The following is a 71,262-nucleotide window of genomic DNA, read 5'->3' as shown; positions in this document are numbered from 1 at the left end:
AGAATTATGAGGTTATTAGGCATTTATTTATTTATATGTATGCTTATTTTTGAAATATCTTTTACACCCAAAATTTCCTTGTAATAATTTAGTTATTTTGTAATTTCAGACGTCGTGGAATATATTGCTCGTACCATAGATCGGTAAGGTTAAATTTCTTAAATCTTGTCTGGGCCATTAGTCTGAAGCAAACTTACTAACTTTTGCTTCCTCTTTTCAATTTTCTTTATAGAAAGCATCTGAAAAGTACTCCATTACGCGAACGGAACTCAAGGGAGGGTAGGTAACCTGGTTTTGTCATTGAAATATTCTAAAAAATGTGCAGAATGTGGAGTTGTGTTTTTTAATTTCTTCTAGTAATTATCCAATGGAACTTTTAATCTCAGGAATTTGAGAACAGCCTTCAGGAATCCTTTTAAGCCAGAAGGAATTTACATGGTTGATCCTCTAGCTGACAGAACAAATTTAAGAAAACAATTGCAGCCGGCGAAATTGTTGTCTGTAGAAGAATTGAAGAAGGCTTTAAGGTTTGTCCAATTATCCTGGTTATCTTGGCTCATTCTGATGCGCTTTTTGGTCGCAAACAAACATGCACTATTTGATTGCCAAGAAAAACATGTCTGTTCATTCTCTTACCTACCAACTTGAGCATAAAGTTCCTCTGTGTCACCCTTTAGCCTTTTTGAAATGTTTGTTGTCATTTGATTGTTCAATAGGTTTTTAATTGGTTCTAATAGACTCTGTACTTTACTGGAATGAATAGCAATGCAGGCAAAGTAACAACGAATGCCCACTCACAAGGAATAAGATTTCTCACTGAAGTTGCAGGTTTAACATTGTACCTGTTCTCTGCAGTTGAAAAATATGATCCTATTTGATTCAAGCTCATCCATTTCTTTACTCTGATTATAGGTCAATTCGGTCCAAAACCTATAGATAGAGCTCATGCCTTGCCGAAATTACAGAGCTCAGAGAAGAGGTGAATGAAGCAACCTTTTTTTTACCTTTTCTATCTGCTATTTCTTAGAGTTTTCAATTTCACTGAAGGTTTGTCAATTATTTTCCAGGTTATCATCGACTGAGAGGTCGGATACACATGCAGTCAGAAGTCAACAAACAAATGCAAAACGAATTAAAAGGGTGCAGGGGCAACCTGCACCTGAGAAACCGAAGGAGGTTAGAGAAAAAATGATTGAATTAGAATGTTATAGCTCGGATGAAGAAATGTGAGACTTCCTTATTAACCCCCTTTATGACTTGGTGTAATTGAGCATTCTACTTGTGGAAAGAACATGACACAAGTTATAATTCTTGGTGGCATTGCTCTTTGTTGAAGTTTCGAGAAAAATAAAGATCCATCCAATGGTTTTCTTCTTTTTTATTTATTTTTTAATCATTGGTTCACTAGGGCTTGTATCCACCATTGGACACTTAATGCACCTATGTAAGTGAAAAAGATTGAGAAACTGTATAGCAGTTTAGCTTGAGTATTGAAGCTTACAAATATGTAATGTTTTTAAACCACCTCCTTGTGGAGAATTTTGGCTGCTTTTAAAAAAGAAAAAAGAAAAAAAAAGGTCTAATATGTTGATCAAATTGCTGTTTTAAGGTGACTTCCATTGTTGAAATGATATGTATATGTTATATCTGGTTACAAGCTTACGATTGACACACTGAGTTTGCTTTTATGTATACATGCACACATAGATATATTTCTTTTCTTAGAATATACTCCAAGTTCCAATTGCATGCTGGAAAAACAAATGAAAAGAGATGAAAACTTATTAGAATCTCAAAATTGATTTTGATCTGAGTATATTTTCCATGATATCTGTGCATTTAAGGAGTGAATATCGAAGGGGTGAGAATGTGAGTCAATGATTATGCTGGATGTGTATCTAAATAATTTTTCTTGTGGGATTTTAGCCATTTCTTTTAAGAATGTGTTATTTCATATCATGTGTACACATGCCATCTTGAGAAGCTGCAACGTCATGTTTTCTTGCTTTGTTCTCACTTCTAGTTAGGTAGTAACATCTGAAATGCCCTTTGAATTAATCAAACTCATGCACTTCTTCCATAGTCAAATCCCTTGCTTTAATGGATATTACTCTTTAAGGCCTCGTTTGTTTGCAATATTAAATGGGAGATAGAAATTGGGGAATATGTGGAATCCATCAAATTTTTAATCTCATATTTGATTGTAGGATATGAAAGAGGATTAAATGTGGGCAAGATCTGGATGTGCATGTTTTTTAGTTTATTGTTTGTTTAGCCCCGTATTAAAATTCTGGATATCATTAATAATTAAGTAATAGTATAGGGATTATGGTATTACGCATATCTGGATTATTTTTCTCTTTCATCCAATGGTAAAAAATAATTATATATATTTTTTGTTCCATCCTAAATAAACATAACACTCGGCTTCCTCTATCTAATCTTTAATCTCATCTAGTTATCCCATGATATAACTTATCCCTCATAATCTTTTTATATATCTAATCTTTCATCCCATTTAATCCATGGTATAACTTGTTTTCCACAATCCAATCAATAATCATAATCTCATTCATAATCCTATCAGTAATTCTTTCATATCCACAGCTATAAAAAAATAATTTGACAATCCAACGTGCCCTAAGTGCATTGAATCCATCCACAGAACATCATGTGCAATTTTGGCATCATGGAAGTAAAGTCATATAGGTTTTTCCCCTTTCAAGTAATGAACAACCTATTATAATCACAGCTTTACAATATTTAATTATCAACTAAAGATTTAATGGCTTTCAATGGTTTGAACTTGAAGTTAAACTTTCATGGAAGGTCAATAATGCAGTTATAACTGTCTCTTCTTTCCCCCAAAAGAAAACTTCAGGGGAGGCAAGACAAGTTTAGATGCTGAAGTATTCAAACCAAAATGGAATCTAGTTATGGACATTTTGTCCACTACACTGACTTGTAATCACCTAAAATTTAACATCATGGCAAAATCTGATCTTTTTGGTGAGCCATCAATTTTTTATCATATGCTTGGCTACTAAGTCTAAAACTACAAATGATATGAATTTTTACATGTTTCTCTAACTACATGGATGTATAGTTTCTCAAGTTATAAGCAGAAGTTGTATTATCATAGACTTGCAAAATATTAAAAATATTATTTGTACTTTTAATTGCACGACACAAGTTAGTGAGCATGTTTGGTGTAACTTTCTCAAGTTGAAAGTTGATAATCAAAAAGTAAAAATTAAAAGCATTCCTTTCTCTAATTTGCATTGTAAATAAATACGCTAACTCAAATTTCCAAAATAAAAAAGTTACAAGGAACTCAATAAATTGTACTAAACAGAACTAATTTGATATATCTTTGTTAGGTTTTGCTTCAATCTTATAGAAGTAATCCAAATTGAAAGGTAGGGGCCATGGTATCTCAAGATAGAGGCAGATACACAGAAATTGATATAGAAGGCAGTTGAAGGTTGGTCATCCATGCACATGGAGTTGGTGTGAACACTCTCCATGTGCACCCCTAATTTTGTTTTTTCGTACATTTGTAGTGTTACCAAAAAGTGGAGTACTTTTAAAAAATAAGTATATTATGTTAAAAATTTCCTTTAAACAATGTTATTAGGGATTGGTGGCGGTGGCCTAGGTTTGGCCTCCAAATCTCTTGCAGGGTGCATTGTAATTAGATGATGTCTTACATGATGTTTTATTAGGTAGAAATAATACAAAATATAGATCTAGGCTAGTTGTTAGGTAATGTTGATTAATCATGAAAGCAACTTTCCACTGTAACAACTAATTGACTTATCAGAAGGTTGCTTGTATGCCACGTGTCCGATCTTATGTATATCTCAAATAATTAAATTAAGGATTAGTTAGCAGCTTTGGAAGGTGATTTGTTTATGCATTTTTGCCCTGGTTTATTTGGTCTATGGACTCTTACCCTCTCAACCACCACCTTTTCTTTAGATTATTCAAATAGTTGTATTATGAACATAGAAGATTTTTACAGAATGCAATACTTATATGAGATAAAGGGTGAAGTTTATTATGTAGAGTCTACCATATGCGAAATTCATCATTTATTTTACATTTGTATCTTATTTTGTAAAAATTTTCTATAAACTTGTATTTACTCTTATTCAAGAAAGGACTTGGGGGCAGTTCACAAGTCACTGCCTGATTGACACTGACTTTGATGAGTTCACATGGTTAATTACAAGAGGTTATGCTAACAAACCCATAGCACATTTTTTCCATTAGTGATTTCCCCTTGAAAACCAAGAAACCCCATTTAGCCCCACATGTTGATTCTATTTTTTGCTTCCTAAAGAAGGTAACCTATTGTTTATTTTTTTGGACCATTTAAGTACATTGCTTTAGCTTCTTCTATTGGCTGGATATATTATCAATGTAATATTTTCAAAAGATTAGATAATTATTCATATTTGAAATATCTAATCCTTGTGTTGTACATCACATACCACTAGAAGCTTTGGAAGAAAGTCCGTAACATATCATAAGATGAATTTTATTATCTTTTCCATCTATGTGAATTCATGAATTAAATCGTCATAAATATACTTATTATGATTGTATGAATTCGCATAAAAGGTGAGGAAATGGTGAAATTCATGTGGGTATGTATGCTATTGTGTCCAATAAGTGTGATTGTGTTATCTTAAAATTCATCACTCGGATCATAATTTATAAGTATGATATTGTCATATTATTTTTGAAACAATTTTAGTATAAAAAGTCAAATAATTTAGCATTTTCCTTTTAAGGTAAAACTGCATATGCCGACAAGTTCCTACATTGATCACCATTTTTATTACTACCCCTCATCAACTCCTGTTTTTGTAACTCATGGTAGGTGAAATGAACGAACATTGCATGGTCAATACCCAAAGTCCACCTCTGAATTCATCAGCAATATGGAAATTTTAATATAAGCTAATAAAGTTGTTAAATTAAGACTATGATGTTTATTTGTCAAGTCATTAGGTTTCCAACATCACTCAATCAATTTCAAATTTAATCATAATTTATGGCTAAAATGTTTGGTGAGTCATCCTCAAGGTGGGCCTTGGCTCTAGTAGAATGATGGGGGAGGAGCATCATGCTGTATGAAATTTTTGTATATAAAATTTATTTTATTTTTTATTTTTTTTATCAGCATGTATTTTTTGTTTGTACAATACTATCCTACTAAAAAATATTTATGGTAGGTTTGGACTTCAAATTTATAGATGGAAAGAAAAAGGAAAGATATATGTGAAAAGAAAATGAAGTACTGATTAGGACTAGCCTAGTAATTAAACTTTTCTTTATTTTTTCCTTTGTTATGAGAAATTTAATATTCAAACATATCTAAGAGTGTAAAAATGACTCGCGGCCCGGGGTGGGCTCGGTTTGTTTAGGCCCGTTTGGGCCTGGGCTCGAGTCCAGCTCGAGCCCTTGGGCTTGGGCTATCATTTTGAAGCCCTACTTGGCCTGTGGACCCGGTCCGCCTAACCCAGCTCATCGGCCCACTTAAGGCCCACTCAAGGCCTGGGCTGCCCGAGGTCTAATGTTTTTTTTAGTAAAAAATAATAAAATTTTGATACAAAAAATTTAAAAAAACAAAAAAAAAAATTGGCAGGCTTGCCCAAGTTCGAGGCCAGGCCAAGGCCTACCGGCTTGGCCTAAGGCCCGAATGCCCTTGGGCCTGGGCCTAATTGTTTTGGCCTGTGGCTCGGCCCGAATTTTAGCTGGAGCTCGTAAGACTCGACATGGGTCGAGCCAGGCTGGGCCAAATATACACCTCTAAACATATCATTAAAATATTACTCAACTTAATATGAGAGTTTGGAATTTCTATTGCTTTCTCCCACATGACAATACTGCATAATATGCTATCTACACCAAACAATGCCCTCAAAGCAAAAAATCAACCTACTTTATAAAGAAATTTTAGAAAGTGAGCCTTTTATAAACTATTTTGAAGCAAACACACCATAGTTGGGGTGAGTTTTTCAATATCCCACTTTCCATGGGAGATATTAACATTTGCACAAGAAAAGAATGACATTGGTCAAGTAATTAAGCAATGTTGAACCTAAAATGGTATGGCTTAATTTTGTAAGAAATACTATAAATTTCTTTACATAACAAGATTTATCTTTATAATTATGCGATTACAAGACGTCTAAAAACCCAAATTCTATGAAGCAAAAACGACACTTTTTGTTCTTTTATGGGGCAAAAAAGAAATTTTATTCATGTGAATTATAGAAGAATAAAGCATTGCTTTGGTAATTAATATAAGAGAATGATGGAGTGAGAGTGAGTGATGTTTTACTACAGAGGTTTTTTAGATTTGGTCTCAATTAATTTCTAACATATAATTCTTATCCCACATAAAAACATCCAATTTATTTGGAATTTATTTTGTCATTTGTCTGAATGATTGAAAATGTGAGAAATGGAGAAATATAAACAAAAGATAAGAAAAAGAACTACGGAAATAAATTATAAGAAATGGAATTATTTTAAAATCCATGTTTTGTTTTCCTTCAAAATTTATAAGATTTAGCAAAAAATAAAAGTTGCTTTATAATTTTTTTTATAAAAAAAAAAATGGTTTCCCACCAAAGTTTGACCTATGCAATTGTGACACCTCGGTTCCTTTCATTTAAATAAAAAAATGACTAATTCAAATTTGCAAACTAGAGTCAAACTCATAAAAAATCACAAATATTTTTTTTATTAATCATTTATTTGTGAGTTAAAAAAAAAAATGATTTTGTGCGACACATAAATTACCAAATGAACAATAAAAAAAGAGTGGTTAGGTTTAGAGCTATTGTGAAAAGATAGTTATAATTAATTTTTTAATTAAAAATTAATTTTTTTTTATAATTATTATTATTATTATTATAAGAAAGGAAGTAGGCTATAATTTGAAAAGTGACTTATAACCTCCTTTTCAAGAAGGAACCTTCCTTGCATATGATATAGGTGAGATTTTCAGGTTAAGCCTCATAGCTGGCTCAGAGCTGGCTCGCTCATCTCCTAGCCGTTCCTCCACTTCCCTCACTTTCTCTCTCCTCCCTCATCCAAGGTACCACTCTCTCTCTCTCCATCAATCATCAATGTGCCTGCACATTTAGGTACTCTGTAATTATCCACCATCTTACACAAAATTAAGGGTTTATAATGTAATCATGGTTAGGGTTTTGTTTGACTGATAAAAAAAGCTTCTCTCTTTTTAATGATCTTTAGATACAGATGTATTGTAATAGTTGAAGGAGACCAAGAATCAACAGAGAAAAATACAGAGGAGGGTTGTGGTGGTGAACACGTTGTTGTCTTCGCTGGAGAAGAAAGATGAGTGCTTCGAGGTTCATCAAGTGCGTCACCGTTGGCGATGGAGCTGTTGGCAAGACTTGTATGCTTATCTCCTATACCAGCAACACCTTTCCCACTGTGAGTATCAATGCTGCTTCTCTGTTTCGATTTTGAAAATTAGGGTTTTCGTTTATGCTTCTCTGTTCCTATTTAGGTTTCTTCTTCTTTTAGTTCTTTGACGAATGAGGGAAAGGGAAGCAAAATTTGGTGCATTGAATTGAGCAAGTTAGGGTTTTCTTTTCTTGGTCAATGCTACATCTTGAAGAACAAGACTTTCTAGTTTTCTGTTTGTTTTCTCTGGAAGATGGAAGGAAAAGCAAAGGGCGTTTTTTTTTTTTTTGGAGGGGGTGGGGGGTTAATTTGTGCAATTAGGGTTATTTTCTTGAAGAAATTGTCTTTTTTCATTGCTGTTTATTTGGTAAAAAGGGGAAGGAAAGGAAAGTTTTCAAGATTCAGGGTTCCATGGACTTTGATCGGTTGAAGTTATGGGTGAAATAGAAGTTCTGCTCTCAATCTTCTGGCTTTGACTATGGAAATGTTATAGACATCAAAATGCAGATTTAGTTATGTTTCATATATTGAGGAATTTCTTCACTTGATTTTGGAAGCTTGAAATTGTGAAGGTTCAGATAATTTTTAATTTTTTATGATGGAAATTTTCCTATTCGAAGTCTGAATCGACTGAACTTGGAACAGGATTATGTGCCGACTGTTTTTGACAATTTTAGTGCAAACGTGGTTGTGGATGGGAGCACTGTTAATTTAGGACTTTGGGATACAGCAGGTAAGTTCATATTAGCCAGTGATATCTTCTTCTTCAACGAACTCTTCACAAGTGCTGGATTTGACTTGTTTGTTTCATGGAACAGGTCAGGAGGATTACAATAGATTAAGACCCCTGAGCTATCGAGGGGCTGATGTCTTTATACTTGCATTTTCTCTGATTAGCAAGGCTAGCTATGAAAATATATCAAAAAAGGTAAGAATAATCTTTTCTTGTAAAGATAGATGCCTTTCTTCTCTGATCATAAGATAATTTTCTGTCTGATTAGATAGCATGCTGATACATGCTTCTTTTTTTTGGGGGGTTCTGTTTTCGATGGTCAGTGGATTCCTGAATTGAGGCATTATGCTCCTGGAATTCCAGTAGTTCTTGTTGGAACAAAGCTTGGTTAGATTCTCTTTCCTATCCTTTTCGTTGTTCTAGTTAGTTCTACTATTGGCTATTTTCAGACATTTGCATCTAGCATTCTGTCATAAATGTTAGATTTGCTCTTTGAAAGTTTTCACCAGAATTTCTTTATGCCCATGATTGCAAACTTACTTACATTTAACAATTTTTAACTCCATTTCCAAGTTCTTTTGAAGCATATCTCGATAATTGGGCCATTTTGACATACAGAAGGGAAGTTTTTGCAGAAACATTTTCAGTTTTGCATCATTTATCCCCAAATATCCATTACCTATCTTTCTCTTCTTCTTCTTTTTTTGGGGGATTAATGGGAAGCAGTAGAAAGTTTCAGTTATGAGCTTTTCACAAAGCTTTTCTTCTATAGTTGAAGAGTGCTAAGCTGCCATGTGAGCCTGAATAAGGGTTGGTTTGGCAACCCTTGAAAAATCCAAAAAGTTATCAAAAAAGTTAAAAAATTATCACTATGCACCAAAAAAAAAATATTAAAAAACTAATATACAAATATTAATACAAATAAAAAAAAACCCCCAAGATTGGTACTGACATGATGGTGGAGTTAGTGACTGGGGGAAAAAAAAATTATAGTAAAATATTCACTAAATTTTTTAATGCTAAAATTGGGCCCATGGGGCCACACCATGGGTCCTGTTTTGATAATTTGAACCGTTCAAAAAACTCGTCTAATATTATATGCCTGTAAAAAATCACGTCTATCGAATATCGCTAACTACATGATCAAATCAGTTTTGTATAAAAATGAATGGTGTTATAGTTAACAGTTAATAAAAAAAATTAACACAATCAGATAGCTATCGATATCCAATCAATGTAATTTTTTGCAAGCATATGGTATTTGACGAGTTCTACACATTAAACAGTTCCGATTAAAAAAACGAGACCCGTGGTGGGCCTTCACGGGCCAAACAACACCAACCAATCAAAGCCTGAGAAGGAGACAATATTTTCTCACCTACTCACCCAGCCAGTCACCACTGCCATTCCGTGCGGCCTCTTACCCTATCTTCTCCTACACACTTATTTATACAATTTTTTAATATATATTTTTTCATAAAAAGTCAAAAAGTTATTCCAAACATCTATATTTTTTTCCTCAACTTTTTAGTCCGAAAAAACAAAAAGTACACTTATTTAGGACACCCTTACTAGGTTCATTCAAAATTAATAGCTTCCTGCATAGCTACACTATGCAAATATTCTGGAACTTTGCAAGAAAGAGTTAATATTCATTGCTGTTGTGGCACTTCTCTAGCTAATGAAATACACAATAGTAATTTCTTTGAGCTTTGTGGAACTGCTCGTGGAATTTCATGACCAGGGTCAACAAATTTAGTATTGTTTTTGGCATTTCATGTGGGCAGTGCTGAATCCTAGATATGTACTGGTGCCATCATAATTATGTAGCATTTAATTTTAATTGAAGCTTTCATATTGGCTACTAAGATCCATTTAGCTTCTTTGTATATTATTTTTAATGATCTCCGTAAACAAGATAGACATCAGTACTTAGAGGTGGAAACCTGAACCACTGGATATGATTTTGTTCTTAATAAGAAAAAAATAATACAAGATAGTTTTAGTTGCAAGTTCAGCCTGGTTACTGAAATGGACCAAGTCAATTGCCACTGAACCATTTGAATAGTTTCAATTTGGCAATGTTTGATTTATAGTTCTATCGTGACAGATTGGTCTTAGTTGTTGACAACCCAATTGAATCACTATGACAGATTGGTCTTAATAAGTTAGTTGTTAATCAGCAACCCAATAGGATCCCTATAGGCAATTGAAAGATTGTTCTCAGATTCTTGGATCCATGAGGTGGCTTGCGAGACCAGAAAAAGTGGATGGTATTTTTTGTAGACAATTGGAATAAAGTCCACTTTTGTTTTGTTAGGTAGAGATACTAAACCAAATGAAATTGAGTTTTGAAATTCTCATTTCGAGATGCAGAGACTTCTTGATGTTTCTGTTTCTGACCCATGGTAACAATATCAACTATCACTTCACTATGTTTGTTTCCAGTTTTTTGAAAACACTTTTCAAAAATTTCTACTTTCTACTTTCTTGTTTTTTGTATTTTTTTTTGTTTTTACTGATTTTTTAAAAATATTTTAAGCAATTTTTTTTAATTTTTAGACACATCTAACATAAATATACTTACAAGGTATAATTTTCGTGAATTTTTTTTTTAAAAAATTCACTAAATACCAAAAAATACAAAAAAAAAAAAAAACGAAAATTCAGTCTATTTTTCGTATTTTTGTGTATTTATTAATTTTTTAAAATATTTTTTCACAAATGTTTTACTTTTTAGATACACCTAAAAAAGTAAAAAAAAAAATATTTAAAATTGTGGGTACTTGTATCAAGCTCAATACGTGGCAAGCTCTACAGGTGCCACATCACCAAAACCCCACCCACGTGGCAGACCAATAAGGCACCACGTCGGGCATGTTGTATGTTTGATACATGGCGAGCCCTATGGGCGCCATGTGCCAAGGCAACCAAAACTATATGCTTAGCCTAAGCGGGAGCATATATATAAGCCTAAATATATCTAGATATGAAGTGCCCTGCAACAGGCAGCACCATGGCCCCCGCAGGGTCCATGGTCCTTCATACCTCGCTCCAAGACCAAACAACAATACAATCAGCCCCCAGTTCACTTGGACTTGGATTGATAAACACTAGCTCTCCTAAACATTGAAATAAGCCCGCGGTCCATGCTCCTACTTGGTCGCTTAGAAGCGAGCCCCTCTCCTAAATATTGAGATAAGCCCGCGGCCCATCCTCCTACTTGGTCGCCTGGAAGCTAGCCCTTGGCTCTCCTAAACACTAAGGTGGGTCCTAGCCCCTTCACCTACTTGGATGCTTGGGTTGGGAGCAGGACCCAGGCACTACTGCTCGGGATCATCAGAGGATACTGGACTGGCAGCTGAGGTCATGGGATCGTCAAGATGGTTGTCTTCTTGCTAAGACAACTCCATCTCGACCAGGCTTGGAGAAGAGGCAACAATGACCTTACGTTCATGTCATCCGATGCATATACGAAACGATACTTTCCACCTGCCATGAAACGTTGCTCTTCGCCTGCCGTCGAGCCACAGACGGCAAAAGGGCTTATATTACTTCTGGCAGAGTTGAGGAGAACGAGCCACCTGTCCAACAGTTTACTTGGGCTCCAATACTCCTGTGGCCTATATAATGTATCGTATATGCAGCGAGACAACAACAACAATACAGCCAAGTCTCATGCTAAAACACCCTCTCTCGCTTTACATTAGTATTTAAGGTCTATCACTGCCAACCTCTCCCTCTCTAAGCTTGCCTTGATTTCCTCCTCTCCATCTCCAGTGATCCCAAGCCATTGAAGTGCCCGCCATCTTCTCGGACTACATCTAACCACACCTCTCACCCACATTACTCTGCTGGGGAAGAGTGGTGCCCGCTTCACATGGCACCCAAAAAGAACATTGGAACTGGAATAACAGCATTCCAAGGTGGCGGTAGGGAGACCCTGGCGGAGACCTCAGAACACAACTCCGGCGGCTCTCCAGAAGAACAATCCTCCCAACTGGTCATAGCGGATCAACTACATGCGTTGACTGAGAGCGTCACCTCTCTTCAACAGAACCAACAACTCTTAATGGATGCCCTACTAGCCTTACAAAAGGCACTTACACTTCCATCATCGTCTAACCCTCTTTTAACATCACAAAATGGCGCTCCACCATTAGCCCAGAATGGCTCGGAAGCCAACCTCGCTACACAAAGCAACTTGTGAACCCAGGCGGGAGGACAAACAGTCGCCCCGCTCCCTCCGTCAGCTCCCAGCCAAATACCTCCACCGCAAGTTGGATCCATTAGCGGAGCTCCCACCGCAATGACTTCGACTAGCTCTCCAGCTCTCTCGGTGGATCAGAACCCTTCCTAGCCATTAACATTGGAAGTAGTAAAAGAGCACATACACAGTCTACTTCAGACAAACAAAGGTCACATCCCTACCTCCCCAGAATTAGACCTCCGCCCCCCTTACCCTATTCACATCGCAAGTCTTCCATATCCGGTGGGATATACATTACCCATGTTTGTTCGCTTCGACAGACGAAAAGGGAACGCCAGGGAGCATGTTTCACGCTTTCTTGACGCCCTTGGAGTTCACCGAGAGGACCGAAACCTCCGCATGAGGGAATTCTCCAAATCCTTCACAAATCGAGCATTCTCGTGGTATGCTAACCTCGCTGCTGGCTCTATTTCTTCATGGGAAGCCTTAGTAAAAATTTTTTACATCAAGTTCTTTTACGTTGAAGAAAGGTTAACCACCCTTCATTTTATGAGGGAAACACAACGACTTGGGGAGGACATCCTCGTTTGCGTTTGCTGTTTCAGAGAAAAAGCAGTAGACATTCAAGACCTGATGGAAGAACACCAACTGGTGTCATTGTGCATTGAAGGAATGCTCATGACTTATAAACTCCAGTTGGTCAACCACCATTTCCTTGACTTTTCCGCTTTATGTGCTGCGGCCCGAAACATAAGTGAAACAGTAAGATCAAGGGCACGAATGACAGCACCACAACCCCACTCATGGCGACCAACGGCACCTCAACCTTCCTCATGGAGGCCTAACCGACGCAATCACGCTGTGTATGCAGCCGAAGGCCCCTTTAGAGGAAGAGGAGACTCGCAGGCAAAAAAGAGAAAGTTTGATCAAATTCCCCCGCCGTTACCTATATCAGTGGACGAGGCACAAGCACTCCTCAACGTTTAGGTAGAAGATGGAAAAGTTCACCTCCCCGAGCCAAGGCGACTTGTCACCAAAAAAGATCCAAGCGCGGGCAGACTATGGCATATACCATCGTTCCGTTAAACATCCTACTACGGAGTGTTGGGCACTCAGATCCCTAGTTCGAAAAATGATGTCTGACGACGCTTTGGAGTTACCCCGCCAAACAGAAGATGTCTTGAAAGATCCCCTCCCGCGCCACAAGGATAATGGCAAGACGGTCATGATGCTGTCGCATTATGACGAGATGGAAGAGCCGATGGTGTGCGAGTTCTCTGAACCCGCAGCTCCCACTTGTCCAGACTTCGAGACCAAGCGTGTGATAGCGCTTAAGAAATCGACAAAGTTCAAATGGTTCTTTGACCAATTCGGCCTGTCCGAAGCAACACGCTTTGAAGCCACCAAGGCCTTTTTAAGACTTGCGGAGCAAAACGATGAAACATGCATGAGTGTAAGCGGATCAATAAGGAAAGTATTTCGGGACAACTCCTTGGCAATAACCTTTACCGAGGCTGACAAACAAGTACTGTTTCCACATAACCGTCCCCTCTACGTCCCAATATTCATCAATGGGATGGAGTTTCAAAGAGGATTCATGGATAAAGGAGCTTTACTCAATGTAATGCCTTATTCTACTTTCCAGGCAGCCGAGATCCCACCAAAACACTTAGTCAGACAACCCATCTCCATCACCGGTTTTGGAAGCCAAAAAATTAAAACCATAGGTCATGTCCAGTTAGACTTAGCGGTGGGACCAATTCGTTCCACTACTAAGTTCCATGTTATAGAAGCAGAGACGACCTATCAAGCTCTCCTAGGGAGAACTTGGCTTCACATGTATGTTGCGATTTCGTCCATCTACCATCAATGTGTCAAAGCAATCTACAACAATGAGGTAGTAGCCATAGCTGGCTCTCAAAAGCCTTTTCGAGTAGATGAAGCTCACATGGCAGATGCGGTATTTTACAACCATGTCGATGAAGATGAACCTCCCTTGCCACTTCGAGGAACTCCTATACCCAACTGGGACGACCTCTCTGAAGAAGATTCATCACCACCTCGCAGAAAGACATTCACCAAATCAGAATCTTCAAGAAAGCTCCCTAAAGTCACCAGGTTTCAAACAAAAGATGGCGGAGTGGTATACCGTTTATGACGGTGCGAGGGGTTGGCAAATGTTACCAATGCCGACCCCCAGCTAGACGACGTAGCAATCGCCCATCGTGAACTAAGTGCAGAAGATCACTGTTGCTACACCTTGTCTGCGCTGGCCCAACGCCCGCCAATGGCAAAGAATAAAAAAAGTAGAGACAAGAAGAGTAGAAGGAGGAAAAAAGTCGTGGCTTTTCCAGCAACAGATAAACACTTTGACAGATCCTATTGTCCTGTGATAACTCATTTGGATGGAGCTGAAGGCTCAAATGTTAAACCCCTCGCCAAGGCAACCATTTCATCTCCTAACCAAGTCCCCGCCAACTCAGTTGCAATCCTAAAGCAAGATGGATTGCAAGATGTTCGACCTGCTCCAGAGTGTTTACAGGACGGCCCTCAGCCCCAAAAGCAAGAACTGGAAGAAATCAACATAGACCCTGAAAGGGAACCCAGGTCCTATCTTCATTTGCAAAGATCTTCCAGCAGAACAAAGGGGGCCCCTCATCGAGTTGATCAAGAAGTACTCGGACGTTTTCGCGTGGACATATGAAGAAATGCCAAGATTAGACAAAGATGTTACCATGCACCGTTTGAACGTCATCCCCCTGGCTCGCCCAGTCAAGCAAGGGGTAAGATTTTATAAGCCCGAGGTGGAGCGCAACATCAAGGACGAAGTGGTGAAGCTGCTTGGAGCAGGGTTTATCAAACCCATCCAACATCCCACCTGGCTTTCTAGTATCGTCCCAGTTATCAAAAAGAATGGTCAAATTCGAGTATGCGTCGATTTCAGAGATCTAAACAAATCTTGCCCCAAAGATGAGTTCTCACTCCCAAACATAGATACCTTGATTGATTCAGCGGCGGGGCACCATATGTTCTCATTCATGGATGGCTTCAGCGGCTACAACCAGATCAAGGTGGCTCCAGAGGATGCCCCAAAGACGGCATTTCACACTCCTATAGGTAACTTTTTCTATACTGTAATGTTTTTTGGGTTAAAAAATGCAGGAGCAACATACTAGAGAGCTATGACAGCCATTTTTCACGATATGTTGCACAAGTCCTTGGAATGTTACATTGATGATTTGGTAGTAAAATCCAAAGAGAAGACCAGTCACCACAAAGACCTCCAAAGAGTTTTTGAACGTTGTAAAAAATACAGACTCAAAATGAACCCGCTTAAATGCGCATCCGGAGTCACTGCCGGCAAGTTCCTTGGCTGCATCGTTCATCACCATGGGATAGACCCTGACCCAACAAAGGTCGTCGCCATCAAAAATATGCCACGACCAACCAATCTAGACGAGTTGAGAACCTTCCTTGGCCGGGCATTTTACTTGAGACGGTTTATCCCAGCTATGGCCGAAATAACACAACCCTTCAATTCATTACTAAAGAAGGATGTCAAGTTCATTTGGAATGAGGAACACCAACAAGCATTCAAAGGAGTGAAGTCAGCTTTAACATCCCCTCTCTCCATGACTCCTCCTCAGCCGGCGAGGCCCTTACTCCTCTACATCACTTCCACGCCGAAATCAGTCGGAGCTCTGCTCGCCCAGGAAATTGACGGACTTGAACGACCCGTGTACTACATAAGCAGAGTCATCCAAGAGGCTGAGATCCGATATTCCCTCATTGAACGACACTGCCTCGCCCTAGTGTTTGCCGCCAAAAAGCTCCGCCATTACCTTTTTCTTACCCCATTCATCTCATGACCAGAAGCGATCTTATCCGATTTCTCCTCACTAGACCAGCGCTCTCCGGCAAGCCAGCCCGTTGGCTCCTATCTTTAGCAGAATATGACATCACTTGCAAAGCTCCCAAGGCCATCAAGAGTCAAGCGCTCGCTGACCTCTTGGCTCACTTCCCCAGTGTAGAACATGAGCCGCCCTCGGATGAATTGCCAGGAGATGAGTTCCAAGCGGCTGAAGTAAACACCGAAGGAGAATGAAGTTTGAGCTTCGACGGATCGTCTACCTCTAAAGGAGGAGAAGCTGGAATAGTCCTTATTTTCCCAAATCAACCTGAAGTCAATTTGTCGTATAAACTGGATTTTAAGTGCTCTAACAATGAGGCGGAATACGAAGCCCTGATATTAGGACTCATGGCTGCACTCCACCTAGGAGTAAGTCTCCTATGTATCAAAGGCGACTCTAATCTGGTGGCCAAGCAAACCAATGGAGACTATGCTATCAAAGAGCCCCCTTTGGCCTCATACAGAACCATTGTCCAAAGGTTGACAGACAAATTTGACACAGTAAGGATAGAACATGCTCTTCGCTCCAACAATCGACACCCAGACGCCCTTGCTACCTTGGCTTCTAAGGTAGAATTCACGGAAGAATCAACTAAGATAGAAGTTCTGAAGCGCTCTATGCCGTGCTCGGTAACAACTATCTTACCCGAAAAAGAACCTGTCGACTGGAGAGCCCCAATCATCGATGAGCTCCGCGCCCCCTCAGGTAAACTACCTTTGTGCGAAATCAAACACTTCACGATTTACCAAGTAGTCCTGTACTACAGAGGGCCTGGGGGTCTGCTAGCACGTTGCATCGATCTTACCGAAGCCAAGTCTAAGCTAGAAGGGGTTCACAACCGCTCTTGCGGAACAGGAGACGTAAGCCTCTATAAGAGGCTACAATGACAAGGATATTATTGGCCTACCATGGCCAAGGAAGCAAACGACCTTCAAGGAAAGTGCACCAAATGCCAGGAATTCCCTCCAAAAGCTGAATGCAATTTCATAGAAATCACCTCCGACTGGCGTCAGGTGTATATAGATTACCTCAAAGAAGCATCATTGTCGCCAGACCGCTCTGCAGCTGCAATAATCAAGAAGCGAGCTCCAAAATTCTTTTTCCAGGAAGGGCAGCTTTTTCGGCATGGCTTTGACGGGAAGCCTTTACGTTGCTTATCGGGAGCAGAAATCCAAAAAGTTTTAGAACTTGCTTACGGGTCGGAGCACCAAGGTGGAGCCAAGCTATTCCAGCATCTTCTGCATATAGGTTATTATTGGCCTACCATGGAAGCATATGCCAAAATGTATGCCAAACGTTGCAAACCTTGTCAACTCCATGGAAACCTTATTCACGCACAAGCCACCGACCTGCATAGTTCAAGCTCACCATGGCCTTTTCACACGTGGGCTATGGATCTCATTGGCCCCATCTCTCCACCGTCAAAGGGACACATATGGATTGTAGCGGCCACGAAGACTTACACAAAGTGGGTAGAGGCCATCCCCTTGAAGAAGGCAACAGGAGCCGCTGTCTCCAATTTCATTCGAGAATTCATTATATGTCGTTTTGGTGTACCTAGAGTAATCCTCTCGGATAATGGGACCCCTTCTGTCAACCGCCAAGTGGGGCAACTCTTCGTCTTTTACGACATCACACACCATAAATCAACGCCTTATTATTCTCAGGGGAATGAACAAGCTGAAGCAACAAACAAAACACTCCTTAGAATCCTTTCAAGGACTCTCAAGGATTATCAAAGGAACTGGGCACATGTGCTTCCAATGGCGCTCTGGGCATACAGAACATCCAAAAGAAGACCAACTCAAATTATCCCATTTTTGTTGGTATATGGCACGGAAGCCGTCCTCCCAGTGGAAATTGCCATACCCTCAGCTCGTATGGCCCTCTGAAGTGGAACTAGCCCGTACTCTAGACTGTCAGAGCTGGAAGTCCTTGATGAAAAAAGGGACAAAGCCCAGACTAATCTTAGAGTTTACTAGGGCCGTATAGCTAGAGCTTATGATACTCTGGTACGCCCAAGACAGTTCCAAGAAGGTGATTTAGTGTTACGAGCTGCACCTCACGTCATGAGGGGAACATCAACCTATAAGTTCACACCTAAGTGGCAGGGTCCTTATATAGTAAGGGAAGTCAATGAAAATGGGTATTACAAAATCTCTGAGCCTGACTCTCAAACCCTCCTGAGCCCTATCAATGCGAAATGGTTAAAGGCTTACTATCTTTAGAAATTACTCATTGCTATATGATGTACTACACCAAGATATATTGTGCCCATTTGGGCTTCTTCAATGAATATCGTCCTTTTCCATACTTATTTTAACTATAATCACAAATAATAAAAGAAGACGCTCTAACTATAAAATCAGCTCCATTAAGTAGTTGAAGATTTTCAATTACAAAAAAGAAAGGGAGGCCCAAATCTCCAACATACAAAAAGTTTTAGGCTATAAAGCTATCATATGCTACAAAGCTATGATCCAACTAAATCAAGACTCTGAAAGCTTGATCTTCTTCTTCCTCACCCGCTAATCTTGCTTCAAGAATCGCTTTCTTTTCTCTTAAGCTAGAAGTCGCCAATTCTGCTTCATTCAAAGCTCTATGTGCTCGCTCAAAAGATAGCTTACGTTCCTCCTCCACTCGCACAACAACAACCAAAGCCTTATCTACTTTACCTAGCTCAGCCTTAATCCTCCTCCTCCTGACCCGGGATTCAAGAAGAGATAACCAATCATCCAACCAACCCACTTCCAATCTGTTAATCCAACCATCTCGAAATTCGCCCAAAAAAGCACGTTGGGCCAACACCTCAACAAGAGAAGCTATCTCCGGGGATAACTTGTAAAGCTTCTTAAGAAATTCTCCAAAACCATCCAAAAAATAAGTTCGAAGATTAGAGCTACCCAAGTGCATGAAAGTGGTAGGTTTATAATGTAGAACAAAGAGTAGGCGAGGAATTAACTCTGCTTTGACCCCGGCAAACAACACAGTTGGATCCAGTAGCTTTTCCTTCCCATCGATCCCTTTAAGAACCACACTGCCCCGGGGAAGATGAATAGGAGAAAAATCTCCATCAGTAGCATGAATGAGGGAATAATCTCCATCAATAGCTGGTAGTGACGGCTTTTGAAGGCTACTCCCAATATCACTGGCACCCTTCTGAATACGAGCACACCACCCAAGTCTGAACCAGTTGAAACAATAGGCGAGTTGACTCCAACTTCGGAGCTCGAAGGAATGGTGGGCACATTACTCTCTAGGCTTGCAGAGGCCGTAAAAGCATGTAAAGAAATGGGCGCAGAAGAGCCACTATCACATGACAAGCTCACGGATGTACTCGCACCTCCAACTCGTGAGCTAAGCACATCGCTATGTGAAAAATTACAACCACCTTCAAACAAGCGAGCAATAGGGACACCACCTCCAACCTTAGCCCGTAAAGGAACCAATGCATCCCTGAAATTTGGTGTATCCAGCAAAGAAAGCCTAGCACTAACCATGTCACATCCAATATCGTCTTCAACATCATCCCTTTCCCCCATAATCTCAAGACTCTGATCCGAACCCTCTTCACCATCCTCTGAATTTTCTGCATCATCCTCAGCACCTATGGGCAAGACTTTATGCCGCGCCAATTTTATCTGACACGCGCCAGCCAACCCCTGCAAACAATACAGGTATTTTAATACAAACGTATTGGAAACGCCACAAACTCACAAATAATTCCAAAATATGAAATATGAGTTTACCTGTGACGAATCAATGGTGTCAGTCGAGCAACCCCTCGCTTGGCGGGCAACCCTGGTTTTAGTAGGCGGATCTATACTTCCAATCTTTGGAGGTACTCTCCCAAGCACTGGAACAAGAACGGAGGAAGGGGGTGGCCTTTTACGCTTGGCACTAGAAGGACGGTTAGGAGAAACTATCTGGGTTTGTTCTAAAGCAATAGTCACCTTAGATAAGCGAGCCATACATAACTCAGGGTCATCAGACGGAATGAGCTCAACATGGACAGGATCAAGATCACTACTCAAGAAAGCCCGAAATAATGCAAGATTGCATCTCCAATACTTCCTCCAACTAGGGGTGGTTCCGCCAATTCTACCCTTACTTGCTAGCACAACTCGCCCCCGACGCCTTAATTCTTCTGAAAGAAAAGAGTATACATATAATTGCATACAGTCGGTGGCCGAAGGTACAGGGGAAGGAAGATGTTGAGGAACCCCTTGGTCCAAACCAAACTGTCGAGCAACCCTCAAAGGATTATAGGCCACCACACCGTATGTGCCATTCACAAAATAAGGTAAATACCCAGAAACGGTGTTAAGAACCATCACTAAATCCGCATCCCCCAAATAAGACACACCCGGCTCGAGAACAAGCTCGCAATCATCTAGGCGATAGGCAATGGTAGAAGATACTCCACAAACTGGCATGACATAAGGACGAGCAACAAACTTGCCCTCAAAATCAAAAATGCTGGCCAAACTCCCCTGTACACATCCCTCAGCCCACCTAGCAGAGCGCGGCTCACTTTCTTTAATGGAAAACACCTTTGGCATAGGGGCCAAGCTAGGAAATCTCTCATACAAAAACAACTGCAGAAAGGTAGTAGGGAGGAAGCTAGTAACATCATATCGTCCTTTGGAATAATCAACACCCTCCTGATACATATCTAACCTCCTATATAGCCCCCTAGAAATAAAGGAGCTAACGGAATCGGACGGCCGGAAGCAAGAATCGTAGCAAGAGGAAAGAGCTCATGGCAAATACCGTCTTGAGGTCTACCCATCAAGACGTACCGCAACAGTCAATATGTAATGAATGCAGCTAAATGCTCAACACTCCCCTATTTGTCCCCTTCCATCCCTAGACCTATGAATCCGTCCTCCGCATTTCCTTGCACCTGATGGCTAAGATCTCGAAACCAGTACCGAAGCCATCCCCTGAAAGTGTTTTTTGGTCGTTTTCGTGATTGAGGTGTTACTAACACTTTCTTTTGATAACGACTCAATAACTTCCCTGTCGGTGCCACGGCCTCCTCCAATCTCCCAACAATAGCCATCTGGCTAAGGGACAAACTTCCTGTGCTAGGATTTGCTGATCCAAGGTGCTCTAACCCCGTCAAGATAGCTACATCCTCTAGAGTAGGGGTCGTCTCGCCCCATTGCGCAATAAAAGTATGAGAGCTTGAACTCCAACGTGACAATGCGAACTCCAGGTAAGATGGCTCCCGTCTAATCCGCATACACTGAGAAATAGCAGTAGCAATTTTAGCTCCAGTAAGCACCTCACAATATGAGGGATGGCGAAAGATAGCTGCACTCCAGACATCAAAGTCATCTTTGGGCCTCGTATAATCCTCAAAAGCCGGAAAAGAATAAGGATAAGTGCCCCTCTCCACATGAAAACGTACAATAGACTCTCGAGGAACAAAAGCTTCAACCCTTTTCTCTGGCTCAACCCCACCAAGAAGAAAATCAGTTGGGCCCCCGCCATTGTCATCAAATAAATCCACCCTCGCCCAAAACAAATCCATGGCACCAAAGAAAGGTGCCCTACACCAATATTTCACTGGAGGGACGATTGGAGGATCCGTGTCCTTTTTGGCCTTAAAAAGATTTTTTTTGGATTTACCCACTTTTGACTTGGAAATGCCAGAAGAACCCGCTAGTGATTGTTGCGCGCTGCGACAGGAAACAACATTTCCCCTTTTTACTTTAGCCATTTCACAAAACCTCACTTTTCCTGCATCAACGCAAGACTTACAAATCAAAAATGGCATTCACCATTAAGGTGCATTTTACTTGAAATACATTTTACCAAAAAAAAAAAAAAACAATTTTGAGATAGCCCGTCCCTCGTATAACAAAACTCATCCCTCGCAACTCCCCTCCATCCCTTGCACTCGTCTTCATTTCCCTTGCAACTCCCTCCACCCCTCGCATTCATCTTTACTTCCCCTCATTTCAACTTTTTTGATATACAACCTACCAAAAAAAAAAAAAAAACTCTTCCCCTCTCTAAGGCTAAGACACTATTTTGAGATAGCCCCTTTCCCTCGCATAACAAAACCCATCCCTCACAACTCCCCTCCATCCCTCGCACTCATCTTCATTTCCCTCGCAACTCCCTCCACCCCTCGCATTCATCTTTACTTCCCCTCGCTTCAACTTTTTTGATATACAACCTACTAAAAAAAAAAAAAATAAATAAATAATTTAAAAAAAAACTTATATATATATTTATTCTCTCATAGCTCTCAATACAATCCTAAAATTTTGCCAAGTTCATGTCTCCAACTCCATAGCTCTCCAACATTTATTCTAACAGTTTATTATTATTTTCTAACCTTACACATCTCCAATATTTATTCTACCAATTCATTATTATTTCCTAAGCTTACACCTCTCCAATATTTGTTATTCATTCTACAATTTTCCAACCTTTTGACTCTTTACCAAAATAACATTTTATTGATTTGTCTCATCATCATTAAAAATAATAATAATAATAATTGAAAATTTAAAATTTAAAAATTAATTAATTAATTTTTTTTATATATGTATATTATATGTGGCTCACCTCCTTTAAGACTATCCAACATTTTTTTTTAATCACAACTCATACCTTATATATATATATATATATATATCAATATATAAAATTCAACTGAGCAACACACATACCTTTCAAGCCCACGGAAGCCCCAATCGCGATGAGCTCCGGAAGTGTTCGCTGCCCTTCTTTTTCCCCCTTCCTGGTTCGATTACTCCTCTCAAGCTACACCAATAGCAATAACCCTTACAAACCCACCTCCACTGAATCAAACAGGTCGACACCCCAGCCCTTCTCTGTCAACGACCCACGCACAGATTCCTCAATCAAGACCCAAACCCACTTGCGATCGGCAAGAACCCAACCTGAGCAACCAACCCGGAATCACCTCAACATCCAACAACCCAACCAATTGCCTCGCAGCACCTCCACGGCTCACCTAACGGCGACTTTCGCGACTCACAGCACTCTTCTGCCCTCCTTTCTCTCTCTGCCCGATTCGTCTCTCTTCCCGTTTCGCGACTTACAAGTTCGATTCACCACCCTCAAACAAACAATACAAAAATCTAGCCACTCTCCTATACCCAGAAACCGAACCTCCAATGTCTCAATCTGCTTCAATCCAAGACAGTGTGAGAGTCGCCTCACCACTGCTGCACTACTCCCCACTCTCGCGATTCACCAACGACAACCTCTGGTTCTCTCTAAAAGCTTGAATACAACTTAGGCAGCCAACCAACTTTAGAGAGAGGAGGAGAGCGAGTATAGAAACCCAGAAATCAACTTGAGAGACTATGGAACTCTTTTTTTTTTCCTTCTTTTTTCTTAACGGTACATTCATCTAAAAAAACAAAAACAAAAACCCAGCTACAGGTAACCAAGTCCATAGCACACCCTTCTGTACAATGGGTAAAAGGAGCAAACAGAGATCCTGATTCAAAAATATATATATATATATATATATATGTATGTATGTATATATATAGAGTCCTTATTTCTACAAAAAGGCGAGTTCCCTATTCGAATGGTTCGAACAAGTTCAAGTTATACCCAGAATATACACAATCTTTTATGTGACAAAAATACAATGTTCAAGCAGAACGAGAAGTTCCAAAAAAATAATAATAATAATAATAATAAAATTAAAAAATTAAAAAAAAAATAAAATAAAATAAAGATTAAATAAATTTATTCTGCGGTTGTACCTTCCCAAGAAAAAATCCTTAAACCAATAAAAAAAAAAAAAAAAATCTCTTTGCTTATTATAAACACTAAAAACAGACTGCAACAACCTTAGACTCTCCAAAAAGCTATTGCACGCTACCATGGCAGCTCCTAATCAGCAGCAATTAATGGTCTGCTCTAAAGCGATAACCCCAATTGATGAGTTGTCCTCTCCATAGATCGCTCTTTCCTAACAAAAGCTGCAAAAGTCAGTAAGTTCACCCCCCTTTTCTGATGCAACCCCGTTTTTATAAGAGCACAAATGCAGGACAACAACACCAAAAAAAAAAAAAAAAAACGCAAGCAAATTCATATTCACTTGCCAACACTCTCCTCTTAACTTCAACAACCCATTCTCTCTAAATGGCTTCCGGAAGAGAGGGACACCAAGATAACACCGTTTGGCGGCCGGTGAACAAGGCTCCAAACCCAAGAGGTCCAAGCTATAGAGCTTCAAGCTTCAACTCTAGAGCTTCAAGCTCGACTCCTACTCACCGCCGCCGCCCGGTGTGTGAATTCTTTTGAAAGATGCTCTCCATGCCTCCATGGCAATTCCAAGATCAGCTATTCGAATCCCCTTGGATCCAACACCCAATATCTGCTCATACAGTCGTAGAGGTGCCGGAAGAATTCCGGGGTAAAATAAGAGGATGGTACAAGGCACTAATCACTCCAGAACTTTACACAATACCACTGTCCCATACTTGGTTTTTGTTAAATCAAGAAATCAACCTCACTCTCCAGGGATCCACCTGCCAGACAAATCAAGTGTTAGTCCCACATTTCGAGAGGATCCGCATCAACATCCCTTGCAAAGACCGACAGAGAGAGATCTAGACCACCACATCTCCACCATTGGAAAATCCAAATGAAGATTTGGGACTTGGGTGGGACATAGAGAGCTTTGCAGATATCAACATGGGAGAAGAGAGCGCTTCCTGCAGTGCTCAGCCAAACATCCCCTACAACATTCCGCTTAACATCCTCTTCTTCAACATTGATGGCGTCGCTCGCCCTAACTTCCTCTAACACTACATGCACCTACATTCTAGCGGACACTTCCACCTCGTCATCATCACAAACACAAAAAAAAGGAGAAGCGAGGCCCAGTTCATGAGCCAAATCATGGGCTTTCCTAACACCAAGACCATTGCCCCTCCTCCTAGCGGCATGCAAAGGGTGAGGGGCGGAATCAGGTGCCTATGGAACGAAGCCGAAATCTCCTGTTAAGTAGTGGAAATTCTGCGGAATCAAGCCATCGCCCAACAAGCCCACATCTTTATCCGGCCGGCTCGCACCGGATGAAATTTAAAATGTAAACTCATGAGTAATCCAAATGCCCCTATTGTATCAAAAGCTTAATTTTAGACGACTCTATCTGAATATTTGTCTGCATGAGTTAATATTTTTGAAATTTTTTTAACATAGTCATGTACAAATACTCTCATTAGCTATAAGAGCATCTGTACAGGAGGGGCATTATTGTGGGTACTTGTATCAAGCTCAATATGTGGCAAGCCCTACAGGTGCCACATCACCAAAACCCCACCCACATGGCAGACCAATAAGGCACCACGTCGGGCATGTCGTATGTTTGATACATGGCGAGCCCTATGGGCGCCATGTGCCAAGGCAACCAAAACTATATGCTTAGCTTAAACGGGAGCATATATACTAGCCCAAATATATCTAGATATGAAGAGCCCTGTAACAGGTAGCACCATGGCCCCGCAGGGTGCATGGTTCTTCATACCTCGCTCCAAGACCAAACAACAATACAATCAGCCCCCAATTCTCTTGGACTTGGATTGATAGACACTGGCTCTCCTAAACATTGAAATAAGCCCGCGGCCCATGCTCCTACTTGGTCGCTTAGAAGCGAGCCCCTCTCCTAAACATTGAGATAAGCCCGCGGCCCATCCTCCTACTTAGTCGTCTGGAAGCGAGCCCTTGGCTCTCCTAAATACTAAGGTGGGCCCTAGCCCATTCACCTACTTGGATGCCTGGGTTGGGAGCAGGACCCAGGCACTACTACTCGGGATCTTCAGAGGATACTGGACTGGCAGCTGAGGTCATGGGATCGTCAAGATGGTTGTCTTCTTGCTAAGACAACTCTATCTCGACCAGGCTTGGAGAAGAGGCAACAAGGACCTTACGTTCATGTCATCCGATGCATATACGAAACGTTACTTTCCGCCTGCCATGAAACGTTGCTCTCCGCTTGCCGTCGAGCCACAGACGGCAAAAGGGCTTATATCCCTTCTGGCAGAGTTGAGGAGAACAAGCCACCTGTCCAACAGTTTACTTGGGCTTCAATACTCCTGTGGCCTATATAATGTATCGTATATGCAGCGAGACACAACAACAATACAGCCAAGTCTCATGCTAAAACACCGTCTCTTGCTTTATTCAAGGTCTATCACAGCCAACTTCTCCCTCTTCAAGCCTGCCTTGATCTCCTCCTCTCCACCTCCGGTGATCCCAAGCCATTGAAGTGCCCGCCATCTTCCCGGACTACCTCTAACCACACCTCTCACCCACAAAAATTTTAAAAATATTCACTAAAAAAAAAAATACATGAAAAACAAAAAATTCAGTTTTCAAACAACTGAATTCAGAAAATTGAAACCAAACACATTATTGCTTCTCCAATACCAATGTTCTTGGCATCTTTAGAAGTATTGCTTGTCTGCACTGACTTGAAGGGAAATGTTTCAACTTGGACTGAGGTCTTTGCTATTATTATCATGCTCTTTATCATCTTTATTTATTATGTCGTATGTCAATAGATTTGTACTTGTAAACTTGTATACGGTAATTGAGAGCAAGGTTTGGCTGGGTGTGATGCCCAAGTTTGAGTCTCATTATTGCTGGGTGGATTTGAGTCTCACTGCTGTGCCGTGCAACTTCCCCTATTCTCCTAAAACCAACTGAAAAAAAAAGGGAAAAAAAAACTTGTATATGGATATTGAGTTCTCTGTTATGATCAATTTTGAACCTGTCATTTTAGCTTTGCAATTTTTTTTTTTATTACCTATGGTACTGCATATGAATGTTGTGCGTGAAGTGAACAGTCCTTCAGAATGAATGACATCTTATTTTGCCTCCTGTAGATCTTCGAGAAGATAAGCAGTTCTTTGTAGACCACCCTGGTGCTGTGCCCATTACAACAGCTCAGGTATATGTGGTGTTCCTATGTTTGTAAAATTATTTTTTGGCCACAATTTGTCTTGTTTGCATCTGTCATTTGTAAATTGTGTTAGTCCCTCCAAGAGAAACCTGACTTCTGATCTTTTAAAGGGAGAGGAGCTGAAAAAGCTGATTGGAGCTGCTGCTTACATTGAATGCAGTTCAAAAACCCAGCAGGTGGATATATTTTATTATAATCCCGTGCATCTTCATGTAAACTTCTGTAATTACCTCACCATTTAATGGTTATTATAAAAATTTTCCTTTTAAAATTACAGAATGTGAAGGCTGTTTTTGATGCGGCCATTAAGGTGGTTCTCCAACCACCAAAGCAGAAGAAGAAAAAGAAGAAAAGGGGACAAAAAAATTGCAGTATCTTGTAAGAATTCTTGAGGAAAGTGAAGATGACCACCACCAACTCGCTGATTACCCCATAGTTTCTTGATCCCTCTGTTTTATCTTTCCACCTCGACGAAGCAGCAAGCTGTGGTTTATAGTCTCAACTGATGACTCCACTTGACACTCCTTTGCAGCGTCATGTGGTTGGTTGTCACTTTGTGAGTTGTGTTATGATTTGTATATTAAATGATTCAAATTATGTGCTTGGTAATGTCTTCAAAACTTATATTGCTTCTTGTCTAGATTTGCATTATGTATTATTAACTAGATTGTGGAAGATCCATATTATTAAAGGAACCAAATAGTTTGTGTTTCCTTTTGTGGGACACAATAGAGTTTAATTCTGTTTTTATGCTGATGTAGAATACTTGAAGAGCTGTGTGGTTATGCAATTGATTTGTTTTATAGATTTATATTTGTCAAACCAAGTGGCTGGTTTGATATGTGAACTCACATGACCCATGCTGTGGTGTGAATGTAGAGAAATGAAAATGGAAGGATAGGAATTGAAAAGGAAGGAGTATTCTGTGGTGCTGATCATCACTTTTTGTGGTGTAACATTTGCTTTTCCTTGACTATAAAATTGGCCCTGGATGCTCTACGCTCTACCAACGGTGACGGGGGTGGTTTGAGCCAGTTCGAATATCTTTCCCTCTCTAGAAAAAGTGATTTTGTATCTCTTGGCATGCTGATGGTAGAAATTCCCAATATTCTTGATTGGATTTGTATATCTTTCACTGAATTTCAGCCATCCGCTAAAAGCAATGCTCACCTTATCATTTTATCATTACTTTTTGAGTAATTTGTTGAGTGATAGGTAACTTCATTCGTTGTTTTCTAGTTATTCTTCATTCTTTCTTTTCAATAGATTCTTATTGCTTTCAAATTTTTGAACCCTCTAATTCTTTCCTTGCTTTTATTTTTTTCTTTTTGAATACAACTTCTCCACTGTCTTTCTATTGAATTCAATTTGATTATCTAACAATTTATTTTTTCTAAAATCTTGGGTATAGATAATTCATAAAAAATAAATAAATAAATAAATAGATTCAATAATTAGAATCATTAATAATATTATTTTTTCCTTTGATGAAAAAAAATAAATAGTAAATATGACTTTAAAAATATATATTTTTAAAGATAAATATAGTAAAATTATGTATCTATGATTATTACATTAATTCAATTTAATTTTTTTTATATATAAATAATATACCCACCAATTTCAAATTGCAGGAGTCTATTCCTCTCCTCAGCTGGAGAGAAGCTGGATATTTTTTTTATATTTTTTCTGGAATCTACAACTACTTCCATCAGTTTTTTTCTTTCCTCTCTCATCCCACCACCACCAATTCCTCCATTAATAAATACACAAGCTAGCACTTGTGTTTGGCAGGTGTTCATACACTGCTTCTCTTCGATACTCATCCCCTCTATTGGATCTCTCTCTCTCTCTCTCTCTCACACACACACACACACACACAAATCACTCTAATGGCTTCAAGGAGAATCTTGAAGGAGCTAAAGGACTTGCAGAGAGACCCACCAACTTCTTGCAGTGCAGGTACATACACATACACAGCAATCAAAATTGAACTGGCCTGATTCTTCTCTTCTAACACTAAACTTGACATACAATGGTGTACATGTTTAGGTTTACGAAAAATCAATTCATTTTCTTTTCCCTCCAAATCACTCAATCCAAATAGGCTGTAAAATTAACAATGGTGTTATGTATTTTGTTTAGGTCCAGTGGCCGAGGACATGTTCCACTGGCAAGCAACCATCCTCGGCCCAAACGATAGCCCTTACGCCGGTGGTGTGTTCGTGGTGACTATCCATTTCCCGCCTGATTATCCCTTCAAACCTCCAAAGGTAAGAAAAATTCTAAATACATAAAATTCAATCACAGAACGGACACAATCCTCTTATAGAAGATGACCCATTAAATGTGTGGGTTATGTGATCGAATTTTGTGTACATAAAAGAATGGTATATATATCATGAGGCATTTTCCTTGTGCAAGTGGGTTTATGACACTTCACTTTTGATCTTGTTTTTTATAGACAATCTTTGAATGGTTTCATTGTCAAAAACTCTGCTTGCAGGTAGCATTCAGGACCAAAGTTTTCCACCCAAATATAAACAGTAATGGCAATATTTGCTTGGACATACTCAAGGAACAATGGAGTCCTGCTCTTACCATATCTAAGGTGAAAATAAAATACCCACCATGAAAAACCATACTAGCCTTCTTTCTATACTTTCAATTTGAGATTAAATTAGGTAGTCCCACTACACAAGACTCTTGTTATTATAGAGTCAGGAATGATAAATGTAATCGAATTGAGCTCAAGTAACTTAGTTTTAGTGTTTTTATTTATTTATTATAGTACATTTAAGATTTTTGAATCTAATTAGAACTGAGTTTAGAATAATGAATTTTAAAATATATTTAAATTTAACTTATTTAAATAAAGATAAATTTTAACAAGTCAAAAATGAGTTAAGCTGAAATGTCTCTATTCATTTTACAGTTTTATGAATACGGAGAGACTATTTCTGATTAAAATACGTAGAATATTTTAATTTATATATTCACTTCATTTTGCAGGTTTTACTGTCGATATGTTCATTATTGACGGACCCAAACCCAGATGATCCACTGGTTCCAGAGATAGCTCACATGTGCAAAACTGACAAAGCTAAGTATGAGTCCGCTGCTAGAAGCTGGACCCACAAGTATGCCATGGGTTGACCCGACCCGACCCATGTTTGCTGTTGGCCCCCCCAAAAAAAAATCACCTTTTTTTTTGGTTTTTTATTTTATATTTTATATAATAAAACAAAGTCTCATAAAAGGCTGTACCTTTGTAATTTGAGCATCTATTTACCTAGAATAAAGTGTTGCCCAATGTATTAATCTGCTACAAATTTTTTATAGCTTACTCCTACTCGTTAGATATTTTAAAGATATTCGACTTAAAATTAATTGGGCACACGTGCCCTAAGCAAGCAACCCTTTCAGTCCTTGCTTAAGCGAGGATAAGCACCATAGCGTTTATGCGATAATTTTCTCTGGTCAACAATCTTTAATAAGATGCCACGAGGGTTGGTGGTTCAGTGGTGAAGACATTATTTTTTTATAACAATAAGTTAAGTTTGACTTTTAAAGATGTGAAATGCTAGATTTTTTAGTAATTCTTTTTTGAAATCTCACACTATATTCTAGTTGAACTTTGGCCCTGCTAGGGGGTAATTGATGAGCTCGACCGATGTCCCGGTAGTGAGTCCCTTTCTTTGGGAATTGGGAGTGACTGTTGTGTCTCATTTTGTAATACATTATGGATTTATTTTTATAATCTGAATCGTTCATGTTGTAAGGTTTGTTGAGTACTTCATGCATACCAAAAATCATATTAATCGGATACCAATAACTATATGATTGATAACCAAAAAAATAAACAAGAAGTTTTTCTTTTGAAAAATAGTATAAAAATATGCAATTCGATCATATAGTTATTGATATCCAATCAATATGATTTTTGGTAGGCTTGAAGTACTTAACAAATCTTACAAAATGAACGGTTCAGATCATAAAAATAAGCCCATAATGCATCTCAAAATAAGACACAACACAACAGTGACCCCAAGTTCCTTTCTATGAGTTAAGTTAAATCAAGTCAACAATCAGTTACTCGAGGCTTGGACCCACATATGCCGTAATAACATTTCAAAATATATATATTTTTTTGGATCAAAAAAGAAAAAACAAACTTTAATAAGATGACTTAGAAAAATAATGTGATGAAAGAAACATTTTTAGGCGAAATCTTGACCGATTCTAATATTATATTAAAGAATTTATAAATTTTAAAATGAATATTACTATTCAAATTCAAATGTTATACTTAAGTTTCAAATTCAATCATGTCATATCAATTAAAATATTTAAAATAACTTCTCTCTTATATTTTTTCTAAATATTAGCCAATCATATTTTTACATATTATTAGATCTAAAAAGTAAATTTGTATATCATTTGTTTTGGGTAAATTACACTCATCTCCTCTGAGATTTCTGGCAATTATAGGGACTTCCCCTATAGTTTCAATAATTACAGAAACTTCTCTTACTTTTTTTGATATTGTCAAGATTTTCCCTCCTGTTAATTGAAGCTAAATGGTGTTAACTTGATTGTGCAAATGACTATAATATCCTTTGCACTTAATATCCTTTAAATGTAATTTACATATATATAATTATCATTTTATTTCTCAAATTTTTTTTTTCTTGACTTTGTATTTTTTCCCCACTATAAGTTTTGAACTTTTATAAGTTAAAAAAATAAAATAAAAATCAACAATTAATGAAATTAAGAAAGAATAACTATGTTTCTTATTTGAATTAATTTTGAGATTTAATTTAGTAAAATAATTTAAATGAAAGAAACAAAGATGGATATATAGATTTTCAATGAAATAAATAACAAATTATTTGAATATTTTATTATTTTCAAATAATTTATTTCTTGAAGTAAAATTTTATTTTAATTAGATGTAAGAAATGACAAATTTAAATAGTTTATTATTCTCAAATAATTTATTTATCTTCCATTCCCTATCATCTAATTTTAATTTATTGTAACGTGATTAGATATTTTTTTCACTTTTATATTTATTTTTAAAAATTTTATTATTAAGGTGACAAATATTGACTTATTTTTTTTAATAATAATTAAAATTTGAGAATAATATAGGATTGTGAAAAGATAAAATGATAATTTTTTAAAATATATTTATGAGGTACCATTTGGTAATTTTTATAAGTCAATTTTTTTAATTAAAAATATGCAATGTTCTTATGTTTATTTTTCTTAAAAAAAAATTAATACATAAATATGTTTCTAAAACAAAAAAAAAAAACAAAATTCATGTTTCATAAGTTGCTTTGGTATTGGGTGATACTAGCTAACATTAATGAAAGAGAAAAAATAATGAAAAAAATTGAGGAAAAAATATAGAGAAGAGAACAAATAATAATAATAAATTATATGGTGTTACTATTTGCTGCAGTGACACAATGAAAAAATAAATGAGAAAATAAATAGAAAGAAAAATGAAAGAAATAAAATAAAGAAAATGGAAAGAGGGGGATAATTTCTCCAAATATGTATTTTTCATACGGGGAACAAAAAATCAAATACTTATATGTATTTTTAAATTTTTATTCAAACTCTAATTTCTTAAAATAATTATTTATAAAATTGGTGGTCTTTTTTTTAAAAAAAACATCTTTTATACTTTGTTTCGTAATTTTCAAATAAATAATTGTATTTAATCTAGTATAAGATTTAATGGTGATCAATTTATTAGCTTCTTTTTTTTTTTTTTTCTTTTTTAGATAAGGTAATGTTTGGTTATTCTACAATATATATATATATATATATATGCTTGTCTTAACAATTTAGAATTTTTTAAAATAAAGTACGGTCTTTATTAATTTCTTGTAAAATCTTAAGAGAGATGAGTGAAATTTACTATTTGAATATATAAAGACAATTTTGAAATTGTTTACTCATGGTATATGACATCAATATGAGTCATCATATTTTGTTAAATAAATTAACAAAAAATTAACCGTGAGAGAATCTTAATAATAATTTAAAAAGAAAAAAAAATCTATAATTATTGAAGCTATAAAAAAATCTCCATAATTATTAAAAATCTAAAAAAGGTGGGTATAATTTATCTTTTTTCTTTTAAAAATATTCAACTTAAAATCGATTTTATCTCTTACATTTGGACATGTGTCTATTAGGCACGTGTCACATCATTAATGCAGTAATAATTAGAATAGCATACCTACCGAAATAAAAGAAGATGGAAGTGCCATGGGGGGCCAGTATTCTGTGAAGGAAAATGTTTGGTACTTTAAAATTTTGTGGTTTAAATGGTTTAAATTTATCAAAACGATGTCGTTTTACATTCATTTACACTCAAAACGACGTCGTTTTACACTTATTTACACTCAAAACGATGTCGTTTTAAGTGATTTGAACCATTTGAAACACAAAATTTTAAATTACTTAACATTATTGTTTTGTGAATAAATGGATGTGATGTCATAATCATGCAATACATATCTCATGCCAAGTCCTCATATGAGGTTGACTAGAGAGAAGACTACAAATTGCCTCCAATTAGATATATATTTATATAAAAAGTAAGCGATAAGCACATTGAATTGGCATTATCTCAACCAAAAAACAATTAATAATAAGAAGAATAAGAAGGTAGGCCTCATCTCATCTAATACATATATTCTCCTAGCAAAATGTTTCTATGCTTGATTCCAAAACATTCACGTTAATCAATCAAGCCTTGGCACATTTCATTTCATATCCAATCACTCTATCTTGGCCAACAAAAAATTATTGATTAGTTTTAGAGCGTATCGTTATTGCATCACACCAATCACAATTTATCATATCTTCTTACGTTTTCTAATCATTCAATATAAATTTATGAATTCTACTCTTTTTACTAATTATAACATCATTAAAACATCACTTAATAATACCCTAAACTCAATTAATAACTTTCCTTAGCGAACACCATAATTCATGAAATCGCAATCAACTTTATATCATATCAATAATGGCTGAGGTAATCATTTTTTAAATTTCTTTTCTAAATATTTTTGTACCATCTAATATGGCATCCTAGTTGGCATAAACTTATTGATGGACCCAGTAAAAATATCTTCTCTTTCCCTTTTCCTCTCTCAGTGGCTTTCTATCTCTTCTTTCTAACTCCACCATCCACCTTCCACTCCAACCCACTACCACCGTTCCTCCTCGCTACAGTGCCACCAGTGGAATCTCCCTCTCTCCCTCACTAGCATTTTTACATTATCACTATCACCACAATACCTCTACTTGTACAAACACCACCTTGCCATCACTTCCAACACCCTTCACCACCGCTATCATCATCGTTGCTATCTTCTCCACAACCCATGCCATCTCTATATCCACCAACTCCATCACCACCACTAATGTAATTATTAATATATTAATTTCAAATTTATAATCAAATATTAGAAAATGTTTGCAAAATGTATCATGAAATTATGACGTTTTGATTAAAATGTAAGACAACTTTGATTTTTACTTAGAATTCGTTTGAAAATTGACTTTTTAAATATTCTTTTAATTTTTTTAATAAAAAAATGTGTAAAAAATAGAAATAATAAATTTAGTTTGTATTGACATTTTAGCTAAAATATTCATTTGTTAAACAAGATCTTAGTCATGTGAAATTACACATTCAAGTGGGAGAAGCCTGAAAAATTATTTTTTACACTTAAAATAAGTTCCAATTTAAGTTTCATTGGTTGAAATGATTAACACTCACCATCCTTCTATCTCCTTTTAAAAAACAACTGAACAAATATCTCTCCTGAAAATATTGCGAAGCAATGTTTTAGCCGAGAATCATGTTTACTACTGCTGCGTATTGTGGTTTCCTTGTGTGGTAGTGGGGTTGATATGGGGCAGGCAGACATTAGCATTGAAATTGAGTTGAAAAGTCTCTCTCACTCACACGTGGTCTGTACTATTGTTTCTGTCGGTGGGATTTGTATGTCCGAGGGTATTTTTGTCCACAAAATTATAAACAAAACTTGCTTCCCAATTAGGCATGTTTACTTTTATTTTATTTTACCTACCTTAGGCATAATTTTATAGTCGCAAATTCAGGTGGAGTGATAAGACTTTAAAATTTTGTACTTAAAATTTTAAGTTCAACGTTTTTTTTTTTTTTTTGAGATTAAAGTCTTGTTTGTGAATAGATTATTTTAATAATTTTTTAATTAAAATATAAGGTAAAAAAAAGTTAATATATTTGTAATAATTTTTTGATTTTTTAAAAACATATGTGTAAAAAATAAAAAGAAAATGAAATTTGACTTTTTTGGTATAATTTACAATTTTTTAATTTTTTTAATAATTTTTTGATTCATTAACTAAAATACTAACGTGCCAAATAAGGCCTAATTATTCAAGCTATAACACTTATCATTAGGCTTTAGTCTCTCAAAATAAAGAGATGCACTTAAATTCAAGGGTAAAATTTTAAAACTCAATTAATAAAATTAAATTTTTAGTTTCAAAATATGTTATTAATGTCACTTTGATTTTAATATTTAAATTATATTAATTTGATCACATGTGTCTAATATGTCAATTTTTAGCTCTGTCAAATGAACGATTAAGGTGAAAACTTTGAAGAAAATATTATAATTAACATTTTGTTTTTTTGTTTTTTTGTTTTTTTTTTTTTAATCGAAAGGCATTCGTCAACCCCTCTCTTGTGTAGTCGTTAACGGTGATCAGATTCGATGGCTTTCCCGTAAATAATTGTCGGTCTTTTAGTGCCATTTTGGAGACAGAATAAAAAGTCACGTTTTTAGACAAAATGTCCAAAAGCGCAAGTGCCAAAAATGCAACAACATTGGTTTGGGAAGTGTCAAAAACGCAAGTGTAAAATTACAAATTAGGGCCTATGACAAAAAAATAAAAAAATAAATTTCTTATGTTAGGTAAGAGTATTTTGATTATTTTAATTTGATTTGACACCATAAATAAATATTAAACTAAAAAACAAAAATTCAATTTTTTATCAACTTTTCAAATCACTTTCTAAAAAGTTAAAAAGCTTGGTAAAAAGCTAAAAATCAGTTTTTATCAATTTTCCAAAACACCGAGAGAATTTCTCTGTTCATTTTTCGCGGCAACTCTCACTCTTACCTGAGATTTTTTTTTTTTTTTTTTGGGTGAAGAAATTACAAATAAGAGACATTTTCCAAACATAATTATATATTTATGAGAAAATTTATAAAATTTATCTTTGTAATTTTTTTTTTCAAACCTATACTGATTTGTTTTTTTTCTTTTTATTCTTTTCCTACTCCAACACCTTTCTCTCCCTTCACATCTCTGATTCTGCAAATCCCATTAAAAATTATTATAATAATAAAAAAAACCCACTTTGCTTATCTGAGCTTTATTTTCACCACCACAGCACCCACCATTCCATCCCATTCCATTTTTTTTGTTAGGCAAACTGATGATCTTTGGCGGCATTTTCATTTTTTAAAGAATAAAATAAAATAAAATAAAAAACAATAGATTTGAATGACAAAGGGAAAACGACAAGGAACAGCAATACTTCAGTGGGAAGGTCCGAATCCGGATCCTGGGCCGCCCTACCCGGCGGCCCTACCCGGCAGCCCCCCAAAACGACGTCGTTTTGGGGTTTTTTTTTTTTTTTTTTTTTTTTTTTTTTTTTTTTTTTTTTTCTTCTTCGTTCTCGTCTTCTTCGTTCTCGAACGGAAACCAGAGGGAGGGGAGGGGAGAGGGAGAAGAGGGAGGAAGGAGGAGGGAGGCTGCGCAGCCGATCGTCGTCTCGCCTCGCCGGCCGTCGCAGCCGTCCGGTCGTCGTCTCGCCTCGCCATCGCAGCTCGTCGCAGCCCGTCGCCGGCCGTCGCAGCTCGTCGCCTCCTCCTCCTCCTCCTCCTCCCCCACTGGTTATGGCCCCCTCCAGTCCTCCCTTCCCTTCCTCCTCCTCCCTCCTCCTCCCTCCTCCTTCCTCCCTCCCTCCCCTCTCTTCCTCTGCGTTTTTTTTTTTTTTTGAAAATTTACCCCCAAAACGACGTCGTTTTGGGGGCTGCTGGGTTTGGCTGCCGGGTAGGGCGGCCGACAATCCGCGCTCGGAAGGTCCACTATCAGACCATTAATGTTATCATTAATTAGAGGTTTCAAATATTTTTTTTTAAAAAATACTGTGTGTAAAGGGTTACTTTAAAAAGAGGCTTAAAAAAAAGTTAATTTTTTGATTTTTTAATTTTTTTTTAATAAAAAACGACAGTCTTTTTAGTTAAAAAAGTTAAAAAGTTAATTTTTTACCAACTTACCAAACCACTCCAAAGTAATGATTTCTTTTAGGGAATTTAATTTTTTTTAATAGTATAATTATTACACTTTAAAAAAATTATTTTTTTAAAATTATCCTGTTAATCATATTATTTAATTTTGATAATGCCTAAAATATTATTTGTATTATTTACTTTTGATAATGTCTAAAATATTATTTGTAACAATTTAGATTTTTTTAATGTACATATTTATTTGACACAAAATATTATCTTTTTAAAATATATATATTTGTTAAATATTAGTTAAATAAAAATATTTTTGAAAACTTTACTATTCACTTTTTGAAAATTGAGGCTAATCACTATTCACTTTTTGATCAAATTAAAAATTGATTAATTATATTATTTTGACAAAAATGATGGATTGGTTGTATTATTTTGACAAATTTGATATTGATAGGTTGTCTTGTTTTAACAAATTAATATGGAGTGGTAGAATATATTTAGTTTAAAATCTCTACAACATATACAATATTTTAAAGAGGGCATATATTTTCAAATCCATCATAAATATTATTTAAAGAGGTTTTTCTGTGTATGCAAATATTTGATTAGAACATTATATATATATATATATATAACTTTATATATATAATGCAAATAGTATACATCACGGAGCAATTATATTTTTTTTACACAACATTGATTGTATCATATATATTAGTGTGTGAAAACATTGAATATTAGCATATGAACACATTAATTATTAGCATATGGAAAGTCATACAAGATATAATTCAAATTAATTTTTCTTTTCCTTTTTGTACACTTTTGACTAATACATAAAGATGTTCAAATTTGCAAGAGTGCAAATTTTTTTACACGTGATTCTCTTCCAAACTAATGTCATCCATGACGTCAGTAAGGAGCGTGCTTATATAAGCCATGACGTCAGCAAGGAGCGTCTAACGGGTATATTTTTGTGTATAAATAGAAGTGTTGTGTGTGGAAAAAAATCAAGAACTTGAAGAGAAAATTTTCTGTGAGCTTCAAATTGTATTCTGTTCTTTTACTTTTAGATCTAAGTCTAGCCTTTGTTCTTACACTTTCATATTACTCTTTGTGAGAGAATTATTGTAAAAGAGGGTTTAAGTACCACTTATTCTTATTCCTTATTTTTGTGAGAGATTTTGTAAGGGTAAGACTTTTATTGTTGAGTGAGGCTCAATAGAGAAGAGTAAGTCCTGTACCAAATCCACAAGCTTGGTGGTGTATTTATTCAATTGATAGTAAATAAATTTTCAAGGAGGTTCCTTGGGGAGTGGACGTAGGCCTGGCGTGCCGAACCACTATAAATCGCAGTGTTTGATTTTCTCTCCCTATCTCTCTTACTTTTATATTGATAATTATTATTCTATTTTTTTTTATTTATTAAAATTCTGAATATTGTGTTAATTTTAATATTGTGAAATTTTTAATAACCCAATTCATCCCCTCTTGGGTTGCCTATCTGGGACAACATACCCTTTGATAGTACATTTTTTAGAAAATATCAATATCATAATTGTACTTTTTATGTTGTTAATGAATTTAAAAGAAAGGCAAAATAAGAAATTTATATTATTTTTTTGCTTGACTTTTGAAAATGGACTAATATTTTGCGATAATAAAAAATAAAATAAGATACTAATATTTTTGGATGGAGAGAGTATGATATTTTAAGGGTAAATTACAAATTCATCCCCTGAGATTTATTTAAAATACAAATTACTCCCTGTAATTTGGAAAATTACAAATACCTCATTGTCATAATTTTTTATTTAACATAATTAATTGAAAAAAGTGAAATTTCTAACTGTTCACTTATACAATTATAAAATTATCTAAATTATTGATTGAAATAAAATTTTAATATTATTAAAAACTGTTAATTAACTTGATAATTTATTAATAGAAGAACTTATTTGTTATGAAATTAAAAACCCTAAGAGACATAATGTAATTTATAGAACCATAAGAAATAATTTGTAATTTAAATAAATTTCAAAGGTGTGTTTGTAATTTACCCATATTTTAATTATTAAAATTTATAAATTTTATCACTAATTTGTAATTATTATTTTTTTTTTTTACTGATACACTGTTATTATTCTCCAATGACAAATGGTATTGAAATTTTGGTAGGTTTATGATGTCGGTTCGGATTGATTTATTTTCCACAATTAAGCAACATTTATCTATAGACGTCATATCTATAAAATATCAATGTGTTTGGTTTGAGTTTTCTGGATTAAATTTTTTGAAAATTGAGTTTTTTAATTTTTGTATTCTTTTATTTTTAGTGAATATTTTTTAAATTTTAAACATTTTTTTTGCTTTTTTAGATGCATCTTAGTTAGATGTATCTAAAAAATAAAAAATTTGTAAAAAAATATTTTAAAAAATTAATAAATATATAAAAATACAAAAAAATATATTGAATTCTTATATTTTTTTTTATATTTTTGGTATTTAGTGAATTTTTAAAAGATTTTTTTTACAATTTTTTTACTTTTTAGGTATATTTATGTTATGTGTGTCTAAAAAGTAAAAAAAAAATGCTTAAAATATTAAAAAAAATCAATAAAAACAAAAAAAAATACGAAAAATAAGAAAATAGAATTTTCTAAAAAGTGTTTTCTGAAAAATGAAAACAAGCAATGTTAGTCTTGTGGGTCTCGTGTGATTTTTATTTATTATTTTTAATTCATAGAGGAAGTGAAAATCTTCTATTCTAATCATATTCTAGTTGTTTACAATTCCCAGTTTTTGGATTTTCTGATTGTAACATGTTAATGGGTATAATTTAAATTCCAAGATTTGAGCTTCAAATCAATCAATTAGTACAACATAGTGGAGAACTAGAATTGTTTCATGATCTGATTATTTTCATTGTAGTACTTTTCTTGGTTTGCTCTTTTTGACGTGTCGCCTTCTGGGATGACGTCGTTCTCTCTGTGACCCTGGTCATGGGCTTCTGCATTGTGGTTGTCTCTTTCAATGTCAAGGTCAATTGGTCTGCCACTCCCAGTGGGAGCGTCATCCCCAATATTTTCCTGCTGTCCGTTACTGGCCATCTATTCTTCTTTCGTTCCCACAGACGGCGCCAAATTGTGTGGGTGAAAATCTGACCACACTGCCCGTTTAGTGATCAGCTGGAGAGCACAGACAGAATAGATGGCTTTAACAACCTGCAAGAGAAAAAAGCTCCGGCGGTGGTTCTTCCACCCGGGGGCACTCCGACGATCAAGTCAGTATATTTCTCAAAGATAAGCAAGTGCTAAACTGAATACTCAAAACATAAATTACATACCTTAGACCCACGGGGTGCCTTTCTTTTATAATATACTCAATCCAAGTCCCACTAGAAGTATGCCTTCTATGAACTTCAATTTACTGTTTACTCTGGACTCTTTAAGAGATAAAGATAAATTATCTTGGTTAAGTTCCCTCTTTACCTTAGGACTCTTGCCCCTTATCTTGGATTCCGATATCTTCGGAGATGACCTCGGCTTCTCTGAGATTACCTCGGCTTAACTACCAGGGCACGTGGCACCTCGGCTGACACGTCGGCGTCACCATGCCACGTGTTGGTATTCAGAAAATATATCCCACAGTACAACATAGTGGAGAACTAGAATTGTTTCATGAACTCTGTTTATCAAGAACAAAGGAGGTCGAGGCAGATTTTCTGCAAATTCAGTATCAAAAAGATTAACAAGAAAGAAAGGAAAAATGACAGTTGAGGAGGTTAAGGCTGTTAAGAGGAAAAACATAGTTGTCGGGATCAAAATCGATGGCCATAGCAGAGAGCTTCTGAACTGGGCTCTTGTGAAAGTTGCAGAAACAGGGGATCATGTAGTTGCAATTCATGTTTGCAGTGATTCTGGTATCTTCACACTTCTAGAATTGTTGCAACTTGCATTGTTTCTTGAAATATGAATTGGGTTTTTGATTTTTGATTTTTGATTTCTGATTTCAGATTCTACTTCCAAAAACAAGCCCTTGCTGGATGAGTACTTACAAGTTTATGAAGGACTATGCAATGCCAAAAAGGTCTGTTTTTTATTCCTTAAAATTTCCTCCTTTATTTTTTTGGCGTGTGCGTGTGTGTTTCTTTTTCACTCTTGATTCTGATTGTCCAATGCTCGAGTTTCAGGTAGATCTCACCGGTGATGTCTTGACGGGTAGTTCAATCCAAAAGGTTCTAGTGAGAGAGGCTAAAAACCTTGCTGCTGAGTCTCTGATTGTGGGGATAAGGAGAGAATTTCGACTCGGGTAAGGCTGATCTAAGGCTTAGAAAAACATTCTATTTTTATTTTATTTTATTTTTTTGCAGTAGTTTTGAGTTAATAATAATGTCTTCCTTTTAGAAGCATTTTTCAGGACTTGCTGGTTTTCAGTTGCTAAATATTGCGCGAAACGCCTGCCTCAGACCACCGACATTCTTGCCATCTACAATGGCAAGGTGGTTTACAGAAGGTCTTCCAGTAACAGACTTCCAGGTACAAATTTTCTCCCTTGAAAAGCTACTTAAAAAAAAAAGCACGAGACTTCTGTTAAAATAGGATTTGGGAAGAGTAAGATGTACGTAGTCTTAACGATTCTTGAATTTGTTTTGGATTATGTTAGGTCGCGAAGGAGATCCGAAGCCAAGCTTTTACCTTGTTCGAGATCAATCACTGACAGATAACCAGTCTGAATTTGGTGATTCTGAGACTTCGGAGACTCCAAGACACAGTCATGAAGTGATTTGCAATTCGAGAAATGACAGTTTCAATAGTCCTGTCCAGAAACACAAGAAATTTCACTCGAGTTCATTTTCTTTTGTCACGGAGCGTTGTCCGGAGGAGAGGCCAGGTTGGCCTCTGCTCCGCATAGCCACTGCTCCAGTGACTCAGCCTGCAGCAGTAGCAAAAAAACTGTCTGTAGCGCAATGGGTAATGAGCTTACCAAACCGACCTCCACCCAAATCTCCTCAATCCAAGGCCGGTTTTAGTTCAATTGAACTAGAAAATTCTTTGATGGTAGAGAATCTGGACAAGCTCATCAAAACAAATTCATCTGGCCGTAAATGGCTCAACTACAATGTCATTAAAACATCTACTTCTCAATTCTCTTCAGGTCTTTTGGCCTCTAATATTCTTTGACAAGGTTTATGTGTTTCCAATTCAATTGCATTCTATGCTTAACTACTTGTGGTTCGATTGCAGATAAGTTGATCGGTAATGGAGGGTATAATCGTGTGTACAAGGGGCTTCTTCCAGGTGGGAAGCCGGTGGCGGTGAAGGTGTTGAAGTCTAGCAAAGAGGCATGGAAGGATTTCACACAGGAAGTAGATATCATGAGCTCATTGAAGCATAAAAACATCACTCCTCTGCTTGGAATTTGTGTTGAAGACAATGAACTAATCTCTGTTTATGATTTCCTGTCTGGAGGAAATCTAGAGGAAAACCTACATGGTAAATCTTCTCTGGAGATATTCTTCTTTCCATTACTATGTAATAGGCCTGTCAACTGATCGGATTTAATCCAAAAGCCGATTCCATTAAACAAAATTCTGTTCGGCTGATTTTTTTATCAGATTTGTCAGAATTGGATCGATTTTGGGTTCGGATTGTTTTTATGATCAATATTGGATTCGGATTGATAGGCCAACTTAAGGATGGATAGGAAATTTATGCTAATTGGTTGATCTCTGAGACAGGTAATAGCAAAAAAACATCTGTATTGTCCTGGGAATTGAGATTCAAACTAGCTGTTGAAATTGCTGAAGCCCTAAATTACTTGCACAATGAATGTTCTCGGCCGGTCATTCACAGAGATGTCAAGTCTTCAAACATTCTTCTCTCTAATGAGTTTGAACCGAAGGTGGTAGTTATGACAGTTGAAAATCCATACAAATGTTTCAATCCCCAATATGTATGATTTTTTCTTTCCTATCACAGCTATCTGATTTTGGGCTAGCAATATGGGGACCGTCAGATTCATCTTTTCTAACAGACAACGACGTTGTGGGGACTTTTGGGTACCTTGCTCCTGAGTATTTCATGTATGGCAAAGTCAGCGACAAGGTCGATGTGTACTCTTTTGGAGTGGTTCTTCTTGAATTGTTATCGGGAAGGAAAGCGATCACTTTCGATGCTGACAAGGGCCAAGAAAGCTTGGTCATGTGGGTAAGGGTCTTTTTCTTTGACATGAAAATTTCACAGTTTCACTGCCTACAACTTATAAGTTATGTTTATATGTATATAACTTAGAAGATTGATTTTCAGGCAAAATTAAAACTAGAGACTGGAAATCTAAGAAGCACACTGGATCTGAATCTAGAAGGAAACATCGATGAGACTCAAATTCAGAGAATGGGTCTTGCAGCCAGGCTCTGCCTCACAAGATCAGCTCGGCTTCGTCCTAAAATGAGCCAGGTAATTTAATAGTTCTACTATTGGTTACATAGATATACAAGACCACTATGATTTTGTGAACGTATTCCAATTCCAAGAGCTCGGATTGAATTGGTATTGAATTGCTCATTAAACGAGCATTCTCAATATTATGTTTTGAAGAGAACTGGAACATCCATGCTCTTTGGTGCTTTCTTTTATTATTATTATTATCAAACTTAAAATTTTACTCTTTAATTTCTCGCTTCTCCATATTCTAGGTACTGGAAATCTTGAATGGGAAGACAGACGTTGACGAATGGTTGAACACGCGGTTTGGAGATCAAAATGAAGCAGAAAACCAGGATAATACCGATGATGAAGTTTATCCCCATTTGAAGGCAGAGTCGCATTTGGGCCTTGCGTTGCTCGATGTGGAAGAGACAACCCCATCATTCAACAGTATGGAGCGAAGCAGCAAAATGTCCTTGGAAGAATACTTGAAGGAAAGATTGAGCAGCTCATCGAGCTTAGATTAGCTTTTTTTCTCTTCACTTTTCTTGAATATCTTTGGCTAGTTTACAGGACAGTTTTGTTCCCGGAGATGAGTTTGTAGAATGTGTAGTTTTTGACCCTGTACAGTCTAAGCAAAACTCTGCACCCAATTATGAGGTGGTTTGTAGATGTTTTGGTTTTTTATTTTTTGAAAATTGTTTTTAACATAAGGTTCCAAACTGAAAACATAAAAAAAATAGAAATCCAAATCCATCCTTTTCGGGTGTTATCAGAATCAATGAAAACAATGCTCACCCCTAAGCCTGTGTTGGTAAAGGATATTAGCTCAAAATTTCCACTGTCAAGACATTTTTTTTTCTCCATTAAATTTTTCTTAGCACATTAGTGTAAATGTGTAAAGTAAGTAAATGGTAAATGAATGGTAATGTGATTTGAAATATAAACTGAATATAAATATAATTTGATGAAAGAACTATCGATGTCTAATTTATTTGATTTTTTATAAATATATTTTATTCGATGTATCATAAAAAAGTAAATAATTTATATTATCAAAATAGGTCTCAAAATGAACTTCAGCGACTGTACAATAGTAGCTACTATGCCCTACACAACCACTATCCCAATTTCAAGCATTCGATGACTAAAAACCAACAGAGCTCCAGACCATCCTAAGTTTGATGGACTCGCATCATTAACCTATCTTCGTAGCCTTATTATCCCAATTCCATGCCATTGACAGCTAAAAGTCAATAGTGCTTCGTACCATCCTAAGTCCAATAGACGGACATTATTAAGCATGATAAATTATACTTACATTTCTTGAGGTTTAAAAAAAATAATTAGTTTAATATTTTTTATATAATTATATTGACTTTTTTAAGTAAAATTAAAATAATTAAAATTTATACAAATAATGAGTAGATATTGAAATAAACAAAAATAAATATATATTTTAGTGAAAAAAGATAACAGTATCATTTTTTTATTTATAAAACTAATGAATTATTGATAAAAAATAATATGATTAGTATGTGAATTAAAACCTTAAAGAAGACTAATGTAATTATCTTAAAAAAATGAGGAGCTAATTTTATTTTTATAAACCTCAGGGGAGGTGAGTGTAATTTAGCCCATTCTATATTTTGGAATTTTTTAATATTTACACATCACTCCCCCCGAAACCTATAAATTGAGGAAGAGGCCCTGTTTGAATCTTGGGAGTCTCTGAACCTATGGCTCCTCTTCGTCCATTTTTTCCTCCATTAAAATGTTGCCATCTTTCAACCCTTTTGGTCTCTAGGATTTCTTTTCTTCCGTATAATCTCTCTCTCTCTCTCGACTCTGCCTCTGGGTTTCTAGGGTCTCAGAACCCAAAATCATGATCACAAACTCAGCCAACAGGTCCTACATAACCGCGATTTGAATTCAAATCTTTGCACGGCTTGCTTCGTTCTAGGGTTCCTATGTAAGTCTTTTGTTTTTTTTTGTTTTTTTCGAATTCAAATTCCATCAATTTTCAATCTGTGATAGTATTGAGTAATTCGGGTGGTGAGCAATTTGATTTGAATTAGAGTGTTTACGTAGCTTATGCTTGATAAGGATTTGTGTATCTAGTCTGCCTTGTTCTCTGATCAATCAGTTTAGTTTAATTTGCTTCAAAACACAGCATTGGATCTGGGTATGCATTCAAAGTTCTGATTTTTGTGTGTTTTGTTCTTTTTGTTTATTCTAGGGTTGTGGTGTTTTTCAACACCCAACTTGAAATCTCTAAGGCCTGTCAAGAAATTGAGTGTCTACATTTATCTGGGTAGAGGTAAAAGAACAAATATTTATCACTCTTCTGGTAGGTTCTAGTTTCGTTTATTACTATGGACGATGGCGAGCTTGATTTCTCAAACAAAGAAATATTCTCAAGTTCGAACATCGGTGATCTTCCAGACAGTTGTTCTATGGACATGTTTTTCAATGAGTTACTCATGGATACACATGCCTGCACTCATACCCACACTTGCAACCTACCAGGCCCAGATTGCGCTCACACACACACTTGCTTTCATATGCACACCAAAATTCAGTCTGCCACACCTGAAGATGATAAGGTTTCTGCTAATGATACATCAGAGTCCTCAGGAAAGAAATCAAAGAAACGCCCATTGGGTAATCGCGAAGCAGTTCGCAAGTATCGCGAGAAGAAGAAGGCTCGTGCTGCATCCTTAGAGGATGAGGTTGTGAGATTGAGGGCATTGAATCAGCAGTTGATGAAGAGATTACAGGGTCAAGCTGCGTTGAAGGCTGAGAATGCAAGGCTCAAGTGTTTGCTTGTGGACATCCGAGGGAGGATAGAAGGGGAGATCGGATCTTTTCCTTATCAGAAGTCTGCCAAGAGTGGTGATATGTATCAAAACATGGCTACTCCAAACTTGCCTGGTGTATATCTGATGAATCCGTGTAATATGCAGTGTGATGATTGGGTTAACTGCATTCATCCAGATCAAGGGATTGAAGGAAAACGTGGGGAAGGTGCGCTTTTAAGTGGTCAAGACTTCAGTGGGTGTGAATTTGAGAATCTGCAATGTTTGGGGAACCAGAATGCTGGATTGAAGGAGTTCCCCAGTTGTGGACTTGGGAATGTAGCTTCTACAGTCAATTCTTCTGGTGCAAAAAATAGAAAAGGTAAAACTTTGATTTCTTTGCCATTTTATATTTTTGGTTCATGTTTTGTACCTTTAACAAATATATACTACTTTTCTAGTTGGTAATCAGTGCTTATTACCAAGCACAATGCTTGATTTTCTTTAAAATATCGGGCTCCTAACTAGAACCTTGTTTGATTTTTTATATTTCTCCCTGTTGATGATCTTAAATCATGATTTTTTTCTGCTTCGAAATGCTGGGGCAATGCAAATGGCTCATGGAGTGATTTAATATAGATTTAGAGGACTCATATTTTTTTGTGGCTACGATGACCGTGTAGTGGTGATGATTTTATCAAAGACTCTCCACAGTATTGGAAATATTAAGTGAATAGTTACTAGTAATATTATTGGTCAAATTGAGTGGTTCCTTCATGTTGTTATATGAGATTCATTATGTATATTATATGATGCATATCTTTTATCACTTGAGCATGTGTTTGTGATGCCATAGTTTGCTATTATTTCTAGATTGATATCTACATTATCTCGTTCTGCTTTGTGAGGTGTTGGCTGATGGTTCTCTTGTTGGTGGACAAAACTAGAACAAATTAAAATTAGAAGCAAGTAGTCCTGTTTTGAACAAAGTAGAAACGGGCAGTATTGTATCATAAGCAGAAGAGACTTTTTACCTTCAATCCCAACATAACTTATGTTCCTTCCAACTCCTTTCTTTCATGTATAATCTGGTTTGTATGGTCATTTTCAATTATTTTTCACATAGGCCCCATTTTTGTTTTTGGTTACTGATATTGGAGAAATTTAATATTTGTAGATGGATGGCTGTGATATGAGATTTTTAACAATTTTTCACTTGGTTTATCTAAGAATCTTTTACTTGCATTCTGCATTAATAGTTAAAATGTGTATATTTGCCTCCTGTTATTGAAGATTGTGTGTGTCAGGGAGGTAAAGTTTACTAGCTAAAAAAATATTTAATTAAATTAGTTTGTTATCCAATCTATAGCAGAAAGCATTAACCTAGCATGATGTAGCCTCTTTTGCATGAGAACCTTGAAGCCAAGGCAACTGGAGTGGTTGGTGGTGTTGTCTTGTTTGAATCTCAAGGTTGGGTTTGGTCTGTTTAAGAGGAAAGAATGAATAGAAAGTGAAGCGTAGCCCGGATAGAGCCCAGATAGAGCATTTACATTATTTTTCTTGAAAGAATGGATGACAAGGTCAAGACATTCTTCAAATTAATCTATAAGAAAGATTAGTACTGCATCTATACTCTTCACTTAACCCTCTTGTATGGAGAGAGGCCTTGTTTTGGTCCATTTGATATTGTCACCTGGCAAAATTTTGACAATTTTAAGATAGTTGCAAGATAGTGGGAAATTGTTTGTGACACTCCAATGAATACCACGTGCCATTGCCTTATTAATAATCATCCTTGAATATCTTAAGTAAAACGAACAATTTTAGTATGTGGAATATTTAATATAAAAATATATGTATGTAGAAATAAATAGTTAGAAAGCTTTGAAGAAAGAATGGTCAAATGTGGGGATATGCTATGTTACATGGACTTGGATACGGGTGTCAGGTGTAGGTGCATATCCAGAGGTTGGACTCATCAAATCTGAAATTTAAGAGTATGAGGACTCGGCAAAAAAAGTTACATTTTTATATTTTTAATCTATTATGTGAGATAAAATGGTACCATATGTAACATACAACGTCAAGAATGTGTTTTATAGCAAATACACAACAAATGATACATGTAAGATGGTGTTAAATACAAATATATGAGAACAGTCCAATGGAAAGTATCGGACACATATCCCTCACCCTTGCCCGTGTGTCGGGTGTCCGACATAGATATTTAATTTATTTTGAAGGGTCCATATAACATAGGGGATATGCATGAGCAATTAATAAACTTAAGACAAAGTAGAAATAGAAATATGTTTTAATAAAATAATTCAAGTTTAGAAATAGATATATATATATATATATATATTACTAAAGAGTTAGGGGAAGACTTGAGACCTAAGTTGAGAATCATAACATGAGCCCTAGTATTAATTGAGGAGCTTAATGATCTTGACCTAATGTGCTCGATCATTTCATTTTATAAAAAATTTACTAATCGGGATTAGTGTTAATTAAGAATGATTAGTGAAACCTTAATTGGGATTAATTAGGTTAAGTAAGATTAAGTATAAACCTCAATTAGTTAGTCCTAACCTAGATTAGTTAAGCTAAGTAATCAAGATTAGTAAATTAATGAACCTTGTAACCTTGTATAGGTTGTGGCCCACCACACCAGATAAAATCTCTTGTTCTAATCAAACAAATAGGAGAACGACCTGCAGAAAAGAGAATCGACAGAGAGAAAGAGAGAACGAGAGAGAAAAGGGAGAAGAAAGAAGAGAAAGAAGAGGGAGGGCTCAAGAATTTCAATAAATTCAACCTAAAAAGTGTTCCAAGGTAAGATTCCTAACTTAATCTTTGTAGAAAAGCTTCCTATTATTCAAGATTAAGAAGAAATTAAGATTAGTTTGAGTTAGAAACAAAGTTATGGAGGAAGAAAATGGAAAAGAAAGGGGTAGGATGAAGAACAAGCTAAGTGCCTTTGATTCATGCTAATTTCATCTAGGTTTTGATATTTTTGATGCCTTCGAGGCTTTATCTTCATGTATCTAGATGATTTCTAAGAGTTTTGATGACTTGATTCATGTTTTGAAAGGGTAGAAGTGAGAGTTTGAATAGAAGAAATAGAACTCATGAATTCCTTAAAAAAAACATATGTTTTGATCTTTGTATCTTGAATTAGTAACTTTTTGACTTTTTGGCTAAAATATGAGGTACAAAAAACTAATATTTTTGGAGTGACTTTTTAGTTTTTTACCAAAAGATGTGCAAAAACTAGAGAGAAAAGAGAATCTTTGACTTTTTGGTATAAGTTATACGCTTTTGATTTTTTTGGTATAAGTTATAGGCTTTTGATTTTTTTAGTAACTTTTTGGCTTTTAGGCTAAAATAGCTACTTGCCAAACGAGACCTAAGGCCTTGTTTAGTAACTTTTTGGCTAAATATGAGGTAAAAAAAAACTAAGGTTGCGTTTAGTAGAGCTTTAGAATTATGATTTGAGAATAGAGTTGTATTTTGAGTTTGTGAGTTTTAGAATTATGATTTGAGTGTGAAAAATTTGTTTGGTTATGAGTTTTGAATTGAGTGATGTGACATATGATATTTGATTCAAAAATTTAACCAAACACACAACCCAAAATTATATTTAAAACTCATAAAAAACTTTAAAAAAAAATTCTAAATATTTTTTATTTAAAGAATAAAAATAACAGGTGCAAAAAAAAAAAAAGACACAAACACTGTTCCGGTCAACTAGCCGGACGTCCGGGGAACGTCCGAGGGGATGACCATGTAGATGTGTTTTGAAAAGTGGGTGTGGAATCAATTTATGAAAACTGTAAGCAAACATCACGTGCAAACCAAGGGGTGGAATTAAAGTTCCAAAGCTCTACCAAACAAAGCCTAGTATGTTTGGAACGATTTTTTGTTTTTTACGAAAAGATGTGCAAAAAGTAAAGAATAAAGGAACTCTTTGACTTTTTGGTATAGATAATAGGCTTTTTGATTTTTTTAATAACTTTTTGATTTTTAGACTAAAACAAGCACATGCCAAACGAGACCTAATTATATTTTAAGATTGATGCCTTGAAAAGGATGATGATTTCATAAAAATTTTAGAAGTTTTATGAGATTAAAATCATATTTTGGAACCCTTAAAAGAAAGGGAAATAGATAAGAAAAAAGTGAGATTTTCGGACCAAAACAGGGGTTCTGGAACAGCACTTTCCGCACGTGCGGACCCGTCCCCGCACGTGCGACAACCCGTTTTAGTCCGACTTTAAATGGGCATATTTCTCTCATTCGGACTTCGTTTTAAGCAATTCTTGAGTCTAAATTCAAGCCCCGGAAATCTAGTTTCCAATGGTGATAGTCTCACACCCAAGTTCTAAGTACACAAATAGATATACTCAAATTAGTGAAAGCTGTTCATTTTCTCTTTAACCGTTTCATGCCATTTCCTACCTAACTTAGTTTCCTTTCATTTCTTGCTATTCCTTAAACCTTAAATATGTAAACATGGTATTTTCAATGAAAAACATATGAAATTGTTTTAGGATACCTACGGCTTTTCAATATGCATATTTAGCACACGATTAATAATTGAATTGAGCTTAGAAAGATTAGGAAACATTAATATAAGTCCTGAACATTTAGGGCTATCCAAAGTACGTCTTTGGCACATGCTTTGTACGTGATTCACATGTAGAAAAGATTAGCATTAAACACTTAAGAGAAATTAGGGAAACATCTAACCAAGTTTAAGACACTCAATTTGTCATGTTTATACAAATAATCTAGGTACTTTAATGCCACAATCAACACTTGAGTTTAAGGGATTAATCAATGTGAATAAGAACTAAGAAGGCATTAAGCCACTTAGAATACTTTCACTAATCTAGAGGCAAACAAATTAAGTCATAGCTAAGCCTTGAAAAATTTAGAAAAGAGGATTAGAAAACAATAGACATGATTAGAACACTTGAATTCAGATTAAGACTTGCAAGTTGAATTGAATTTCAATGCTTGTCCTTGTTTTGTGTAGGTTAAGCTTTGAAGAAGTTTCACCCTTGCTTCCGGGGCCATTTGTGAGTAGTAGTATAGTAAAGTTATGTTCTTAAAGCTATGATTCGAAATGCAAACATATGATATGTTTAAGAAAGTATATTATTTTTTTGTTATGAATGAACACCATACACTTTCGTATCTAGTAATGCGATGATATCTTGAATTCTGCTAGTTATTGGGAATCATGCCAATAACTTCTGCTAGTTATAGGGAATCATGCCAATAACTTCTGTATTAACTGAGCTCTTTGCTACCTACTGTGGATTATCTGCCAAGTTACGGGAATGCCCATCACTATATAAATGTATGCAAGTAATGTTTTGTTAACATATGAAAATTATTCTATTTCGAAATGAGTTTGTATTTGGTTTTAATGAAAATTTTCGTGGTGTTTATTCATTAACCACCTTACTATATTGCTATTCACTGGGTTTTGGCTCACCCCCCTCCCTTATATATGCAGGTGAGCATTTGGGAGATCAAGCTTAGAGTTTTGCTTTCAACAACTTTTGTGAAGCCTTTGGAAATGCCACCCGAGCGAAGGCCCCCGTTGCCTCCTTTGGAAAATAGTTTTGTGTAATCATTTAATTTAGAATTTTGGTAATATGAATGCTTGCTTTTGATGTAATCTATTTAATGTGTGTATGTAACTATAAATATTTGTTTGTTATATCATGAATGCACTGTTCAATGGACGATGACATTTCTGTTTTGCTTCCGATTTAGACCCCAATAGTAAAAAATATATTTCAGATTTGTTCAGAGGCCTTAGGTAATCTATGATTACTGGCCGGTCACCTCTCTAACCTTTAGGGACAGATTGGGGTCGTGACATTGTTAAATGCTGAAATGGAGACATGATGAAGTACTAGCATTTACATTTTTGTAAACAATAAATTGGATGCAATTTGAGGACTTGACTTGTCATAGTTTGCTTCTTCTTTTTTTAACTGATTATTATTGTATTTATTCTATCAGGAGGTAATCGTGCAGCAACGGCTAGTTGAAGAGAAGCTAATCAGGTGGAGATATAGCTAGTTTTGCTGAAGTTCAAAGTCCATCTTCCCATAATGTCATAATTTTGTGTCCTAGTTTAGTTATCTTTCTCTACCCTGCTGTTGGGCTTTAGAGCTGCTCTCATATTTTTTACGTAAGGATCAACATTAGCCATTTTTGAGTTGGCATAAATTTTTCATACAGTAGAATGCTTAATGGTTCCATAGTAGGACTTGCAGGGAGAGATCAACTTTTTGGTATTTCATGAAGCTCCAGTGGCTTATGTACTCAGCCTTCTCATTCTTAATCTAGTAAAAAGTATTCAATGTATTGCTTTGCTATTTCTCTTTTTGTGTTTCAAATCTTGACTTGTGGTCGGCTCATAGTGAGGCCAAAAGCACCTCTGATCAATTATTTAGACAGGAGAGGAGACAAGCCAAGTCTTTTGTAATAACACAATTATAGTCAAACATTACACTTTAAATATTGCTAGAGATGCTCTCCTAGGTTGGTTCTTTGAAAAAAGGCGAATGCAATGAAAGTAAAAGTAAAATTACCAATTGATTCACACAATCTTCAAAAGAAGACATATCACAGTTCAAAATCACCACACTTTTTGTGCATGGAAATGACACAAACACATCACATGACAACACAAGCAGCAGGGTTTTCATCACTGAAGGCAGTGGTGTAGCGAACTTCAGTAGAGCTGGCTCGTGCGAGCTGAGCTATCTGTGGGTCCTCCACGTTCCGCACGTACCCAGGTGGGGCCTTCTTGTCGTACACACCTGGCGCGTAAGGATGGGCCACCACATCGTAGGGGACATAAGGCCAGAGCTCGGCCTTCTTGCCCGTCCGATGGGCCACCCGAGCCACCACCTTGGCCGGTTCCACATATCCGACCACGGTGAGCTTGCTCTGTTTGGGGTCCACCTCCACCGATTTCACTCCTTTCATTTCTTCCACTGCTTTCTTCACCTTCCTCTCGCATCCTTCGCAGTCTATCCTCACCTTTATCTCCACCGTCTGATATCACACCATCACAACTTGTTATGAAATTCAAGTAGGGAAAAAAAATCGATCACATAATAATGCATATATGTGCCATTTTGGGAACATGGTAAAAAGTCACGTTTTTGGACAAAATGTCCAAAAACGTGGCTGCCAAAAAAGCCAAAAAAGTCATTTGGCAAGTGTTAAAAACGCAGCCCTAAAATTACAAATTAGGGCCTATGAAAAATAAATAAAAAAATAACTCTCTTATGTTGGGTAAGGGTATTTTGGTCATTTTAGTTTGATTTGACACCATAAATAAATATTAAACTAAAAAGCAAAAAGCCAGCTTTTTACCAACTTCCCAAATCACTTCCAAAAAAGCCAAAAAACTTGGTAAAAAGCTAAAAGCCAACTTTTTACCAACTTCCCAAAACAACCCTATGTATGTTTGTGAGTTAGTGTGGCATAATGCTATTGGGTAATGAATGTATTGTAAAGATGTAGGGGCAATTTCCAGGGGTTGATGATACACTCTGTATGTTAGTGAGAGGGGAACACAGTTCAGCAGGATCCAGAAAGAGGTTTGGGCCCACCGACCCGACAAAACCGGAGGTTTCTGGAAGATCCCGCCAGGTGGACGGTCCAGATACGATTCGAAATGGAAAAAGATGAGTGAAATGACTACAATAGCCTTGCAAAAAATTGGATATGAAAGTCAAAAGGCGACAAAAGTACTGTCGTTTTGCTAGTAAAGTACTGTCAGATCCTGATGTGATAATGAACTCCCAACAGTGATTACAAATTCTAGAGTGAGTGGAGAGTGCAATTAAAGTGTTGTACAATAACTGTTTCTAAAATCAAACAGCCACTACTTTAAGATGATTTTTCTGAAATTATTTTTGATATCATCGCTGGGATTGGAAGTTGGAACTATCGCGTAATGAATTTCAAAAAAAGATTTGAAATGTGAATAAATGCATTTCACCTGCACTTTACACCTATTTTTTTAACTTTTTTTTTTAAATTTCTTTTCAAATGACTGAATTTATAAGTTTATTTTGAGAAGATTTGGGATATATTAAAAAAAAGGTTAAAAACTCAAAAATTTACTATCTTATTTAAGTCATATCATCTTATTTAAGTTACATCACTTCTCTATCACATCACTTTAAACTCAACTCATATTTCTTAAAAAATCAAAAAATACACTTATTTAGATCATCACAAACCATCCCTTTTTTAGACAAATAATTTGAGAAGTTGGTAAAAAATTACTTTTGATTTTTTTTATTAATATTTATTTATGATGTCAAATCATAATAAAATAACTAAACTATCCCTATCCAATTGAAAAATTACACATTTTCATCGTGTCATTTTCCACCTATGGAGGGTAATTTCGTAATTTCCCTTTTGGCTTACGACCACAATCCGAAATCAATTTATGGCCAAAAAAGCTACTTCAAACGTTTGAGCAATAAGCCAAAACGCCACTTATAACTGTGTTCCCAAAATGAGCCATAGTTGAGGAATCGAAACATACGAGTTACAAAATTAACTTTAATAGTTAAAACGAAATCTTTGATGTAATTAATCTTAAAATATAAAAAGTTAGAAATCAAACACAAAAACAGAGATATTAAAGAAGAGGATGCATGAAAAGTAGGAGGGGGGTACCTGCAATTGCTTGCGTCTTTTGAGTTTGGAACTCCCTCCGGAACAATCAAAGATATTTGAGAGATGATCCAGAGCACCCATTTTACTCACTGCTAATCACTCTGATGATATAACCCACCCCAGAAATTGTATACAAAGTTGTTGCACAACTATAATAATATGATATCTCTCTCTCTCTCTCTCTCTCTCTATATATATATATATATATATACAAACAACACTACTCTTCTTCTGTGTATTTCTTTGGTTTTAAGCTTGAAAGTGACGGATAATTTTGTTCGCTGTGAAGTCCCTCTTATAAACAGCTCGCTATGAGTGTCTAGTCTTCTGTTTTTTAATCTGGGTCGTCTGATTTTGTATCTCACCCTTTGTCTGGTGTTATGGGGGGACACGTGTTAGAAATCCGATGGATGGCATACAAGAGAAGAGATGGGGACGAGAGTATCGAGTGTATTTTACTTTGCATGGGTAATCTATCTATGCACCGACCAGACAGATCGGAGTGAGGTGGGGACTGGGGTGGGTAATGATAAGGTATCCATCTATCCATCTCCTAATTTGGTTTAAAGTTTTTTGGGTAGGAACACCCACTGTTTAATAATTTTTTATCATTTATCTTTCGAGTTTTTAAAAAATAAGAGTTAATTTTTCACATATATGTTGGTGATACTATGTCACCAGTATCATTGTTACATTACACTAATTTTTTTCATGAACTCTCTAAGTGCTTGATTCTAAAAATAATTCTTACAATTCGGCTTTCCGAACACCTTGCTATCGACTGCCTTTTTTTCTCTTTTTTCTTTTTTGAGATTAATCAATTGATTTTTCAGACTCTTATAAAGTTTAGATTAGATTAGATTAAATTAGATCTTGTCACTAATTTTATATAATCATCGTAAACTGTTGATGTTGGAAAATTGTTTATAGCACATGGTTCAATGGCCAATTTTTTGGCACTATATTTTAGTTGTGTTTATATCTATTTATATTATATATTAAGTAAAAGGAGATTTTTAATCTCAAGTCTTGTGGGAGTTCCAATCTCTTAATCTAAATTTCTTGATTTTTTGATTTAAAAAAAAAATCTTAGCATTTATTAACTTCTCCCAACCCCCAAGTCTTACCCTCATAATAACATTTTAATGCATTAAGAACAAGCATAAAAAAAATTCTTTAAAATCCAACACATATGAATTCTTTGAAAAGTTCTAACACATATGATTATTATCCTTCATAATAACACTTTAATGCATTAAGAATAAGCATAAAAAAAAATTCTTAAAAAGTCCAACACATATGATTATTATTAAAATATTAAACTTTAATATAATATAATAAAAAAATATTTAATTCCTTGAAAAGTCTAACACATATGATTATTATCAAATATTAAACTTTAATATAATATAGAAAAGAAAAAAAAGAAGACATTTAAAAAAAAAGACATTTAAAAATCGCAATTCACATAAATAAATAATTATAAACACAATTCGTGCATAGCATGGGTGATATGCTAGTATATTATATAAGGAGAAAGAGATTTCAACTCACAAGAATTGTGAGAGTTTCAATATTTCAATTTTAATTTTTTGATTTTTTCATTTAAAAAAAAAAATCTCAGCACTTAATGACTTCTCTCAAACCTTTTTGACTTCTCCCATATCTATTTAATTATTTTTGAAATAATAATTATTTCCCCTTTTCACCTTCTCTCATACATATTTAATTATTTTGAAAATAATAGTTATCCCTTAATTTATGGATTTCAAATAGAAAGATAACAAAAATATTTAATAATCTCTCTGTTCTAATTTCTGCCATTGATTTCTAAAAGAAAATATTAAAACTTGTCTTCCTTTTCGCTCTCTCAAAAAATCAGATAATATTTTTCATGAGAATTGTGGATATCTATCTATATCTTATATATTATATTATAACATAACCAAAAAAAAATTAAAAATCAGATATATAAACAGATAAAATTAATGATTATAATTTGGCAGTGGCTTTGGTCCGGTCCAGTCCAAGATCGGACTGGACAGTGCTGTTGGGCCCGTGGGGGCCCACCACGGGTCCCGTTTTGATAAACCGAACCGTTCAATGTGTAGAACTCATCGAGTACTATATGTCTGTAAAAAATCACGCTGATCGAATATCGATAGCTATGTGAACAAAACAGTTTTTTATCAACCGTTTATTTTTTCACCGTCTATTTTTTTTATACAAAATTGATTTGATCACATAGCTATTGATATCCGATCAACGTGATTTTTTACAAACATGTAGTACTCGACGAGTTCTACACATACAGTTCGGATTATCAAAACGGGCCCAGAAAATGAGCCCCATGGCCGAACTGGACGGATCCAGTCTTGATCTCAACTTGAGACAAGCTGGACCCTTATAATTTTTATTTGTTTAGTTAAAATCTTTCTTTTACCTCTTCATATCCAATTTTAAATTTTAAAAATCTTTAAAATTTATCTAAACAAATCTAATTTGAAAATATCTCATACCATCATACTTTAAATCAATAAAACTCACATGTTTATTACATATCTAACTCACATCATAACTTACCTAAATAATAATAAAGAAGATAAGTATTAAATTAAATTAAAAAAACATAAATAAATTAAATTGAAAAAAATAGAAACCCACAATTCCATCTTAAATAAATTGAAGAAAACAAAACAAAACAAATATAAACCACACACAAATAAAGAAGATAAGAAGTTAGATATAGATCCCAAAAAGATATAACTATATCTAATTTGGATTGTAGTTATCTATTTTTTATTTTTTATTTCTTGATGTATATCTATCAAAATTTTAAATAAGTTAATGAGACAAATTAATTAATTTTCAAATCTTATATAAATAATAATCTGATTAGTCATCTCGCGGGTACTGGACTGGGTGAAAAGTTGACGGATTAAATAGGGCAAGGTCTATGTTGTTGGGGGATAATATCTTACTACTCTATAAATTTATTTGTTTTTTAATTTTATTTTTTTCTTGTGTAATTCTCTTTTTTTTTTGTTGGTTTGGTTTTGGTTTTGGTTTTGGTTTCGATTTCGGTTTTAGTGAGATTTATGTGTTTGTTTATAGGTTTACATTGTAGATAAGAATTATTGGTGATGATGGTTGCAATCGAAGTATCTATGCCCATTGTGTACCAAGAATTTTGATCAAATTTTGTTTTTTTTTAATGAAAACCGTAAAAATAAAGTAAAAAAATGGGTATCAATTTTTTTAATTTTTATTTTTATTATCATTTTATTTTATAGAAAATGTGAAAATTTATTGGGAATTCAAGATTGTACTATAACATTAGATTTTTGTGTAACTAGGTAAATTTAAAACTTTTAAATATCATTGTGTTTTTTTATTTTTATCCTCTTTCTATCTTATTATACCATTACTGTTATTTGTTAGTTTGTTAATCATAATTCAATTAATTGAAAATAAAAACTTAGTATAACTTTTCATATATATTAATTAATTTGTTACCGCTATATTTGTATATAATAACATATATATACAGAGATAACTTCGCGGGTACAGGGTGAAAAGCTAACGGATTAGGTAGGGCAAGGTCTATGTTGTTGGGGGTAATATCTTACCACTTCATAAATTTATTTATTTTTTAATTTTATTTTTTTCTTGTGTAATTCTCTTTTTATGTTGTTGGTTTGGTTTTGGTTTCTGTTTCGATTTTAGTAAAATTTATGTGTTTGTTTACAGGTTTACATTGTGGAGAAGAATTATTGGTGATGATGGTTGCAATCGAAGTATCTATGCCCATTCTGTACCAAGGATTTTGATCGAATTTTTGTTTTTTTTTTTCCAATGAAAACAGTAAAATTGAAGTAAAAAAATGAGTATCAAATTTTTTATTTTATTGTTATTTTATTTTATAAAAAATGTGAAAATTTATTGGGAATTCAAGATTGTACTATAACATTAGATTTTTGTATAATTTGATAAATTTAAAACTTTTAAATATCATTGTGTTTTTTATTTTTATCATTTTTCTATCTTATTATACCATTACTGCTATTTGTTAGTTTGTTAATCATAATTCAATTAATTGAAAATGAAAAATTAGTATAACTTTTCATATATATTAATTAATTTGCTACTGTTATATTTGTATATAATAGCATAATATATAGAGATAATCTTCAAATATAATTTCTATTTTTTTATGTGGTTAAAATAGTCCATCTTAAAATAATATATAGAGGAGTTAGATGATTTCTTTTATCTCCAAAAAAACTCAATATATTTTTTTTTATACTTTTTAATTTTTTAAATTGAAACATCAATAGGATATTTAAAAATGAAAAACATTTGCACCTCAATTTTTTTTACATAATCTGACTTATAATGATATGGTCATAACTGTCAATTTTTATACAAATATGAGATGAGAATTAATCAAATTATGCATTTCAACCAATCACATACTCAAACTTTCATTATTTCAAGATGTTATTTCACTATAATTCCAATTAAGAGAATTTTCAACCCTTAATATTTTTTTTATCGAATTATAATTTGATAAAAATTTAAAAAGATGAAGCGTTGGAAATTATTGTTTTTTTTCATAAAAATTGATGAAAAGAAAAGAAAATTGAGATAAGAATGAAAATTCTTTTAAAAAATGATAAAAATTTAATGAAAAAGTTAAAGTAATTCATATGAAATCAAATTTTTTATTCAAATTTAAAATCAAATTAGATAAGTAAAATTAAAAGAAAATGATGAAAGGTTGGAAATGTTTTAAAACATTCTTATTCTTAAAAACTAGAAATCTGTGAGCGTATTATATTCATATTTTATTTTAGTTATGAATTTAAAACTAAAAGAAATGTAACTTAAATTATTGGATTAATAATAAAAATATCATATCAATTATTGTTAAATATCACTTCACTTCACATTTAATAATAAAATTGTATATTTGTCTTAATTTAATTTTTAAATTTATATATTTTCATAATAAGAAAAGGCGTATCATAACTCATGTAACCTCATTTAATTAGATTTAATTTTTTTTATTATTACAAATTATCAAAATTGTACTAAATAGATATATATATTTTTAATTGTTTAAAACTAATAATTTAAAAGTTATAAATATAAAAATTAACTTATAAATTTCATGTATATCACAAGACAAAATATTAAATTATTATTACATATTTATAATGATTTTTTTAAATTTTATTCATAAAGTCCCGTGCATATAGCACGGGTTACCATTAGTTTAATTTAATGTAAAAATAATAATTTAATGGAGGTCTATGTTTTTTGCTTTGTGTTTTTTAGAACTTTCCTCACCTCACCTTTGGGCCTTTCATGCAAATGTGCCCATGATTTAAGAGAAGTCCTGATTTTAGAAGTGCAGAGTTCAAAATGCTGTTGGTTGGCCCGAATCTTATATAAAAGCCCAAGCCCAGCTAATAGGTAAAGTTGTCAAGCCCAGCTTAAACTCAGGCCCATTTTTTTCCTTGTTTATATTTATATAAAACATCTTCTTAATCTTACTTCTTCTGTCATGATTCTCTATACCATAATTTTGCATCACAGATTTAATAGATTAATTGTTTCTATCCCATCATTCATTTTCTTGTTACATTGGGTTTATTTTCTCTCATAATGGACTCTTTCTTGTATTGATGTTAATATATATATATATATATATATTTTGGTGGATTATGATTGTACAGTTTAATTTGACTCTCCTCATATTTATAATTGGATCAGATTTGATTTGTCTAAATCTGATCCAATAACAATTGAATCAACTGAATTTAAATTTTATCAGATTAATCGATTCAAACTTTTTTGTACAGTTTAAAATAGTTCTCCTCATATTTATAATTTGATTAGATTTGATTTGTCTAAATCCGATTCAATAACAATTGAATCAATCGAACTCAAATTTTATCACATTAATCGATTCAAACCTTTGTTATCAAACTCGAGATTAAATCTAAACGGTTGACTGGCCTACGCTTATGGATGACTTATTTGTTTTGGTCATGTCCCCCATGCTTGATGGGAACTTTGTCAAGACAATGAATGTATGATGAAATTTCCAACCTCCTAGAAAGAAACCAAAAAAATAAAATAAAAATGGAAATATTCTCTCTTTCCCTTTCTCTCATGAGTAATGGAAAAGGATGAATGATGAGCGTACAGGCATTGGTGAATTGAACCAGCAGTGACTTTGGGGTTGAAAGCAAGCTTCTTGGAAACTTGGCCTGAAGAGTCAAAAGACAAAAAAAAAGGCAAAGATGATTGGCCTCTGTTGCATGTGAATATCAGACATGTAATGCAAATACAAGAAAACAAAAAACAAAACAAAACAAAAAGGTGGGTAGAGTAAAGAGGTTCAATGTTCCTACATATCTACATCTCTATATCTAAAAATGTCAAATTGCACTTATATATATATATATATATATTAACAATTGGAACACACAATTCGTGGGTAATTTAAATAAATAAAAATAAAAATAAAACATTTATTATTTATTTTGTGTCATTCAAATGGTAAGATTCTTCCTCCTTAAATATTATTATAGTACCATATGTATATGAATATATTACAGTAACCATATGTATATGAATATATGGTAAGATTCTTCCTCCTTTAAATTGCATCATTTTTATCATATTGAGACGCACAGACACAAGCAATTCAGAGACTCCCTCCCCCAATAAAAGTAACTAGGTTGAAAAATTAGGATGGAAAATGCTTTAAATAACATCACTTATATCCAAAAAAAGCACGGCATATGTTTGAAAGAAACATTTGAGGATTTAAAAAATGACTCAAAAAAAAATTTGATTAGCTAGGGGAAATGTCTAATCATTGTGGTAGTTGGAGTGCTGATCAACTTTGCCTCAAGTCATTAATTCAAATGAGTCGGCTTAAAAAATGCTTGATTGCATCCATGCATTTTTTTATTAGGAAAATGAGTTAGCCCAGCACTCCACTGTTTTGTGATTGACTCAATTTTTTATTTATTTATTTATTTTTTTTTGTCTGCAAATCACAGCCAAGTAAGAGATTGTGACTTGCAAATAAAAAAAAAAAAATTGAGCCAATCACAAAACAGTGGGGGTGCTGGGATCACCCCCACTGAGGTCCTAACAAGACTGTTTTTATTATTTGAGCTCGAGCTCATTCTCATTGTCTAATGCTATATTTGGGATTTGTTGAGTTATTTTGTACTTTTCATTTCATTTTTTATGAGTAACCTAAAAAAAAATTAAATTAAATTAAATATATTAAATTAAATTATATTGATTTTCTTCTTATTTTTGTACCGCAATTAAATAAAATTATGACATTTAAACAAGGGAATCAAACTAAATTCTATGGCGCATCATTGCCAATAACAACAGTGATTCTAATTTGAAATGCCATTTTCAATTAGACTATTAGCCTTGTTCTGAAAAGTAAGAAAAACCTAATTTACTGACTTTTTTGGATTTATTTTTTTTTTTATTTTTGAAAAAAAACATGTAAAAAAATAGAAGTGATATGACTTAAATAAGTTAATAAATTAACTTTTTTTTTTTCTACATCCCAAAATGGCCTCAATTTTAAAGAAATTCTAAACTCGGCAAGAAAATTACAAAACTTCAACTTTTGTAATATATGGAAAGAAAATAATTAAGACCCATCATTTAAGTTTCATAATTTTACCAGTATCGACTTAGAAATTTATTAGTACAAACTCAATTCTAACTCCTAATTGGATAAATTATACTGTTAAAATTATAAATCTCAAACATTTCTTAATATATAGTATAACAACAATGTTACGTAGCTCAAATTTTGTAACTCAAAAGTGGCTCAAATGGCCAAAACGACGTCATTTTGAGTACAGAACAACATAAAAATGGCCAAAACGACGTCGTTTTGGCCATTTGAGCCACTTTTGAGCTACAAAATTTGAGTTACGAGACATTTTTTATAGTATAAATAGAGATTGCTAAAAACATTTTCAACCTTAGATTCAAATTTAATAAAAAATACCTTAAATGTTTTTTATAACTCTTTCATCGAACTGATATCATCAAATAGAGAGAGAACTAAATATTTCATTAAATAAAAATAATTTTTATTCTTCATTAAATATTGCAATGAGCCGTTGAATCAGACGTTCTCTCAGACAATGAATTTTTTTTTTAATCTCAACGTTAATTTTTACGGCCGAACGTCTATCCGGATAAATCGGACTTGTACCAAGATACCTTCACTCTTACGTCAACTATAATGGTACAAACAAAGGAACCAATAAATAAAATAAATAAAGTGGGGCAGGCATAGGTATCATGGGATGGGAAGAGAAACAAACCAGTAGGGGAAGTCCGTCACTTTTGCCAAAAGGTTTTAAAAACAACAACAATGATACATTGAGTTTTTAGTGAGGAAAAAATAAAAATAAAAAAAATCAAAATATCATATCAGATGAGTTTCACATATATATTAGAACTATTAAAATTCATAAGTTAAAACTTCAAAATATTTTTGTAAAAACAAAACAGAACTAGTGCTTTGAGGGTACTTGCACAAAATTTATTGATGAAACTTACTAATTAAAAATTCTATTCATTTGTTTTGTTTTTTTATGATTGATTTATGCGTTTTAAATTTAATCTCATTAATCATCCAAACACTTTTTCCATGCATGCATATCTTTATGTTCTTGTGATTGGAATTTGGATTTGTTTGGTTATTTTAGTCATAAAAAAAATAAAATATATTAAAAAATTAATAAGATAAAATATCACATTCAAACTATAATTATTTTATTATTTTTTCATAAAAATTAAAAAAAATTTGTAAACGAGATTTTTTAATCTCAGATTAAAATAATCAAAAAGTCAAAAATTAACTCACATCCCAAACACCAGGGGAGAGATAGAGATGTGTGATGTGTCATATATATGTGTATATATATATATATATATATTAGTGATTTGGTGTTTTCACATGTGGATTGGATTGCAGCATTCCTTGCAGATAAGCCGACCAAGCAAGGAATGGGACCCTGGTTTGGTGGCCAGCACCATGGACCCCCACCCTTTTCCTCATATGGTGGCTTGCCTTTCCCCTCTACTTCTCCACTCCCACCGGCACTTCTCTCTCTCTCTATATATATATATATATATTAATTGTGTATTAAAAATGCTATTCAGCTAGAAAAAATGATGAACGATTTTCCATTCTTAAATTTGTTTTCTTCTATTTGAATTTTGAGATATGAAAATTTTGAAATATAGATTGTCTTAGGTATCACTTATAAATTGTTTTTTTTTTTTTATTTATTACAAAAAATATGTGTATAAAAAAATAGAAAGATAATGTGACCTAAATAAGTTAATAAGCCAGTAAGAATGTATAGATGATCTCTTTAGAAAAATATTCATAATTTGATGAATCTATGACATAAATTTCAATTGTGTAATAATATACAAATAAATTCACATACATATACTACAACATATAAGAGTTTTAGAGAACAAATATTTTGGTCTCAAAAAAGTGAAAAATAAGACTTTTATCGATAAAATTTTAAAAATGTCACTAATAAATAGACTTTTAGAGCCAAAATAATTTGGTTTTAAAGTGGTTTATTTTTTAAGATATAAAATTTGATCTTAAAAAGATAATAATTTATCACTAATATCTAATTTTTGTTGCTAAAAATATAATGACAATATTTTTCGTAATAAAAATATTTAATCCCTAAAATCTTGATTTTTTTTAAGTGATACAATGTACATAAAATGATCTGACAGAATCATGGATCTGTCCCTTTAAACCATGGATCTATCAATTTAAACGAATCATTTAATTTGGTGAATGATTCTATATAATAATAATAATGATAATAATATCTAATTTATATGTTTTAAATTGGACAATGACAGAGACCATTAAAAGTAATATTTTAAAACAATTACAAATGATGTTGAATCCACTTTTTTCAAAAAAAGACCCAATGCGGCAGTGGGTAGGACTCACTACCACATCATTAGCGGTGAAATTAATTAGTAATCTCATTCATTTTTTTTTTTAAATTTCACATTATATATTTATTTTTGAATACATTATATAATTGATTGCGCATTTATATGAAATTTCATACAAACATATAGAGATTAGGAGGCTATAACAACGATTTTTCCTAGACTACTGTGGACCATTTTTTAGGTTAAGTGGAAATGAGTGACACATTGGACAATTATTTTGCCCAATATAGACAAAGTCTATGGTTAAATTTGGTGCCGTCCAAATTGGGGGGGGGGGGGGGTCATGACTCATGACTCCACCATGGCCACTCACGCACTGTGTAGTTGAGGCCCATGAATTAATGCAATGTGGTGCACTGTCAAAATGAATGACTATTCGACGAGCATGAATTCAAGGGATTCATCAGGAGGAGATGAGATTGAGAGATGTAATGTAAACTAGAAAAGAGACAATTGCCGTGTGATATAATAACAAAGATCTCTCTGTGTTCAGCTTTTGATACTGTGCAAAAGAGAGAGAGATGAGAGAGAGAAGAGATTGAGCTGCTGTGCTTTTGCCTTTCACTATAAAAGCATGTCCATTGATTTGTGGCCTCCTCACTGCTTAACAACAACACATACACATCTACATCTACTTTTCAGGGTTTTCTTTTTTATTTATTTATTTTTATGCAAAAGAGATTTACATGCTTTAGATTATTTACCCATTTCTTGTTACTAACTTCATGCAAATTTGCAAGTCTCATATTTCTCATTTCTTCTGTATGTAAATTCTCTATTTCCCTTTACTAATGTATTTCTAACTGTATGACATGTTGAGAAATTGAAATATAAAATTCTTAAAAAACAATTATGTGGCTAAGAGTATATTAAATACAAGAACAAAATTTTAAGTACAGAAAACTCAAAAACTAATAGAGAGATTAATGGTGTAATAACACTAGAGAATGTGATAGTGCAGAACCTGGTAAATGCTGCACTCTAATTGCTCAATGTCATTAAGAGTTTGAGATTTTGACAAAATTTAGAGTACGAATAATATTTTTAGTATTTTGCTTTGCACTTGTGAGGAGAGCGACTGTTCTTGTATTTCTTGTAAGTGCAATCCTAATTTAAAGTAAAACTACATAAATTTAATATTTTTATGTGTATATATAATTTTTTTTGATTGGCAAAAGAAAGTTTTATTGATGGAAAACATAACAAGTACGATAGTTACATCAATAAAGAAGAGGGTGCAAAAAGTATCACAGTGAAACATTTGGATCCCAACTAGGTTGGCACCTAAATGCACACCATATCATCTGTTAGCACACACTCGAGGCTCCAAGATGGTGAGAAACCATCAAACAGAGCGAAACAAAACAAACAAAAACAAAAAGGCCACAGAAGGACGCCAAAGCTGGATCAAAAGACAGAACACCAAAACAGTGGCTGAGCATAACAAACAATAGCAGACCAGTGGTTGCACCAGAACTGAGCATAATCATACTAGGACCAAAAAACTCTGCCGTTCAATCACCATTCACCATTCAAACACCAATCTGACATCCATAGACACAGCCAGATTTGAGGGTGGAGAACCAAGCCTAACAGCAAGCTCCCATAGTCATCTCAACAGTTAGCATGTTAGCAGCCTAACAGCAAGCTCCCATTGTGATTGCATCAGTAGCTAAGCATAACAAACTAGAACCTATATCCAATAATAATGCATATTTGAACCTTGACAGACCAACATAGCACTCCACTAATAAACTTCCATCAACTCTGATTGCACCAGTAGCAGTCCGAAAAGAAGGCAGCAGCCCACACACACACGGCAGATTTCAGACCAACATATCTATGTATATCATAGCTGTAGCAACCCAGCGGAACAAAACAGATTAGCAGCTGCATACTGGATAGTTTGTTTGCAAGTAGTCAATTTTCTGGATAGTTGAAGCTGGTTTGGTTGAGTCAGGAGATCAGATCAAGCAAAACAGAACAAAACCAGAAAATCAAATAAACAGACCAAACAGACCTACACTCCTATGCATAGCAAACCCAGAACTACACTGCAGCAACACAGCAAAATGGACTGCAACCATACAAAACCATGACTGGGAAACCAGACTTCACAGCATATCAGAAATTCACTTCAGAACTAAGCACCACAGAACTCAGACTATAAGCTCTAGTGCTATCACCACTTAATCTGCAAGAGCCCAGCAAAGACTAACAGAAGACAGCACCAAGGGAGGACCACTTCAAAGAACAGCTACCATTACACAGAAAACGGCAGGAGAAGAGTTGGTGAGAAACCAACGGAGGAAACAAAAAAGCCCAACAAAAGCAGAGAGACCAGCAAGCGTAACAGGACAGATGAGGTACCCACTGATGATGACCCACTAATCAGATCAAACCATATGATTCTAGCCACAACCCACCATTGAAAGCCAAATCCAGCAGATTCTGTTCAGAAACAAAGGCAAGAAGTGTAACAAAGCCAGCCCAGCAAGCCACTGGAATATTGACAGTTAAGACTGTAGCAGACCATGCCTCACCCCTGAAATATTGTAGAGAAAATCTGAAACCGAGAAATGGAGCTTGATAGAAGCAGCCTTAATCCAGAGAGCCAGCCGAATGAGAATCAGGTCTTGGAGATCTTGCAGTTTATGAGTAGATGCATTAAAGCAGCAGTCGTTTCTGTGATTCCAGATCGACCAGAGAGTTACCAGGGGTATTGCACGCCAAATTCGCTGTTCAGCTTTCTTACAGGAGTGCCCTGACCACCAGAGTAACAGACCATGGACAGAATAAGGAGCAGCCCAAGAGACACCCCACCATTGTAGAAGACCAGACCAGACTTTCCAAACAGATGGGCAGTGGATAAGAACATGCTCGATAGATTCCTGATGGGCTTTACAAAACACGCAAAGTGTAGAAGCAGAACTGTCCAAGACTCCAATCCGCTGTAGGAAAACAGAGGTTTTGATCTTGTGCTTCCAAGCTAGCCAGCCGAAGAATTGCACCTTAGGAGGGAGATATTTAATCCACACCAGATGATAGAACCAATCCGTACCTCCATAAACACTGCAGGTGTGATTGTAAAGGTTGGACACCAGAGATTGCCCAGGCTTAGATGCTCTCCAAATTGCACTATCCTGGGACTCAGCCTGAAATGAGGGCACTGAACCTATAATGCCATAGAGTCTGAGCAGTTCATTCTTTTCCCAAACAAATAGAGGCCTTCTAAATGTGAATAACCAGTTCTTAGATGTGCCAGAGACTTCCACAAATTCCTTTAGCAGACTTTCCTGTTGTGAAAACAAACTGAAGAGCCTAGGGAATTCCTCTTTGAGGCAAACATTACCGCACCAGGAGTCAGACCAAAACCTTATACGACAACCATTGCCTACCTTTAGTTGGAGGTTGTTGGCAAAGAAGAGTGATAAAGACTGATTATGCTCACCTGCTGTCTCTATGCCATTCCAAATATAGGAGGATGAGGTGTTTAAACTTGGGTCTGGAAACCATTTCCCACCAAGGAACTGATACTTGCTGCATAATACCCTATACCAGAGGGACTCTGGTTCAGTAGCAAATCTCCACCACCATTTGAGGAGTAGACACAAATTCACATCTCTGATTCTTCTAACACCCAATCCACCTTGCTTTATGCTCTTAGTAACCTCTGACCATTTCACTAAATGGATTTTACGCTTCAGATCTGACCCACCCCATAAGAATGAGGCTTGAATTTTGTCTAGCTCCTTGGCAATCCCCTCAGGAAGCTTGAATAATGATAAATAGTATACAGGTATACTTGATAAAACTGCTTTCACCAAGGTTAATCTTCCTACAAAAGATAGTAGCTTCCTTTTCCACCCGGCTAGCCTTAGTTTCACCTTATCAACTACAGGTTTCTAAGTATTCTTTCTTTTGGGGTTTGCACCCAAGGGCAGACCTAAATACTTGATTGGCAAATTTTGGGTCTTGCAGTTCAAGAGGCCAGCAAATTCAGGAAGGGCAGAACCGGAGATGCCAATCCCACAAAGCACACTTTTGTGGTAGTTGATTTTAAGCCCAGAAGCCACTTCAAAGCATCTAAGAATTCTTTTCAGGTTTAGCACCTCAGACAGGTCAGCATCACAGAATAGGAGGGAATCATCTGCAAATTGAAGATGGGTCAAATGCACCTCATCATTTGCCCCCATGGATACACCTTTAATCAATCTTAGGTCCATAGCTCTCTGAAGAAGGATATTTAAAGCCTCAACAACCAAATTGAATAAGAATGGAGATAAGGGGTCCCCTTGCCTAAGCCCTTTTTGGGGATTGAATTCTTTTGTTGGAGATCCATTTACAAGGATAGAGATTCGAGCAGTAGAGACACACTCCTGTATCCAAGAGATCCACTTGACACCAAAGCCAAAATTTGCTAACATTGAAAAGAGGAAATTCCAGTTGATGGAGTCAAAAGCCTTCTCAAAATCTATTTTAAAAAGCAATCCGGATTTCTTGGATTTGATCCAGCTGTCTACAACTTCATTTGCAATCAGGACCCCATCCAAAATATTTCTACCTCCCACAAAGGCAGATTGAGAGTCACCAATTAACGAAGGCATAACTAACTTCAGTCTATTTGTTAGGACTTTAGATAAAATTTTGTAGACGGACCCAATAAGGCTAATAGGTCTGAAGTCAGATAGTGATAGAGCTTTCTCCTTCTTAGGGACAAGGGTGATGAATGAGCTATTCAAACCTGGGATTAATCTGCCACTGGCATGAAACTCTTGCATGAAGTTGAGGACCTCACCTTTAAGCACCTTCCAAAATTTCTGAAAAAACAACATATTAAAACCATTTGGTCCTGGAGCTTTGTTCCCATTACAATCATTTACGGCTGCCCAAATTTCTTCTTCAGCGAAGTCTGCTTCAAGAGTGAGAAAGTGGGTACTATGACTGACACTTTTGAATTCACCTTTCAGAGTAGGCCTCATTTTCCAGTCATCTTTAAACAGATTTGCAAAATGGAGCCAAACCTCATTCTTGATAGAAGCTGGGTCCTCAAGATTCACACCCCCAACTGTGATGGAGTTAATAGTATTCCTGGTTTGTCTGCTAGTGGCCATGACATGGAAAAACCTGGTGTTCCTATCCCCTTTCAAATTCCAGTCCAATCTAGATTTTTGGAGCCACTCCCATTCCAACTTTCTGCTCAATGACCACATTTCATTTCTTTTCTCTCTTTGTAGCAACAATTCATCTTCATCCAGAGGACTAGTTTCGGCTTTAAGGTCAAGATCATGCAGGGTAGATTCAGATTCTTGTAACTTTGTTGCAACATTGCCATAAGTCTCTTGATTCCATTTTTTTACGGCCAGCTTCAGAGATTGCAATTTCTTTTTCAAGATGGATCCAGCAGAGTCATATAGTTGAAGATCACCCCAATTACTCTCAACAAAGGAATCCAGTGTTGGATGTAAGGTCCAAGCATTTAGAAATTTGAAGGGTTTGGGCCCCCAATCCCTACCATCCTCCATGAGAAGAAGTGGGCAATGATCAGAAATAGTTCTAGGAAGACCCCATAGTTTGAGTTTATATCTCGCCAACCATTCAGGACTAAGAA

The 71,262-nt window shown here is 35.2% G+C and overlaps 6 protein-coding genes across 11 annotated transcripts in view; 5 read left to right on the top strand and 1 right to left on the bottom strand.

Moving 5' to 3' along the window:
• The window catches only part of MCM10 (minichromosome maintenance 10), a 16,889-nt gene extending 15,515 nt beyond the window's left edge, over positions 1-1,374 (top strand). The window contains exons 6-11 of the mRNA XM_028257532.2: positions 110-143; positions 233-279; positions 387-527; positions 764-828; positions 913-979; positions 1,068-1,374. Of these exons, the coding sequence (XP_028113333.2) occupies positions 110-143; positions 233-279; positions 387-527; positions 764-828; positions 913-979; positions 1,068-1,230 (517 nt within the window). The 3' untranslated portion in view covers positions 1,231-1,374. The remainder of the gene's footprint in view (positions 1-109; positions 144-232; positions 280-386; positions 528-763; positions 829-912; positions 980-1,067) is intronic.
• Positions 1,375-6,940: 5,566 nt separating this feature from the next.
• On the top strand, positions 6,941-28,020 carry LOC114311386 (rac-like GTP-binding protein 5). 2 transcript variants are annotated; one of them, XM_028257529.2, is made up of 8 exons: positions 6,941-7,117; positions 7,279-7,482; positions 8,101-8,188; positions 8,274-8,383; positions 8,512-8,575; positions 27,205-27,269; positions 27,392-27,457; positions 27,559-28,020. In XM_028257529.2, the coding sequence occupies exons 2-8, from the start codon at positions 7,384-7,386 to the stop codon at positions 27,661-27,663; spliced, it is 597 nt and encodes a 198-aa protein (XP_028113330.1). In that variant the 5' UTR covers positions 6,941-7,117; positions 7,279-7,383; the 3' UTR covers positions 27,664-28,020. The 2 variants fall into 2 exon arrangements, with proteins under 2 accessions (XP_028113330.1, XP_028113331.1); XM_028257530.2 differs by having other exon boundaries at positions 6,985-7,166.
• Positions 28,021-28,163: 143 nt separating this feature from the next.
• Positions 28,164-30,613, top strand: LOC114311387 (ubiquitin-conjugating enzyme E2 28). The gene is made up of 4 exons (XM_028257531.2): positions 28,164-29,243; positions 29,427-29,554; positions 29,788-29,892; positions 30,294-30,613. The coding sequence occupies exons 1-4, from the start codon at positions 29,174-29,176 to the stop codon at positions 30,435-30,437; spliced, it is 447 nt and encodes a 148-aa protein (XP_028113332.1). The 5' UTR covers positions 28,164-29,173; the 3' UTR covers positions 30,438-30,613.
• Positions 30,614-41,260: 10,647 nt separating this feature from the next.
• LOC114311385 (protein kinase STUNTED) lies at positions 41,261-44,881 on the top strand. Its single transcript, XM_028257527.2, has 10 exons — positions 41,261-41,546; positions 41,640-41,713; positions 41,817-41,935; positions 42,044-42,162; positions 42,290-42,781; positions 42,871-43,119; positions 43,365-43,528; positions 43,606-43,833; positions 43,933-44,082; positions 44,322-44,881. Exons 1-10 carry the CDS (start codon positions 41,393-41,395, stop codon positions 44,577-44,579), a joined length of 2,007 nt encoding a protein of 668 aa, XP_028113328.1. The 5' UTR covers positions 41,261-41,392; the 3' UTR covers positions 44,580-44,881.
• Positions 44,882-45,750: 869 nt separating this feature from the next.
• On the top strand, positions 45,751-53,251 carry LOC114311383 (basic leucine zipper 23). Of its 5 annotated transcripts, XR_014349940.1 has the most exons (5): positions 45,751-46,024; positions 46,292-47,232; positions 51,892-51,934; positions 52,378-52,514; positions 52,893-53,251. XR_014349940.1 is itself a non-coding variant. In XM_028257524.2 (4 exons), the coding sequence occupies exons 2-3, from the start codon at positions 46,428-46,430 to the stop codon at positions 51,894-51,896; spliced, it is 810 nt and encodes a 269-aa protein (XP_028113325.1). In that variant the 5' UTR covers positions 45,751-46,024; positions 46,292-46,427; the 3' UTR covers positions 51,897-51,934; positions 52,378-52,609. The 5 variants fall into 5 exon arrangements, 3 of the variants coding, with proteins under 3 accessions (XP_028113325.1, XP_028113323.1, XP_028113324.1); XR_003646474.2 differs by lacking the exon at positions 51,892-51,934; XM_028257524.2 differs by lacking the exon at positions 52,893-53,251 and having other exon boundaries at positions 52,378-52,609.
• An 87-nt stretch (positions 53,252-53,338) lies between these two features.
• Positions 53,339-56,084, bottom strand: LOC114311384 (heavy metal-associated isoprenylated plant protein 26). The gene is made up of 2 exons (XM_028257526.2): positions 55,584-56,084; positions 53,339-53,936 (listed from the first exon to the last, which is right to left on the bottom strand). The coding sequence occupies exons 1-2, from the start codon at positions 55,662-55,664 to the stop codon at positions 53,553-53,555; spliced, it is 465 nt and encodes a 154-aa protein (XP_028113327.1). The 5' UTR covers positions 55,665-56,084; the 3' UTR covers positions 53,339-53,552.
• Between the last annotated feature and the right edge of the window lie 15,178 nt (positions 56,085-71,262).

The sequence above is a fragment of the Camellia sinensis genome, chromosome 2 (genome assembly GCF_055761805.1).
Source record: "Camellia sinensis isolate YWXY chromosome 2, ASM5576180v1, whole genome shotgun sequence".
Taxonomy (NCBI): domain Eukaryota; kingdom Viridiplantae; phylum Streptophyta; class Magnoliopsida; order Ericales; family Theaceae; genus Camellia; species Camellia sinensis.
This window is presented reverse-complemented; position numbering and strand designations above follow the sequence as displayed.

Excerpts from the sequence above, each read along its gene's own strand:
- LOC114311383 (XM_028257522.2), top strand. The coding sequence starts at position 46,428 with ATGGACGATGGCGAGCTTGATTTCTCAAACAAAGAAATATTCTCAAGT. Across the intron at positions 47,233-52,892 it reads TGGTGCAAAAAATAGAAAAG|GAGGTAATCGTGCAGCAACG; the intron begins GTAAAACTTTGA and ends TTATTCTATCAG.
- LOC114311385 (XM_028257527.2), top strand. The coding sequence starts at position 41,393 with ATGACAGTTGAGGAGGTTAAGGCTGTTAAGAGGAAAAACATAGTTGTC. Across the intron at positions 41,714-41,816 it reads GACTATGCAATGCCAAAAAG|GTAGATCTCACCGGTGATGT; the intron begins GTCTGTTTTTTA and ends CTCGAGTTTCAG. Across the intron at positions 43,834-43,932 it reads AAGAAAGCTTGGTCATGTGG|GCAAAATTAAAACTAGAGAC; the intron begins GTAAGGGTCTTT and ends ATTGATTTTCAG.
- LOC114311384 (XM_028257526.2), bottom strand. The coding sequence starts at position 55,664 with ATGGGTGCTCTGGATCATCTCTCAAATATCTTTGATTGTTCCGGAGGG. Across the intron at positions 53,937-55,583 it reads AAAGACGCAAGCAATTGCAG|ACGGTGGAGATAAAGGTGAG; the intron begins GTACCCCCCTCC and ends GTGTGATATCAG.
- LOC114311387 (XM_028257531.2), top strand. The coding sequence starts at position 29,174 with ATGGCTTCAAGGAGAATCTTGAAGGAGCTAAAGGACTTGCAGAGAGAC. Across the intron at positions 29,244-29,426 it reads ACCAACTTCTTGCAGTGCAG|GTCCAGTGGCCGAGGACATG; the intron begins GTACATACACAT and ends TATTTTGTTTAG. Across the intron at positions 29,893-30,293 it reads CTGCTCTTACCATATCTAAG|GTTTTACTGTCGATATGTTC; the intron begins GTGAAAATAAAA and ends TTCATTTTGCAG.
- LOC114311386 (XM_028257529.2), top strand. The coding sequence starts at position 7,384 with ATGAGTGCTTCGAGGTTCATCAAGTGCGTCACCGTTGGCGATGGAGCT. Across the intron at positions 7,483-8,100 it reads CCAGCAACACCTTTCCCACT|GATTATGTGCCGACTGTTTT; the intron begins GTGAGTATCAAT and ends AACTTGGAACAG. Across the intron at positions 27,270-27,391 it reads TGCCCATTACAACAGCTCAG|GGAGAGGAGCTGAAAAAGCT; the intron begins GTATATGTGGTG and ends GATCTTTTAAAG.